This window comes from Felis catus, chromosome B1, assembly GCF_018350175.1.
Source record: "Felis catus isolate Fca126 chromosome B1, F.catus_Fca126_mat1.0, whole genome shotgun sequence".
Taxonomy (NCBI): Eukaryota; Metazoa; Chordata; class Mammalia; order Carnivora; family Felidae; genus Felis; species Felis catus.
Genome location: NC_058371.1, coordinates 191957338 through 192029426, shown reverse-complemented (window position 1 = coordinate 192029426; position 72089 = coordinate 191957338). Strand labels below are relative to the sequence as shown.

Sequence of the window (72089 nt, the reverse complement as noted above, 5' to 3'; positions counted from 1 at the left end):
TGGGTTAGAGCTCTCCTGTTTCCTACCCACTGGGCAGAATATTTAGCATAGATTTATGCCTCCTCTGCACCACCATTTCCCCCAGGTTTTGTTGAAAACACCTGGAATTATATTTCTTTCAGATTTTTTTTTACATTATGCTTCTTATGTTCTGGGAATCTTTCCCACTTAATTTCAGCCTCATTAATAACAATTATTTAGGCATAATTATGAGCTCAGCTGGTTCCTTTGCTCATCAGTGGGTCTTATATTCATCCTCCCTTCTATGGAGTTTACACGCCAATCAAGATGATTTCAGCCACAAGGAGCGGACCCCCCCCCCCCCCACTCACACACACACAAGCAGTTGTTTGCAGAGTGGGGGCATTTTGTATCTCACAACCAGGAGCCTGGACATAGCCAGGGTGGGCTAATTTAGTAGCTCTCCCATGTCATCAAGGTGCCAGATGTCCCCCATCTTTTTGCTCTGCTAGTCTCAGCACACTAATGAGGCCTTTTAGGGTTTTCTAGTGGCAATAGCATTTTCCAGTGTCACTTGTAGATAAACAGCATCTAGGACACAAAAGATGTCTTCTCCAATAGGGCTCAAGGAAAACTTTTTCCAGAAGCACACCAGCACGAGTCCCCTCTCCCATTACGGGCAAGGAGCATGAGACCACGATGATTGGCTTAGGCCAACCACAATTCATCCCTTGTGGCTGATGCGGGGCCAGCCTCCTCTGTGTGTGCCTGTCTGGGACTCACAAAAAGTCTGGGTTCTTTTTAGCAAGAAAGAAGGGGAGAATGACTGTTAACTTAATGTGTCTGCTATAATACATTCCAATTTTTTGCATTTGTTGTGTTCTTTTCCTCAAAAAAAAAGATGCAGAGATGGTGAACTTACTAGGATTTTTTTTTTTATTTTAGAAAATATCTTAATCCTTTGGGTGCCTGGATGGCTCAGTCAGTTAGGTGTCCAACTTAGGCTCGGGTCATGATCTCGTGGTTCATGACTTCAAGCCCCTTGTCAGGCACTGTGCTAACAGCTCGGCCTGGAGACTGATTCAAATTCAGTCTCCTTCTCTCTCTGACCCTCCCCCGCTCATGCTCTGTCTCTGTTTCTCTCTTAAAATATAAACATTAGAAAAGTGTTTTTTTTAAAGAAAATATTTTAATCCTCAAAATTGAATGATGCTTTGGATAGGTAGGTCAGTCTTGGCTATCAATACTTTCACGTGGTATATGTTTCATCAGTGATCCAATTTTGAGCCAGCATCTTTAAAATGAGAGGTCTACATGAAAACAAATACATATGGAATGGAAACATCATATGCAATATAAAAGATACATGACAAAATGGAGAAGCAAGTTGCAAATATCAGACACAAGAGAGCTTTTAAAAATACGGGAGGGTGGGGGGAATAACAGTTCATATCGGGGTATCTCAAACCCATTCCCCCTCATAGCAACCAAGGATGCCTGAAGAAATAGCTCACTCCTGGTCTGAAACAGAAACAGAAAGGACAAGCCCAAAACATTTTGCCAAATGAGAAAGCAAAGGGGAAATTAAAAACTATTAGGATCATATTGAAAGGACCTGAAGAGGCTCCTACTGGCCAAGGATGGAATAATTTGAACAAGAATGCACTGTATTGTAACACATTGATATATTAGAATCTGTCAGTTCACAATGATGCTTAAAAACAAAATAAAAATAAACAAGCAAAAACATTTTGGTTGATCATCATTGGAAGTAGCTAGAGCACAGACCATTTACTCTAAAAATTAGTAATTAAAAAAGAAAAAAAGCATTCATTTTGTCTTTTTGGTACTCAGGCTAACCCAAAGGTTGATGAGGGAAAGCTTGTATTACAGAAATATTTCAGCTTGTAGATGAGGAAAGAATTACTGAGTTGGAGGATTACCGTTTTACAAGAGGCGATAATGGACCTGATGTTGACCATCAATGGTTGCCTCACATCACAAAATGAGAACCATACATTAGTGCCTCCTGATAGAAAGGTCCGTGAAGTATTCTTGCCAAAAACTTATACTTGAATTTAATCAACCTTCTAAAATTAGTCAAACTACCAATTTACAGGAAACACAGGGAACAAAGGAACAAGGTAAATGGCACCATGGGACAATAATCAGCACAATACAGGTAGTGGGAAGCTCCATGAAACAGACAATGCAGTTTCTTCTACAAATAGATGGCAGTGAATGAAAGAAGTGAAAGAAAGAAGTGGTAGATTAAGACTTCAGAAACACTGAGCAAATTGCGGAATACAGACCTTATTTGATTCTTATTCAAACAAATAAACTATAAAATACATTATGAGACAATCAGGGAAATTTGAACATTGATTGGATATTTAATGATATTAAGGAATTGTTGATTTTTAAAGTTAAGGGTGTTTCTTTTAAAGTGAATCTTTATATTTCCAAGATATATGATGAAACATTTATAGCTGAAATGATACCATGCCTGAGATTTGTTTCAAAATAAGTTGGTGAGAAGAAAGTCAGGAGGAGCTAGATGGAATAAGGTTGGCAGTAGTTGTTTAAACTGGGTGATGATGGGTGTTTGATGGGCAGTAACACTCTTCCACCAATGTTATGCACACGCTTGAAATTCCCCACAAGAAGGTTTTTGTGTGTTTTCTAAATTTATTTTTATTTAATTATATTTTAATAACAAGTCTAACTCCAGTTGGATTCCAATTTCTTGGCAAGCAACCATGATGGTTAGTTTTACGTGTCAACTTACTATGCCCAGATATTTGGTCAAACACTATTCTGGATGTTTCTGTGAGGCTGTTTTTTTTGGATGAGACTAACATTTAATATCAGACTTTTAGTAAAGCGAATCACCCTGCCTTACGTGATGGGCTTTATCCAACCCGTTGAAGTCCTGAGTAGAATAAAGACTGACCTCCTGCAAACAAGGAGGAATTCCTTTTTTTAATTCTTATTTATTTTTTTATTCAAATATAATTAATATACAGTGTTATATTGGTTTCAAGGATACATTATAATGATTTAACAATTTTATACATTACCCAGTGCTCACCACAGAAATGTACTCTTGATCTCCTTCACCTATTTTCCCCTCCCCCCCACCCACCTCTCCTCTGACGATCACCAGTTTGTTCTCTATATTGAGTCTGTTTTTTTGTTGTCTCTTTTGTCTTTGTTCATTTGTTTCAACCAAGTAGTGGTTCTGTCAGCGGACTGCTTCTCTGGGTATCCAACCTGCCCACCTACCTTGCAGATTTTGGACCTGCCAATCCTTAAAATCAACCAACCAACTGACTGACAACCAACCGACCAACCAACCAACCAGCCAACCAACCAACAAATAAACAAAGAAACAAACACATCCTGTTAGTTCTCTCTGGAAAACCCTGATTAATACGGCAAACTTTTTTTTCTTTCAAGAAGGTCATAACCCTTTTTCCTCCTGTTTGGTACTCCAAAATTTCACCATGTCTATGATAAATGACTTTCTCAGAGGAAGTTCTTTCTGTCACAAATAACTGTCTATCTCTGGCCCAGGGAAACTGTTTGGTGAGTGCCTTGGTCTTCTTCCCTATTCTTTCCTGTTAAATCACTCTTGGCTGGTCGGCTCCACTCCCTCTGTTTCCTAACTTCAATCTTAAAATTTTTATACCACTGTCCTTTTCCATTCATTCTGGAAGAATCCCTTCACTCAGTCTTTCATGATCTTCAGCCATATACGTGATTATTTTATTATTAGGTGTGTCTATGGAGTCTTTTATTTCAGCAATCCTATTTTGAAATTCTAAGAAACGACTTCAAATTCAGTCTTCTGCCACTTACAGCCTCTGTGACCTAGGGCAAGTTATTTAGCCTCTCTGTGCCTTCGTTTCCTTTTCGATAAAATACACCTCTTAATAGTACCTAGCCCATAGGATTTTTAGAGAATTAAATAAGGTCAGGCATAAAAAAGGCAGTACATGGAAAAGGCTTAAAATGAAATGCTCAATAGTAATTAGCTTCCAGAGAGTCTTCTTTTTATTTTTTCATCTGTGAAGTGCTCTCAACCCTCTTTGAAAATAGTGATTAGAATTTTCAAAATTTTATATGCCTTTTCTCCATTAACTCTATTTCCTTGGAATTTTCCCTCTATTTTTTCAGATTGGTTTGCTATTTTATTTGTGCATTTTTTCAAATATTTGGTGACTCTTGACTTCCTGTTTATGCTACGAAAGAGGATACATAATGATTAATATTAGTACTGAGCACAGCAACATTATAACTTTCATGGGCCACTTCCTCTGTAAAAAAATATTTTAAATTATAGTTTATTTCTTCATTGCTCTAAAATAAACATAATCCAGGATGGATTATACTCATTTTTATAAATTCTGGTCTTAAAAAATAATTAGAACGTTTTCTTGGGCTCCTAACAACGTCATGGGCCCAGGCACACGCCTATTGCACCTAATGGAGAAATTGGTCCTGGTAGGGGGGGAGGTTGTCCTCAGCACAACTGACAGTGGAGTGTAATTGCAAGGGTTCACGTGAAAGAGGCTGGGGCCTCATTTTGCAGTACATGAAGAGTGTGTGTGCCTTTGGGGTGTGGGGCCCTGCCACTGGCAGCCGGCGGACTTCATATGGGCTGTGATCCTGCCCTTCTCTCCATCTCTAAGGCACAAGTTAAGGAAACCCAGGCAAATCAACCATTGTATGAGGAATGGTTCTCATAGATTTATGCTGAGGGCAAATTCTAAAGCTAACCACTCTGAAAGCAGTGGACAGGCTCAGCTATGGGGCAGCATTTTAATTAGTAACCCTGCCAGTTCTCTCAAGACCTCTTCTCACTTCCAGCCATTGGCAGATATTGTGGTTTTTCCAGGGTTCTTTTAGGGAACTTTACTCTTTCAGAGGTCTTCTTTTTATAACCTGCATTGTGTCATCCATTGCCCCTTAACTGCTTCATCATAGATTTGGTCCTTTTTCTGTATATCTCCCAGAAATTTCTGTGTTGCCTGGTCTGCTGAAGTCATTGCTCCTGGCTTTCCAGCACTCTTAAAATTCACCCTATTTTTACATTTCTTCTGTTATTTCAGTAAGACTAGGATAAATGGAGAAAAGTTACCAATTGGGCTTAGTAATCATTTTAAGCTGATGTGTAAAATATTAAATGTATGTTTGTTTTAGATGATATTTTAAGTATGAAGAAAGAAACATGATAGTAACTTATAGAGCCCCTGGGTGTCCCCAAGTCTTCTGGCTTACTGAGCCCATCTCCTACAAAGATGTATTATTTTATTATTAAAAATCTAAATGGGAGGTTCCTTTCAGCTCATTGCATTGTCAACTTAGGTTTCCTACCCCTTCAGAATTTTCTAACATCTTACTGATGCTCATTTCTCTCTACCCTATGATTCCCATTGACTACTATATAGCTTTATAGTAATTCTTAAAATCAAGTAGTGTGATTCCCACAACATTGTTTTTTTTTCTTTTCAAAGTTGTTTTGACTATCATAAGTCATTTGCTTTTTCATAGAAAGTTTTCATATAAATTTTAAAACCAGTTTGTGTATGTGTGTGTGTGTGTATATATATATATATGTATATATGTATATATGTATACATATATTGAATATTTTGCTTGGATTTTGATTGGGATTGCATTCATTTTATAGATCACTTTGGGGAGAACTGATATCTTTGTTGAGTCTTCCAGTTCAGGAACATGATATATCCATTGATTTACATAGTTTTTGTTTCTTTCATTAGTGTTTTGTAGTTTTTAGCATACAGATTCTGTACAGGTTTTGTTAAGTGTATTACTAAGTATTTCATTTTTTATTGTCTTTGCAATTGTCTTTTGGTTTCCATAGGTTTATTGTTAGTGTATAGATGTGAAACTGGTTTCTTTTGTGTTAATCTTGTACCTTGCAACTTTGCTGAACTCATTTATTAGTCCAAAGAGTGTTTTTGTTTATGCCTTAGGATTTTCAACATAGGCAATCATGTCATCTACAAATAAGAATAGTCTCACCTCCTCCTTCCTAGTTTACATGGTTTTTATGTCTTTTTCTTGCCTTATTGCACTGGATACAATTTTCAATCTGATGTTGAACACAAGTGGTTAGTGACTGTTCCTCAGTTTAGCAAGAAGCATTCAGTGTTTCACCACTAATAATGTTACCAGTAGGTTTTCTGTAGTTGGTCATTATCAGGAAGTTATTATTATTGAGGAAGTTCTGTCTTTATTGAGAGATTTTGTCCTGAATGAATTCTAAATTTTGTCAAATGATTTTTCTGTATCAATTGATGTTAAATTATGTTTTTCATCCTATAGAGGGTTAATATGATGCACTACTACATTAGTCAGGGGTTTTCAGAGAAATAGAACCGAAAATAATAAATAAATATATTTATTATAAGTAACTGGCTCATGTGATTAGAGAAGCTGGCAAGTCCATCATTTGAAAGCCAAGGCCGCAGTTTGAGTCTGAAGGCTGGCAGGCTGCTGAAAAACTAGGAAAAGCTGAAGTTCCAGATCAAAGACTATGAGGCAGAAGAATTCTCTCATCCAGGAAAGGGTTAACTGTTTGTTTTTTTCAGGTCTTCAAGTTATTGGATGAGGCCCACTTACATAATGGATGGTAATCTCCTTCCTTATTCTAATGATTCAAATGTTAATCTTATCCAAAACACCTTCACGGAAATACTTAGAATAATGTTAAGCCAAATGTCTGGGCACACTGTGGCCCAGTTAAATTCACACATGAAATTAATCATCACAACTACAATGATTGACTTCGAATATTGAAACAGCTTTACATTCTCAGGATATACTCTATTTGGTCATGGATTCCATTGTCTAATATTTTTGCTGAAGGTTTTTGCTGAAGATTTTTGCTGAAGGTTTTTGCTGAAGGTCTTAGTCTGTAGTTTTCTTTTCTTGTACTGTATTTGTCTGGTTTTAATATTAGGGTAATGGCGGCCTTGTAAAACAAGTTGGAAATTATTCCCTCATCTTTTGTTTTCTGGAAGAGATTATGTAAAATTGGTGTTATTTGTTCTGTAAATGTTTGGTAGAATTGGCCAGTAAAACTATCCACGCCTGAATATTTCATTTCAGAAGATGTTTAACTATGAATTCAATTTCTGTAATAGTTACAAGGCTATTCAGATTAGTTATTTCAATTAGGATGAATTTCAGTAGTTTGTGGTTTTCAAAGAATTGATCCATTTTATTTAAATTATCAAATGTATATGTATAGAGTTGTTTGTGGTTTTAATGTCTACAGAGTCTGTAATGATATCCTATCTTTCATTTTTAATATTGGTAATTTGGGTCTCTTCCCCCTCCTCCTCTTTTTTTCTGTCAAACTTGCTAGAGATATCTCAACTTTACTGATGGTTTTAAAGAGTCATTTCTGGCATAATCAATTTTCTCTATGATTTTTACTCCCTTTTTTTTTTGTCTTCATCTTTTGGATTTCACTGATTTCTGCTCTTATCCTTATAATTTCCTTCCTTCTGCTTTGTTTGTATTAATTCTGCTCCTCTTTTTTGTAGTTTCTTAAGGTGGAAACTTATATCATTAACTTAGATTAAAAACTTAAGACTTTTTAACAAAAGCATTGAATGCTATAAATTTCCCTCCCAGCACTGCTTATCTGCCTCCCAGAAATTTTGATATGTTGTGTTTTCATTTTCATTTAGTTCAATATATTTTATAATTTTCTTAAAAACTTCCTCTTTGGCCCATGGTGTTTGTATTTTTTCCCATTACCTTTGGGTTATTCATTTCTATTTTAATTACGTCAAAGTCCAAGAATGTACTATATATGATTTAAATTCTTTTACCTCTTATGATCTATCTTGAGGAATATTCCATGTGAAGTTGGAAAGAAGGGTGTGTGCTGCTGTTGTTCAGTGAAGTGTTTCATAAACATCCATTAGATCTAATTCGTTGCTGATAGTGTTTAGTCCTTTATACTTGAAAGTTGTTCTCTCTACTTACTTTATCAGGCACAGACAAAGGGGTTTTTAAGTCTATAATTATAATTATAGAAGTATCTATATCCCCTTTCAGTTCTGATGGTTGTTGCTTTGCAATATTGTAAAGCTCTATTCTTTACTCACACATATTTAGAATTTTTATATCTTCTTGGAAACTGACACTTTTATCAATATATAGTCCTTTTTCATCCCCAGCAATTTCCTTTGCTCTGAAGTCTACTTTGTCTGATATCAATACAGCCTCTCTAGTTTTCTTTTGATTAGTGTTTTCCATGGTATATATATTTCCATCGTTATACTCTTTAGCAAACCTATATAAGTATGTTAAAGTGAGTTTCTTATAGACCTCATACAGTTAAATATTGCTTTTGAATCCATTCTGACAATCTCTGCCTTTTAGTTGGTGTGTTTAGACCATTTACAATTGTAATAAGTATTTATATGTTTGGATTTAATATATGTCCATTTTAGTATTTGTTTTCTGTTTCTTTCCTCAATTTTTCTTTTTCTCTATTTCCCAGTTCCTACCTTTTTTTAGATTATATAAGCATTTTTAGTACTCTATTTTAATTTATCTAATGTGTTTTCATATACCTCTTTGTATATTTTTAATGGTTTCTCTAAGGATTACAATATCCATACTTAACTTTGAACACTTCACTTAAAATCAATATTTTATCATTTCATGTGGAATGTAGAAACTTCATTACTCTATAAATGCCTTCGCCCTCTCCTTTTTATAATGTTGTTGACTTATTTCTACATGTCCTTTCATTGAATATCCCGTCAGACAGTTATACTTTTTACTTTAACCAACAAACATTTCAAATAACCCAACAGGAGAAGGATAGTCTATTATATTTACCCAGATAATTCCCATTTCTGTTGTACCTCCTTTATTCTTGAAGTTCCAAATTTCCTTCTGCTATCATTTATCTTTCTGTCTATAGAAATTCCCTTTAGCAATTCTTTTAGAGCAGGTCCACTGGGAATGACTTCTCTCAGATATCCTTTATCCAAGCATGTCTTTATTTCATTTTAATCACTGAAGGATGTTTTCACTGAATATAGAATTCTTTTTTTTCTCTTCAGCAGTTTAAAAGTGTTGTGTCACTTCCTTCTCAACTTTATGGTTTTCAGTGAGAAAACCATAAAGTTTTGAATCATTGGTCCCTTCTAAGTAATGTATCAATTTTCTCCAACTGCTCTCAAATTTTTTTCTGTTTTTAGTTTTCATCAATTTTATTATAATGTATCTGGGCATCAATTTCTTTGGGTTTATACTGTTCAGGATTCACTATACTTTGTTTCTTTTGTCAACTCTGCCACATTTTCAGTCACATTTCTTCAAGTATTTTATGAGCACTGCACTTTCTCTTCTTGAACTCTTAGAAACACAAATGTTAGACTTCTTGGTATAGTCTGCCTATACCGTTCATATTGGATGTTTTCTACTGAGCTATCTTCAAGTTCATTGACTTTCTCTTCTGTCATATTCTGCTATGAATCCATCCAGTTAATTTTTTTTGTACCTCCCCATTCTAAGTTTTCATTTGTTCTTCTTTTTACCTTATACTTTGCCAAGACTGCTATTCTATTCATTTTAGTGGTGTCACATTCATTCTTGAAACATTTTTACAATAACTGTGTTAAAATGCTATTAGATAATTCCAACATCTGTATCACCACAATGTATGGATCTTTTTATTGTTCTTTCCTATGAAAATTAGGATTATGATTTTTTTTTTTTTTTTTTTTTTTTTTTGTATCCTGAGGAATTTCAGGTTGGGTAGATATCCAGGAGTGGAATACAAATTAAAAACACAATTTGAAAACAAACCTTTTTCTTTAAAAATTAGGGGTGCCTGGGTGGCGCAGTCGGTTAAGCGTCCAACTTCAGCCAGGTCACTATCTCGCAGTCCGTGAGTTCGAGCCCCGCGTCAGGCTCTGGGCTGATGGCTCAGAGCCTGGAGCCTGTTTCCGATTCTGTGTCTCCCTCTCTCTCTGCCCCTCCCCCATTCATGTTCTGTCTCTCTCTGTCTCAAAAATAAATAAAAACGTTGAAAAAAAAATTATAGAAGAAATGTTCTTAAAAACTAATAAACAAAGGGAAATCACCTATCACCTAACTAATTAGAGGTGATGATTTTCATCTGTTTATATACAACCTCTGTCTCTCTCAGAATGCTTCTGAAGTTTAATTTTCATGTAATTTGATTTTCTAAGGTCAAATTTACTCTTTACTTCCTCAAATACAGATTTTAATTCTCTGATTGCAATAATCACTTCCTTTTAATCATCCTTTTCCTCCCCCAGATCCCTCCTCACTTTATTTTGTTGCCTTTACATCTTATCCTTTTGACTTTTGAATTTATACTGTCACATTACTTCTTATTCAATTAGCTTTCATGTATTAGTTTTTCTTCTCCCATAGAGGCTATGTTCTTCTGACATTATTGAGGTTACAAAAAAAAAATTCGTAAAATGTTCTTTTGGATCCAGTGTAAGTCGTTTTCCAACAACCGTATTTCCTCTGAGTTTTGAGTGCTATTTAGTTTACAATAAATTTTCACAGGACCTGTGTTGTTTCCACTTTCCACTTTTTCCCCCCTTATAATGGATTTTCTGGAATTGGTGCTTTTGGATTTCCTGATGGAGCACAGTTAATATTATATAGCTTCTGAGCTATTCCCAGCATCTATTAGACCTTCATAAACGTAGATATATACATTAATTATTAGACTTGGGGGGGGTGAGTGTTATACCAGTTAGAGTGTTTTGGTTGCAAGGAATACAAAATCTAATTTAAATTAATTTAAACAATAATTGGAAATTTCAAAGATGAGCAGGTTTCAGATGTAGTAGGATCACAGCTCTAGACTCATTTTCTGCCTTTCTCTCCACACTTCCCACTTCTCTGTATCGACTTTATCTTCAGCTGGATTTTGTTTGCGGCTTTGAAAGTTCTATACACTTCACTATACTGAAAAGCTCTGAGAGGTTTTTTTCCCTCAAAATTATAAAACTAAGGTCCCAGACTGCACTTATTTTGGATCAACTTCAGTTACATACTCATGCCCCAGGCTGCTAGGGACTATCATAAGAATCTCCCAGATTTCCTCCTTCACATTGGGTTAAGTGGGTTCTGCATCCCACCAAATCTACATACATAGTGAGAAATATCCCTTAAGAGGAAGAAAGGATGGATACTGAATATCACCTCTCTTCCCTCCCACAATGCTCACTTCAAGGAAGTTATCCACACCTGAACCTCTGTTACTCTGAGCCAATGAAATACAAGTTCTTCCAGCCTCTGCTCCCAAACTCAGCACCTTATTTGGGGAAACTAATCTCTAAGAATGCAATGGTGGATTTAAATTCATCAGGCAGGTAGAGATTATGTCTCTAATTGTTTTCCTTAATAATCCATGGTTATGTCTCTGTTTTCCTTAATCCAACTCAATAAATCTTATTGCTAAGGAAAAATTCACCCCAGATTCTAACAGTACAATATCTGTTAGGGTCCATTTCAATATTGTTCTGAAGTTTTCCAAAGATGAACTAAGTACTAGCCACTTAAACAATAGATGTTTAAATTTCACAAAATATTCTTTTATATGCAGGTATTTTATTTACCTGTGTAGTTAATTATTCCATAAGTAACTTGAGAAACACAGTCAATAAAACAATTTTAAAATTTAAATCATGAATGTGAATCGGCTGCTGGATAGATATATGTATAGGTTAAAAAACAAATCAAGACTATGTAATACAAACCAAAAAGAATGACGAGATCAGTTACTCTTGCTGCTGTTTTTGGTAATTTAATTGCCTCTAATTTAGCCTCAAATTTTGCTCTGAGCTTCCCAACAGCCAAAGGAAAAATGGTAACATAGTCAGTTACATTATTCTCTAATATCAAAATATACCAGTCCTTTAAAAGAATTAAATCTCTGCATGGTACTAAATGTTAAATGAGTATATAGGGAGTTCTGAGCACTGTGGTAAAATGTCTTCCTTGTCAACATTTTATAGGGAATAGAACTGTAAGATCCTTGTAACTGTTCCGTATAGTTCATACACATTGAAATAATTGAAAAACCATAATTAAAAGTAATTTGATGGAGATTCTATGAGGTGCCAAATAAGACAGTATGTGATCAGTCTTAGGATTTAATTTGATCCTAAGACAAAGTTTTAAGTGTCTTGATAAATGCTTAGACTGAAAATCCTTCAAATAATCTGTTTATTTCTTCACTCAGGCTTTTGATAGTGTTTCATAGTCTTTCATTCAATTCTTTCAACAACCTGAGATAATGTTCTAATTCCCACAAATTACATTTGAAGAAGTGGAAGCTCAGAGGAGTGAAATGTTTTGCTGAAGGTCAGCCAGTAAACGACTTGGAAGGAACTCAAACACAGGTGTTCTGATTCCAGATTAACAAAATGCATTTGTTAAGTATCTGTTGGGTGCTAGGCAGTGCTCTTGGGCCTGAGGATAGTTGAATAAAATGTAATCCCTGTTCTCAAAAAGTTAGTGGGAAAAACAGATAACACGTAATTTTCTCTAACTTAGCCGTCACTCTTTGCTTTCATTATACTGGTGCAATACAGTAGGTGTGGAGGAGATAGTTGGGGAATATAAGACTGTTGGATAAGACTAAATATTTCTTTTTTTTTAAATTTTTTTTTTAACGTTTATTTATTTTTGGGACAGAGAGAGACAGAGCATGAATGGGGGAGGGGCAGAGAGAGGGAGACACAGAATCGGAAACAGGCTCCAGGCTCTGAGCCATCAGCCCAGAGCCTGACGCGGGGCTCGAACTCCCGGACCGCGAGATCGTGACCTGGCTGAAGTCGGACGCTTAACCGACTGCACCACCCAGGCGCCCCAAGACTAAATATTTCTGATGTCTCTTCCAGATCGTGTTGTATATTATATGACATGATTTTAAGTAAAGATGCTACAAGTGTTGACAGAAACACAGACAAAAAGGACTGGAGAAATAATCACTTCATAGAGCTGCTGTGCCTCTTTTGGAAAAACCAGAAGGAAGAGGGAAAGGTATTCCATTTATTCCCAGGATTACAGTAACTATTCTTGGCCATACTGTGAAACAGCATTTGGTGACAAAATGTCATCCTGATGAAGAAAGATTTCAAAAGCAGGTGGGAATATCGTGGCCCAAATATTTTCAATCCATACTGGCGCTGGTGATAATTTTATGTAAAATGACGAAGTCATGACTGCTCCGCCCTAGAAATGGTTCAGTGGAAAACAGATGACTGCGAGGAAGTCCAGGATGTTTGATCTATGATCAGTCACTTTCACTCATGGTTTGTAAATAACAAAACCATTTTTCAAATCAAACTTCATATGAAACTCAATATAGGTATTACCTTAAGATACTGCAGGTTTGGTTCCAGACCACCACAATAAAGCAAGCCAAATGAATTTTTTGTTTTCCCAGTGCATATAAAATTTGTGTTTTATACTACACAGTAGTCTGTTAAGTGTGCAACAGCATTGTGTCTAAAAAAACCAATGTGCATTCCTTAAATTAATAATACTTTTTTGCTGGGGCACCAGGGTGTCTTGGTCAGTTGAGCGACCCACTCTTGATTTTGGCTCAGGTCATGATCTCACGGTTGTGGGATCAAGCCTCGCATGGGGCTCTGTGCTGTCAGGGCAGAGTCTGCTTGGGATTCTCCCTCTCCCTCTCTCTCTGCCCACTCACACGTGCCGCTCTCTCTCTCTCAAAATAAATACGCTTTAAAAAATGAAAAATAAAAACACGTTATTACTAAAAGATGCTAGACATCATTTAAGCTTTCAGTGACTCAGAATCTTTTTGCTGCAGGAGGGTCTTGCTTCTATGTGGATGGCTACTGACTGATCAGGATGGTGGCTGCTGACGATTGGGGGCAGCTGTGTCTATTCTTAAACTAGACAACAGTGAAGGTTGCCACACCAATGGACTCTTCATTTCATGAACAATTTCTCTGTAGCATGGGATGCTGTCTGATAGAATTTTACCCACAGTAGAACTTCTTTCAAAATCGGAGTCAATTCTTCAAAACCCTTCTGTTGCTTTATCAACTAAGTTGATGTGATCATCTACATTCTTTGGTGTCATTTCATCGATCTTCACAGCATCTTCACCAGGAATATATTCCATATCAAGAGACCACCTTCTTTGTTCGACCATAAGAAGCAACTCCTCATCCATTAAAACTTTATCATGAGATTGCAGCCATTCAAATATAATAATAATGGAAGACTTTGAAATATGCAAGAATTACCAAAATATGACACAAAGACATGATGGGAGCAAATGATTTTGGAATAAATGGTGTCAGTAGACTTGTTTGATGCAGGGTTGCCAGACAACTTTAATTTGCAAAAATACAGTATCTGCAAAGCACAATAAAACAAAGCACCATGAAATGAGGCATGCTGGTATATAAAATAGATCAAAGTAGAACAACTTTAGTTGACTAAATCCAGGGTGGGGGACAGGAGGCCCATGCACATTGTGTCCCCAGGACCTCTTTACTGACTATGCCTCCAGGTGATTGATCACTGAAGTGAGAGACTAAGAGAAAAATTACCAGGTGTACTCACAACTGCAAAGAAAAGACCCCCCTCTACCCACCCTCCCCCCCAGCCATTCCTGAAACCAGCCAGGGCGTGCCCGGTTGTAGTCTGACCTAAAGGCGGGAACCAATCAAGTTCTGCTGAGTGGTTTAAAATAAAGGCGAGAACCAATCAAGTTCTGCTGAGCGTTCAAATTTAAATGTCAACCAATAAGAGCTCTGTAACCTCAAAAAAATCCCTAACTTGTTTGTGCCTGTCTATAAAAGAAGCTGTAAGGGGCGCCTGGGTGGCGCAGTCGGTTAAGCCTCCAACTTCAGCCAGGTCACGATCTCGCGGTCCATGAGTTCGAGCCCCGCCTCAGGCTCTGGGCTGATGGCTCAGAGCCTGGAGCCTGTTTCCGATTCTGTGTCTCCCTCTCTCTCTGCCCCTCCCCCGTTCATGCTCTGTCTCTCTCTGTCCCAAAAATAAATTAACGTTGAAAAAAAAATTTTTAAAAAAAAAGAAATTGTAAGATCCTTGCTCGGGGCCTCTTAGCGTCACTGGCAACCAGTGCGCGGAAGACCGGGTTCGAACCTGCAATAAACGACCCTTGCCGCTTGCCTTTGACTCTGGACTCTGGTGGTTTGTTTTTGGGGGGGTCTCTCAAATCAGGGCATATCAGAAGCACGATCTGAAAACTGGTCCTGTCAATTCAAAGGGCCGCTGCTCCTAGGAGTCTACAAAATAAGAAATACTGGTTGTTTCATCTCGGATGGCTACTGAAGAGCATGCCATTAGTAGCCTTTAGGGAAGTACGAATAATTTACATTTTTTGTTCTTTTCTAGTTGGTCACCCCGGTGGTTCAAGTGCAGACAAAGCAGACAAACTCTGAGAGCTAGGATTAAAAAGAAAATAAAAAACAGCTCACAGTAATGGCCCCTCCCAAGAAAAGACCCAACAATCTTCCAGCTACAGTAGCAGTAATCCCAAACCCACTACAGCATCTAATTGAAATATTGATTCTTCAGTTAGGTCTCTAACTTAAAATTCCAGAGCAGAGAGCTCCCCACCACACAGACACCCCCTTTGCAGAATCACATCACAGAACACACAGTGTTTCCTTAACATTAAGCTTCCCTGGGCTTTCATTTCAATTAGTCATAAAAAAAGATCAAGAAGGAAAGTATTGTCGGAAAGATTCCAGTCAGTGTTTTATTGCCTGAAACAATTCTCAGGATTAACCGTTTCATATCAGAAAGGGAATTCTGCAGAAAGAGAAATGCTTTTTCCTTACAGAGAGGAAGCTGTGGGTAAAACAAAGAATACAAAATCGACTTTCTTCTAAGTGTCTTATTCAACATGTTTTCATTAAACAATCTCATTTACGGCATTAAAATTTTCCTGAACAAACACCAATATATGCCAAAAAATGATCACAAATCCAACTTTTGCTCTCCTTCTTTTTCCATGTAGTTTCCAAGAACAACAAAATCCCTTGACATTATTATCTCCTCCGAATACTAATTATGTCACTACCACTGCATGTCTGCTAATCTTCCAGAAATAATGTGAGAATTACCGGGACGCAATAGGAACAGAATGGAATTAGAAACATATTTTGTGGATTTGTCAAAACTACCAGCTTTCTAAGAGTGGTAAAATGCACATCCAAAAAAAATTCTTTCATAAGGACAAATTCCCACAATGAAGATAAATGATGAGTCTTAATACTACGCTCTGAGCATAGACAACTAGCTAGAGCAAGGCCAGTATTCGGCGGGTTCTTTTATTCTTACAGGAAATTTAGTTCACGGCACCCAGGATTTTCATCTCAGAGCACAGCTCTGATTCTAGATGAGACCTGTTTTTAATCATGCTTAATGGGCCTGGTTCCCAAGAGAATAACAATGAAGGTGAAAACCTCTTGAGCAGGGAGGAGAATACACTTGCTCTGGGGACCGGGACCTAATCCTTCCCTGTGAAGGAAGGAAACAATGTCTTCCTCCTCTTCAGCCGCAAACATTTCTTGAATGTACGAATGACGGTATCTTCATGCTCTGCTCATCCTGGGCTAAAAACAAAAGAATCATAAGCTGTTGTGCCTGAAGATACCTTTGCCGTTATCTCCTTCAGCTCCATTTTGCAGATGTAGAAACTGAGGCCTAAAAACTGATGGGTTTCCTGAAGGTACATACTTGGTCACATAAGGCATAGGCATCTGTATTTATTTCCCCGATCTCTGATCAAGGCTCTCTCCTCTACTTCAGATGACAAAATCCTACATCATTCTCAAAATCAAGTCTTAGGGATGTCTCAGGGCATCTCCTTCCCTGACTCTGAGCCACTGCAGGGTCCAGACACGTATCACCTCTTCCTGGACACCAGCTGCAGGATCTGCTGGTCTCGGGGATTCCAGTGTGGTCACTTGGATGTCTCCACACTCCTCTCCGATTTTTCAGCCCTGCTCAAAGGCCTTCTTCTCTATCCCATCACTGGCACCCACCTGACCTCTTTGCTGTACCGCTAACAGTCAGGCATGCACATATGTGCACACACCTCATGCTGGTTCACTCAGCAGGACTTTAGTTTTGCGGTCCGCCTCGGCTAGATTCTTCTTCCCATCCATCTGGCTGGTTCCATTCTATGCCATTGTTACCTCCCATGACTACTCCCCTTCCTTCCACACCCCACACCCAGTCTTGGGTTAGGATCCTCTAATCTCAGATCTCGTGTTTCCACATATCTGTTATCTCTGCACTAAACTCGGGCACATTACCTAAAACCCTTGCGTGGGTTTCCCAGATTCCGCTGGACCTGGTTTCTCCCAGTCATTGAACCAATGGACATGCAGGTATCATGTGAAAACTATATTAACTTATAAATATTGACACAGACAAGTGACAGGTAGTTAGAGATATTTAGACAACATTTGTACGTTTCTAGGCACCAATTACTCTATCTCTTTTTTAACTCAGTGGATTATTTTGAAGACAGTGCACCTGTGATCTTTCTGATCCTCTCACAGCAGAACAGGAACTCTTGACATAATTTTGCTTCTACCTTTGAAAACCTCATGTTAGTTATGGACAACTGTGTGTTTTCTTTAAGGAGTTCGGTCACTGGACTCACAAAATGTTGTATCTGAGAAGAATAAGGTTCTTAATTGTGTTTGCAATGAAATATATGAATAAATAGATGGAACACATTAATACTGTATAATAGCTACGAGCGTCTTCTTTTTTTTTTTTTTTAACGTTTATTTACTTTTGAGACAGAGAGAGACAGAGCATGAACAGGGGAGGGTCAGAGAGAGGGAGACACAGAATCCGAAACAGGCTCCAGGCTCTGAGCTGTCAGCACAGAGCCGGACGCGGGGCTCGAACTCACGAACCGCGAGATCATGACCTGAGCCGAAGCCGGCCGCTTAACCGACTGAGCCACCCAGGCGCCCCAGCTACGAGCGTCTTCTAGAACGGTGTGTCCTATGCCAAGTGCAGCTGGTTGTATTGTAAGTATCTTTTTATATGTCTGTTTCCCACACTTCATTCCAGGCTAATTGTCTGATTCAGATTGTGTGGCCAGAGCCAGCATAGTATCTGGCACAGTATAAAAACTCAATACTTTTGGAATGAAACATTTATGTAGTCCTAAGCTCTCTGTGAAACCTTGGCTAAGTGGATATTTCCCTGTGAACTACTTTTCCTATATCCCTTACCAAAAAGTCAGTCTACACTTAAATCCAAGACACAATATATTGCCAAAAAAGTTTGTCTCCTATAATTCCCTTCATTGCCTACATCGGCCCTCTAATACCAAGCAGAATAACCCTGGTCTCTCTTCCAGATATTTGAAGACTGCGATTATTTCTCTGGCAAATCTTCATGTCTTTGGGCTAATACTTCCCTGTTCTTCAATCATTTTCAGACATTCATTAGGGCTTAACTCTTATAAGCACACTCTACAGGTGCTCAATCTCCCACTTACGCTGTGCCCCCCAAGGAATGCACACAGCATTGCCTGGAATGTCTGTGCAGACCACAGTTCAGGGAGGTTGTCACCTCCTTTGATTTTGATGCCATACCTCTGCTAATGAGGCCAAAGTGTATCAGCTTTTTCAGTAGCCACTCAACTGACATCCCCATACCCACTCTTTCCCAATTTCCTATCTGAAGAAGAGTCATTCCTCACATTATTAAAATCAATTCCTCCCCCTTGGACTTTTAACCCTATCTCATTCTGCCTTTCCAAGGATTTTATACCATCACCTACAACCTCGCTTACTTTCTATGCAACTTCTTCCTGCCTAAAGTCCCTTCCCAGTAGCTTTAAACATGCTCAGTCTCTTATCACTCTCTCTCTCTCTCTCTCTCTCTCTCTCTCTCTCTTTCCAGTATCGTGTTCTACCCTCATCATTTCTCCCAAATTCTCTTACCAAGATCACAGATGACTTTCATTTTACTAAATCCAAAGGACAAAAGTAGCCTTCCATTTTGACTTCTTTGCTTCATTTGACTGTTGACTCCTTAACAACTCATTCTTAAAACTCTTGCCATATCCTCCATGATGTTTGTCTTTCTGGTTTTCCTTAATTTCCCTTTGTGGACTCCTGTTCCTCAGCTATACCTTCAAATGTCTGGGTCCCCTACGCCTTACCTTCAGACTCTTCTCTTTCCCCTCTCAGTAGATAATGGCATTACCTTCCATTATTTCAACCACCATCTAAAATCTAATGTCTCCCAAATTCCATCTCCATTCCAGATCTTTCTCCTAAGCTACAATCTTATGAAAAAAAAAAAAAAAAAAAGAGGATACCCTCTACTCATCATTTGCACGGGGCATTTCTGAAGTCCCTCCAACTTGACAACAGCAAATTCAACTCAACTGTCTCTACTACTCTCTCCTCCTCTTGTTCTTCTTTGTTCCATAAAAGCCAGGATAGACCACCCAGTGTTCTCCAAGAGGCCTACAGATGAGATGGGGTTGTAGACAAATATAACTTGCTGAACAGGGCTAAGTCAGATACAATGAGACCATTGTTTCATTTTTGCTCCATCATTGAAATCAACCACTCCTGCTTATGCCTCCTTTCTTTGCCCTTCCTCAGAGCACATTTCAAGCACCGTGACCATTTTTTGCACCTTTTTCAAATACAAGAGCAATCACACTGAGCTCTCCGTAACTCACTTTCAAGTTCAGTGTTTTTTATGTCACAACTTCAATTTCTCACCCAATGTAAATCTTCTTTCCCCCACCCCCACCTCTTCTTCCTAACCGGCTTAGGATCAGGCCTGCCCCATGAACCAGGGACCTATGCCAAGGTTGGGAGACAATATGGTCTTCTCACTCTCTCTACTTGACCCTCACTCTGTGGCTTCTGTGTTTCACTCCCTTCATCTGAGAGAAGTGCCTTTAACCCAGAATGTGTATGGACCATTAACAAAGCTCACTGGGCCTCATTTTCCTCACAAAAAGTGAGACTATTGCAGTAAGTGACCTCCATATCTACTACTGCAAGATCTCAGATTTCCTTTCTCTGAGGCAAACACCAATTCGTTTGTCCACAGGGCCGTGACAATTTTTGAATTCCTAAATGTCTTCTCTATCTACAAGCTCATAAAAGAACTGTGGATCCCTTAGTAATGTTTTCAAGTGAGACCAAAACACGATGAGGCACGGCCCTACCCCTGGGTCTCCAAATGGTACCATCAGCAAACTGTCTTGTTCACATTCTTACACCATTGCTAAGACCAGGACAGCACCTTCAGTCCACGTCACAAGCAGACCACATATATTTTTCTTAAATCATGGTCATACTTCAGGAAAGTAGGTTTGCAGCTTTACAGTGTCCTCTGCAGTCATTGTTTCAGTTACCCTTGAAATTGTGACCCATGGTCTCATCGAATCATTTCTTTTTTTCTTTTCAAATTTCTTGACTGTCATGTAATAGTTTGGCTGTTTTGAAATAATCCTTTAGTCTTATAATATATTTATACTGCGGGATTTCAAATAAGAGAGTGATGTCGTTGATCAAGCTTTTGTTGGCAGTGGTACCGTTTCAAATAAGATGCGTGATAACTAAGTGTTTTGTCTAATACCTTAAATCTCAATCTCCTGTGCAAAAACATATTTCATTCGAAGTGACAGCAACCACAAATTACAAATTTGTGTGTGAGAAAGACTTATTTTAAAGTAATTTTAACGGAAATAATGCATGTACACAATTTAAAAGGACAAATAGTGGTCGCCTACTCCATTCCTCTCTAGAAAATCAAGACTCCCAGTGGCAACATTTTTCAAGTCTTTTAGCTATTTCTTCTGGCATATGATTCAATATTTCTAAATAACATCCTTATAGCACTCATTCTCGGTTCAACTTCAGACGTTATCTTTTGATTTCTGAGTTAGGATATAGGTTTGGATACCATGACAGAAACTAAAATGGCAGTGCCTTAAAATTAGAAGCTTATTTTCCTCTTATAAATAAGCATCAAGTTAGAAAGACCTTTATTCACCTGATCCAAGATGGCTTGTCACCATGACCACATTTCATCCAATGGAATCATGGAGAAGGGAGTGGGAAGAACAAGATACTTTCCTTTTACGGGCACAACCTAGAAAATGTACATATTAAACACCCCAAATTTGTTCCACAAATGTGTTTAACAAATTTAGCTTATTTTAAATGTTTTCTCTTGTTATTGCAACTAAACAGATTTTTTAAAATACAGTTACATAATAAATGCAAAATCAGAACAGTGGTTCCCTCTGAGGAGGGAATGAAGGGGGATGAAATAAAGGAGAAGCTGAAACTGAGTTATGGTTAATGTTTAAGCCAAACATTTGGTGATGGGTTGTAGTCTCCATTATATTATTCTGCTTTATAGTTTGCATATATTATTTTATATGTATCAAATATTTAAAATAGATTACAAGAAGACAAAGTGAGATAGATATAAAATACTAGAAAATAATAACAAGTAAGGTTGGAAGTAGGTTACCTGAATTAAGGTATTTCTAGGATCCTTATAATGTACAGAGCAAGTTTGATTAGTATGGGACTTTAAGCTAGATAAGCATGTTAAAATAGCATGGATAACAATTAAGAATAAATGAAACAACAGAAGGACATTCAAACCAGAAGTCAGGAAAGAAAAATAAAACACAAAAATAGTAGAACTGATAAAAAAAAATACCAAATAAGATGTAGAAATTAAGCCAAATAATCAGCGAGCACAACGAATATAAGTGACTACACTCACTCATTAAAATATAAAGACCATTAGGGGGCACTGGTTGACTCGGTTGAGCGGCCAACTCTTGATTTTAGCTCAGGTCATGATCCCAAAGTCATGGGATCAATCCCCTCATCAGGCTTTACACTGAGTATGGAGCCTGCTTAAGATTTTGCCTCTCTCTGCCCCCTCCCCTGCTCATACTCTCTCTCTCCCTCCCTCTCTCTCTCTCTCTCAAAAATAAAAGTAAGTAAAACAAACCTTTAAAAAAAAAAGATAAAGACCATTAGGTAAGAATAAAAACAAAACAAAACAAAACAAACAAACAAACAAAACAAAACCCAGCTGAATGCTGTGTATGAGCACATCTTAAATAGAAGAACACAGGTTCAAAGTAAAAGGGGAAAAAAAAAAACTATACACCCAGAATATATTAAACAACAAAAAAAATCGCTTTCATGACATCAGGGAGAAAATATACTTTAAGGCCAAAAACATTACAGTTAAAGAAAAGCACTACATCACAGCAATGTTTTAGTTTACTTCAAAAATATAACTATAAACTACTATGACCTAAGAGTATGGCCTCAAAATATACCAAAAAAAAAAAACACAAAAAAACAAAAAACCACCCAATCCATGATAAAGATCAAAGCTACGTCCCATCTCACCTTCAGAAACCTGTTCTGTCAATATTAGACCTATTACCTGAGCTCCAGCTCCGCCCACCCCCGCAGCTGGATTCCGGCTGGATTGGCCAATGGGAACGCACTTCTCTCTTTCTTTACCAAGCGTCGTTTCCGTGGCAACAGCAGCATCTGCACTCCTGTCCAGATCCCACCTGCTCATCCTGCCCAACGTTCCAGTCATCTAGCCTCCCTTTATTCCTGCTATTCCCAGTGTCTAAATTTTCCTCGTTTCCTCTTCTGCTTTTTGGCTCTTCCGCCACAAGGGTAACCAAGTATATGCCTACAGTTTATCTTGTTGCAAATACTCAGAGTGGTTCCTGTTTTCATGGTTAGCCTCGTCATTAGTATTCTATTGTTTCCATAGCAAATCGCCACAAATTAAGCGGCTTAAAACCACACGGATTTATTGCCCATGGTCGTATGGGTCAGGAACCCAGTGGGCTTGGCTGGTGCCTCTGCTCTGAGTTTCATAAGGGCTGAAATCCAGGTGTCAGTAGGGCTGCTTCCTTTCTCGTTTTTTCCAGCTTTATGGAGATATAATTGACATATAACACTGTGTAAGTTTAAGGTGCGCAATGTGATGATCTGATACACGTATATACTGTGAAAATGATTACCACAAAAAGGTTAGTTAACACATCCATCACTTCATATAATTACAACTTTCCTGTAGTGAGAAATATATGGTTTACTCTCCTAGCAACTTTCAAGTATACAGTACGGTGGTGTTAATTATAGTCATCACGATGTATATTAGATCCCCCAAACTTATTCATCTTATAACTAGATGTTTGTGGCCTTTGACCAACATCTTCCCATTTCCCCTACCCCCCAGTCCATCAACATCTTCCCATTTCCCCTACCCCACAGTCCATCAACATCTTCCCATTTCCCCTACCCCCCAGTCCATGGCAAACCACCACTCTATTTGCTGTTTATATGAATTTAGCTTCTTTTTTTTTTTAAGGTTCTACATGTAAGTGCGATCGTGGAGTCACTGTGTTTTCCTTTCTGACTTACATCACTTAGCACAATGCCACCAAGATCCACACATGTGTAATATTCCATTTTGTGTGTGTGTGTGTGTGTGTGTGTGTATGTTCACCTGTTGATGGATACTTAGGTTGTTTCCATGTACTGACTATTGTGAATAATGCTGAAATAAGCATTGGAGTACAGATATCTCTTTGAGATAGTGATTTCATTTCTTTTGAATATATACCCAGGGGTGGGATTGCTGGATCATACAGTAGCTCTATTTTTAATTTCTTGAGAAATCTCCATACTGTTTTCCACAGTAGTTATAACAATATACATTCCCACCAAGAACACACAAGGATTCCCTTTGTTCCATATCCTTACCAGCACTTATTATATCTTGTCTTTTTTATAATGCTTATTCTAACAGGTGTGAGGAGATATTTTTCATTTGCATTCCTTAATGATTAGTGATGTTGAGCACCTTTCCACGTACCTGTTACTCATTTGTAGTTCTTCTTTGCAAAAATGTCTATTTAGATCCTCTGTCCATAAATTGGATTGTTTGTTTTACATCAGATTATTTTGTTTTTGCCATTGAATTGGCTCTAGCTTGGATTTCCAGTCTTCTGTTGAACAAGAATGGTGAGAGTGATCACCCCTGTCTTATTCCTGATTCTAAAGGAAAAGCTTCCAGTTTTCTACCATTGGGAGTGATGTTAGCTGTGGGTTGCTCATAGGCTTTATTATGTTGAGGTATGTTACTTTATACCCAATTTATTGAATTATCATAAAGTGGTGTTGAATTTTGTCAAATGCTTTGTCTGCATTTATTGAGAGGATCTTACAATTTTTACCCTTCATCCTATTAATGTGCATATCACGTCTATTGATTTGCATATGTCGGACCATCCCTGCATATGATACAAGGGATAAATCCCACTGTTGTGGTGTATGGTCCTTTTAATGCGTTATTGAATTCAGTTTTCTGGTATCGTGCTGAGAATTTTGGCCTCTGTATTCATCAGGAACATTGGCCTGTAGTTTCCTTTTCTTGTCGTGTCCTTATCTGACTTCATATTAGGGTGAACTGGCCTTGTAAAATGAATTTGGAAGTGTTTCTTCAATTTTTTGGAAGAGTTTAAGAAGGGTTGGCATTAATTCTTCTTTAAATGGTTGGTGGAATTCACCAATGAAACCATCTGGTCCTGGGCTTTTCTTTGTTGGAAGGGTTTTGATTACTGCTTTCATCTTATCTGGCAGAATGGATGGCCATGTCTCTTGCCAGGTCCCCTGAGTGGACCGGACTTGTCCCTGACCGTGGCAAAAAGGGCTAGAGTCAAGTTTAGGGTCTTTTCAGGGCCTTCAGGACTAGTGCTAGTCCTGCTCATATCCTGCAGCTCTAAGGGGATTGGAGTCAAGTAGAGGGCCTCTTCAGCATCTCTGGGGGTGCAGATAGGAGTGTCACCTGCAGGGTCTCTGTGCCAGCAGGACTATTCATGAACTGTGACTGGGATGGGTGGGAGTTCAGTTATAGGACCCTTTCAGAATCCATATCCTGACCAAGTTTAGCAGGCATACCTTCAGGGATTCCCAGACTGTGACCAAGAGGGGCTACAACTGGTTTATGGGTCACTTGAGAGTCCACAGCTGAGACTGAGGTCTATATGTCTATCACCCAATGCATGGCATGACTTTTCCCTTGACAAATGGTGCTGATGACAGAACCAAAGCCAAATAGGGTTGTAGCTGAGTCCTCAGGGGTATGAAGCTATTTCTGGATCTGCAGCCCAGACCATAATCAGTGAGTTAGCCACCTGGGTGCAGGCCTGCCTTCCCAAAGTGGCTCTTCTCGGTCTTGGACTGCACCAGAGTTTCACCGTCTCTTACCTGAATCCCAAACCTCCCACAAAGGCACTTTTGTCCATAGGTGGAGGGCAAATTGCTCTTGTTAAGGGTAAGATAGCTGTGAGGGATGTCCCATTTGGTCATCTTGCTGACCTGTATTCCCTTCTGGAGGCCAAGGGAGAATCTGTATCTTAGGATATTCAGTTATTGGCAGAATTTAGTTCTGTGCAGTTGTAGACCTGAGCTTTCCATTTCCCTGCTGGCTACCTTCCAGGAGCTGCTCACAACTTCTAGAGACTGCCTGTATACCTTGGCCCATGGCCCCTTCTTCCATCTTGAAAGCCAGCAACAGTGGGTGTGGTCCTCATCAAGGTGTACCCTTTCTATCTCTTCTGCCTCCTTATCTTTTACAAGTTCTAACTATTTCATTTTATTCCTCTGACTGTAAAGACCCATGGGACTATATCTGGGCCACTTGAATAATCCAGAACAATCTTTCAATTTTAGGATCAGCTGATTAGCAACTTTAACTCCAACTACAAAGTTCGTTTTGCAATGTGCCATAACATATTTGTAGGCCAATTACCAGGGAATAAAGATCATGGTCCCACCTAGTGAAGACTAGCTTCACTCCTAAGGAGTGATTCCTGACAAGACCTGGTGTAAAAGGGAATATTACTCTGAAAGAGTGGGCTCAGACCTTGCACTCTTCCCCCAGCACTCTGAAAGCCCCAAGGTGGTGGTTCAAGGCCCTCCCAAAAATTCAGCACAGAAGTTAAGCTGACTGGTTAGGACTTCATGCCTCTTTCTTTTCCTCCCCTGCATTTTGCAAGTAGGAAGTAAAGGCTCAGAGAAACCAAGTCATTGCTCAAAGTCACAAACTCAGTTCATGACAGTGCAATAGAAATACCTGATATTCATTCATTTATGCGTTCAATAACACTTGCTAAACCCTACCGGCTAACTGGACCAGGGAAACAAACATGAAATAAACCTTGCCAATCCACCTATCAGAGATTTTTGTTTGTTTTCCTAAGATACAAATGCAGTTAACATGTTTGCATACTTGATGCTAGTTCAGTAAAGTTTCCCACACATTTTTACATAAAAGTTTGATTTTCTCTAAGAACATCTGCTTCAGCTCAAAGGCAGCTGTCAGGGTGATAGGACCTGATTCAAATCCAAGCTGTGTGTCCTTAGGGAATTCACTTAGTGATAGTATTCACCTGCAAGGGCTGTTGTGAGTAGGGTTGAGTAGTATCTGCACGTCACTGGGAACTAGCATATAGCAGGTGCTCAGTAAGTGATAGTCGTGATCGTTGTCATTACCCAACCTCCCTGAGCCTCAGTTTTATTTTTTATTAAGCGGGCACAATAATAAGCATATCATGGGGTGATTACATGAGGAAGTATCAATAACACATGTGGCACACAGTTTGTACAAACACACCTCCCCTTCCTCCCTCCTTAACAACCTCACTAAACTGATTCTTTCTGTGGCTTACACCTTCAATAAAACACGTCAGGAAAGGTCTGTGATAGAGAGGCAATGCAGCAGGGGTCAGGATTTCAGGGTTCTTTAGAGGATCTGAAACTACCCTCCTGTGTGACTTTAGGCAAGGGGTTTGGCTTTTATGATCCTCAGTTTCCTCATCCATGAAGAACAGAATGCTCTAGAAAATAGTCTTCACCCCCTACTTTGGTTTTAAATTAACCAGAGAGTTACGCCAGTCTCTAGGAATGGAATCTTCCAAAATGCACAAGGCTTGCAAATCCCTTCATCATGCAGTTTTAGGGGGTCAGTCTCCCTGCTCACTTCATTTTCTTTTTGCTGATGTGGCTGGTCTCCCCAGGGAGATCTTGGATGGACCAAAGGATGACTCAGGAAACTGGAAGCCAGGTGAGACCCAGAGAGAAACCCAAACAAACAAGAGGGCCCCAGACCTGAGACAGATAGGTGGCTTCCAGAGCAGCAGCCCCAGAGGAAGAAACAAACTCAGGCTGTCAGAGGAAGCGTTGTAAAGAGAAAACCGTGACGGAGCAGGTAGTAGGAGGTGGCTCTTATTAACATTCTCCACTGTCCGGTGATGCAGCATCCATCCCTGGAGCGTGGTGCCCCCACGTTAGGACCTGGCAGGCCTCCATACTGAAGGAGGCCATGGAGCTACCTGCCCTACCTCGGGAAGAGGCCAAGAACAGCACAAGGGGATCTGGAAAGAAAATATACCAACCTGACCCAGAACCAAGCACAGAGTCAGGCGAGGCCAAGGCAGGAGCAGTAAATTATGTGTTAGTGAGAAGCCAGCACCCCCAAAACAGAACTGTCTCTTACCCACCTCAGAAAGGGTTCTTTGGGGTTTGCTAGAAACAGAGACTCTTTCAAGCTGTCTCAAAAAATAAACACTTATTGTCAGGATGCACAGTCAACAAAAGAGACTGGATCACAAAAGAAGCCAGTTTGTTGTCTTCAATTCAAGGCATCACCAACGCTGGGATTTTTCCGTTTGTTCTCTCCTTCTATTTATGTCTTCTTGTTCTCTGACAAACTGGCTTGCTTTCTGCATTTTCTGAGTGACATTCCAAAAGGAGAAAATCTGGCTATTCTAGCTGATTACCATTGCCCTTACTTTTCAGGCCAATCTTCATTATGGCTCAGTGGCCAGCCTACGAATTGGCTGCCTTCAAGTCAAATATTTACTACCAATCTAGTAAGTAGCAACTCTTTATTTAAGGAACTATGTCAGAGTGACCTGTTGTGGATAGGACTGATAGCCTTCGAAGGTAGTGGTGAATAGCAGGTGTCATGTTGAACATGTCTAGTGAACATCCATGTAAAAAACAGTAATTAAGAGACTATAACGGGCTGGTACCTACTAAGCTCTGGACCCCAGGAAGTTCCCATTTCTGCCCCTCAGGGTCCAATCAGTGGCAGCATCTACAAGGACAGAGACCCCACCTAATGTATCACAGGGACCTGATATCTTGGCCTTATGCGTGACAGGAAGGGAACCAAGGGAGGAAGTAAATAGAAGGACCTAGACAGACAGAGGGTTCCTAGAAAATGCAGTTCCATAAATTGTTCTGGATGGATTTTTGCCTGGGTTCTGGGTCGTCCCTGATGGAGTCACTAGTATCACAACCTGTGCACCCAAATGCATTCCTTCCCGTCCTTTCTGTTCCAGCTGATGATTCCCAAAATAATGCTCATACCTATAGATTCATTAGTTGGGAATCAGACAGACCTGGGATCTATCTCTGGCTCAGCTGTGTGTCCTTGAGCAAGTCACTTAGCCTCTCTAAGCCTCAGTGTCCTCATCTATAAAATTACACTAAGAAAACCTACTGTATGCATGGACCACTATGTTCGGGATCATTCTTTCCATTGCTATTGGCATGTGACTGAACGGTGTTGGACTCTTGAAAGCAGTTGTCATCCCTTCTGTGACAGGAAATGGATGGAGGCTTGGAAAGAAAGGAGGAAGGACTTCAAGGCATTGCTTCCAAGGCAGAAGTGTGAAGGTAGAAGGGGAATAGTGTCAGGGCCCCTGAGGTCACGGGCTCCAGAACCAGTGTCTTACACAGCCATCCTGGGGATGGGCTGGTGTCAGATTGGAGACAATCGAAAGATAATGTCAGAGTCCAGGCCAGTGCTGACTCAGAGAATCCTTGGCTGATGCAACTCTGAGGTGGCTGAAAGGTCCTTTCCCACTCACTGCTGGAGCATCTTGTCCACATTCTGTTACACTGCTGGGAACTCGGGAGCCCAGAGACAGCATTTTGGGGAGAGATTCCCCTTTCTTCCTGGAGATGCCCTATCACCGGATGAAATGGCCTGATGCCCAGAACGGCACAGGAGATTCAGGAAGAAAAGTATGACCCCTAGAGGGCACATAACTGGGCATAGTCTTCTGTTTTCAAGATCAAGGCTACATGACAGCTACAAAAGCAATGAGAAGAGAAAACAGGGGCTGAGGATGGGTTTATGAGATTGCCAAGTTTCCCCTTCAAGAACCATTTTGGGGCAGGATGGGATCTTTTGAACTATGTAAACCCTAAAATTCTTGGATAATTCAGGGTAGTAAAGGAGGGGGTATTGGCTGTTCTATTAATCTGGATATGTGGGTGCTGTAGAGAGCTTTAATCTTCAAAACCAAAGTGATAGAAGCCTTATGCCAGCTCCCGCACCCCGTAGGGGAAGGACATTGTATTATTGTTCTGAGGAAGCTACAAGGACATAGGCCTGGAAGAAATGATACTATGGGCTTTGTACACAGCTCCCCAGGGATTGAAAGTCCACTCAGGGACTTTCACTGTATCAGGCCCACTGAGGCCTTCATTTGGGGCGGGGTTTTGATACCCTCGTGTGGACTAACCCAGATGTCTTTGTACTGTCAAAGAATCTAGACACTGCATGGAGCCAAACGGTCTCTAGCTCCATGGCTGCCTGTTGGAGCTTGAAGTTCACATGCAGCTTTGCCAATAACAGGATACAACAGAGCATGCTCAGAGCAGTGGGGCTGAGCGGGCTGTGAAGGAAAGATGGTCTCCATTCAATCTGGAAGCTGATAAGGTTCTCCCACCTGTGCTAATCTTACCTTGGCACCTACTGCACCACTTGCTGTATATCTGAAGGTTCATCTTCCTCAAATCCTTTGCTCAAATGTAAAATATGTGTGACAATATTCATCTGCAAGAAGGAAAATCATAAAGAAGTTAAAGCTCAGATTCTGCTCTACACACAGCTGTGCTATTAATTTTGGCATTTCGGCTTTAGTCATGAACCACTTGACACCCCACACAGCAGGATGTTTAGGGTGACTATAATGAAATTCATACAAAGGAAACAATTTAACTATCTGTCTAATTCATATAGATTAATTTAGTTCAAGTATAATTTAGGGCTTTTTTGAATTTGCATTACCAAGTTATTATTTTCTTGGTAAAATAAATTTTCCTTCTCACTCTTCTCTAACTGTACACAGAAATAGACAAGAGATGGTCATCTGGAACTTCCATTGCCATCCATGGAAAATTCTAGAAGCTATTATTTAATCAACTAGTTCCATGTGAGTGGCTTATTGAATAAAGGAGGAATTGCTTTGGGGGGAGATATTTTGGAATGTAAAGAGCTTAAATCTGAATGGGGAGCATGAGTGAGGAAAAACATGACCCTAGCATGTTGAGCATATTGGTGTTAGACTGAGGTCAGCACGTCATTTGTGACTCTACTGAACAAAGGATATGAGCAAAAAAGAACTGGCTTTCATTTTATCTATTATGTGCCAGCTATTGCACATATTTTAAATACATTACTTTCTTGAGGTTATATTTCAAGCTAATATGTATATTGCCTCACCTATCTTATTAAGCATAATAATAGTATCGGCATCATAGAATCGTAAGGTAATGTATGTGGCCATCCTTTGGTCAGATTCATCTTTGGTCTAATAGACTGTGGATCAGAATGGGTATAGATGGTGGAGACACATTGCTAGAGACACCTCTGTGTGCACAGGGAGTGAAGAGAGGGCATTTCTAGAGGAAAGAGAATATGGTGAACTCTACAAAGACTCCAAAAAGTGCCTTCTAGAGTAAATCTGTACATGGCTCTCTAGTCCTTAGTTTCCTCCTCTGTAAAATTGGGGTAATAGTAGGACCTTTTTCTTAGGATCGCCGTGAAGATGAAGTGAGAAATACAAAATATTTTAGATAATGATTATGCATAATCAGCTCTTTCCAGGCACATGTCAACCAGCTCACTCTTTTTTTCAGTGAAGGTTCTGAGACAACACTTCTGTTAAAAAGCTCTCTGTAACTCCCAAACTCTAGATTAGTTTCCTCAATAGGTGTTCTCATTTGAATCTTGTCCTTACCCAACAGGGTGCTTATCACACTCTAATATAATTATATATTATATTATATATATAACATATATTATATATAATATAACATAATTATAATTATATAATTATATATATAATATAATTATAGTTGGTGCAATATCTATGTTGCAATTATCTGCCCCCAGAGTGAGTATCTGAGCACCTTAAGGTCAAGGAATAAGTTGTACACGCTATTTTATCCCCAGAGCCCAGAACAGTACTTAGTTGACACTATGAACTTAACATTTCTTTAATAAATAAAGTTGAACTCTTAGCATCATTATGTCATCAACTTGCTATCATTATTTTATAGATGAGGAAACTGAGTCCAGAAAAATATTAAGTAACTTACTCTGGTTTACCCCTTGAGTAAATGAGAGGGAGCGGGATTTGCATCCAAGACTCTTGAGTCCAAAGACCATGCTTTCCCACTAGGTATGAGGCCTCATTAGGCCAAGATCTGTTGAGAATTTCTTTCTATGTGCTGGGTGTATCACTATATAGTTCCATTTCATCTGGTTTAGACTTTGGAACAATCTTTTGATGCAACTGTATACGTTTGCCACGTGAAGAAACTGTGGCTTACATGCCCAAGGTCATGTGGCAGCACTAAGATCCAGTCTTCCACATCCAGAGAAACCATCTGTGATCATAAGTCAGGCATCCAGCGAGCCCCAACAGCCACACCAGCAAACCCCAACAGTCAGATCCAACATGAAAGATCACAAGGCCTAAATGGATCAAACTTCTCCCCCTGAAACATTCTGACAGGCTTTGCTGATTTCTGGATTTTGCCTTCCTGTCCTGTCTCCCAGCAGCAGCACCATTGCTGCTCCAGTGGGCTATTTATAGACCACCTGAAATATACTTCAGAATAGCTCATATGTATCCGTTGCAAAGTATTGTGGGAGTAATTCCTTCTTCAATGCCCAGGGAAAATTGAGGGGGTAAAAGAGAATAAAATAGTTGGGGAGGTGGGGGGAAAGAAGTATACTGCTTAGGGTGTTTGAAATCTGTTTATAGATTGGCATTTTTCTCTTTCCTCTTTTTAACATCTCCATCAAGTCGCTGAATGTTTATTAAAACGCTTGGCAAAAGGGAATATCTTATTTAAATAATGCTCTTTAGGTAATATGCTGTTTTGTAAGCATCACACAAGCTTTCTTCCTACTGTCTTCTTCGCATGGTTAAAGGAAAGGAAGATTCAGGATCATAGTTTGAAAAATAATAAAGAGCTAGGTTGCATTTCCTCGGCGGTCAGTTCCTGTTATGCCAGCCATCTTCTCTTCGGCTGGTAAAACGCAATTGGAAGTTGTAAAATAATTAACCCAAAACAACAATAACCATACTATTGTCTATCAAAAACATCTTTGGTTAAGAATGAAATAGTGACTCTAGCTCTTAAATACTGATCCAGTATAAAAGGCTAACCTAGAATCTAAATCATCATTTCTTCGGCATCTTGTCAAGCATTGTAAGGAATAATATAAAAAAGAAACCACCAAATTCTGCCTTCAAATTGTCCCTCAAAAAGAAAAGACAGCCAAGATACACACCAAACTCTTAGAATGCCATAGCCCACCAACAGCAGGGCAGGGGAAAGGATTCTAAAGGAGGGTCCAGGAGACCTGGTGTTTTGGTCAGTTCAGGCTGCTACGATAAATACTGCAGACCACAGGACTTAAACAACAGACATGGATTTATACCAGTTCTAGAAGCTGGAAGTCCGAGATCAGTGTGCCAGCATGGGCAGGTTCTGGTAAGAACTCTTCCTGGTTTGCAAATGGTCATCTTCCTCACAAGGCATAGAGAGTAACCATGTCTCTTCTGACTTTTTTAAGGGCACTAATCTCTTTCATGAGGGCTCCACCCGCATGACCTAATTAGTTCCCAAAGGCCCTGCTTCCAAATAATGTCACACTGGGGACTAGGCTTCAATGTATGCGTTGTGGAGGAACACAAGAATTCAATTCATAGCAGCTGGGTTCTAGAACCATCTTGGATGCCAACTTGCTCTTTCACACCCCTCTCTGGGCCATCATTTCCTCACCCGCGGACGACCTCTTCTTTCTCTTAGAGAAAACTAAAGCTCTGAATGCCACAGGCAGATGGCCGGCAGTATGAACAAGAAGGGTGGACACTGAGGAAGAAAGGCAGGGGCTTCTCAATGCACGCAGGGGAAGTCTCTGGGGCAAATGGGACTTAAGATGAAGGGAAACTCACTCCCCTGGGAAGGAGGACCAGTGCGCCTACAAAGAGAGCAAGGTACAGATCAGGAAGGAGAGCTCCAGATGGTGATAAAAAGAGTAAAAACTGTCAAAAGGAGGTTCAAAGACAGCAATAGGGTCAGGAGGAGGGTTCAGGGAAAATCAAAGAAGCTTTTGGCTCCTTCCCCTAATTCACCCTCTACAAAGGTGGCACAAAATTTTTTCTACCACCCAGTAAGATGGTATCACTTCCTCGAACAGAATCTCTCAATGACTACCTGTTGCCTTCACTATTAAAACAAAACGAAACAAAAAAACTGACTACCCTTCTTACACACGATTTCTTACCCTTGATTTCAAAATTCAATCATCTCTAAAACCCAGTTTCCTCCTATATATTTGGCAGCACAAGTTGATCTAAACTAACATAAGGCTCTTTGTGTTCTTTCTTTCTTGGGTGTGACTATTGTCAGCAAAGACTGTCCATAGTGATGGCAAGAAAGGAGGGTTATAGTACAATGCATAGAAGGATCTAGAGCTTTGATTCTAAGAAAGAAAAAATGATATAACTGCATTAGAACTGGCATTCACAAAAAAAAAAAAAAAAAAAGCTGGTTGAGGGTTCCACGGCATCACAGAGCTGAAGTTGATGAGACTATGACTTCCTTTAGAGTAAAAGCAATATATGATGATGTTCTATAAAATGTAGGGGCACCTGGGTGGCTCAGTCAGTTAAGTGTCTGACTTCGGCTCAGGTCATGATCTCGCAGTTCATGGGTTTGAGCCCCACATGGGGTTCTGTGCTGACAGCTCAGAGCCTGGAGCCTGCTTCGGATTCTGTGTCTCCCTCTGTCTCTGCCCTTCCCCCACTCATGCTCGCTCCCACACTCTCTCTCTCTCTCTCAAAAAATAAATAAACATTAAAAAAAATTTAAAGTAGGAAAAAAATTGAAAAACAGACATTTTTTTAAACCACTCTGAAGTCTCATCACGTAAAGTCAGCCCACCAATTATTTGCAATATAAATTTTTATTTTAAGGGATTTTTTTTAAAGCTGGATGTTATCTGTTAACTTTCTCTTAATCAATGAATGAAAGTGATTATTTTACTACACCTTATCAACATTAGGGACCATTATTTTGTTTTAAACACCAGCTGTTTGGATGGGGAATTTTTGAAAGGGGAAAATAAGCCCTCACTATTGTTTTCATTTGCATTTATTTGGTTACTCAGGGAAGTTTTAAAAAAAATGTGTGCCGTCATTTACCAACATACTTGATATTTGTGTTTTGCCTATTTATATCCTTTCTCCGTGTATTTCCTGGGGTCCTGGTATTTGTGTTATTGAATTTATATGAGTTTTACATTTATTACAAGAAGTTACCCTTTGTCAAACTTCCTACAGCATCATCTCTAGTCTTGTTGATTGCTTTTTAATCTTGGTGACTTTTTTTTTGATGTATAAAAGTTTTAAATTTTTATGTAGTCACATCTATCAATCACATCCTTAGTGATTTATTCCATCAATTCTAAGCTTAGAAAACTCTCCCCCTTAGGAGGCTTGATAAATATTCACATCTATTTTCTTCCAGATTTTCTAACAGTTAAGGTTTTTAAATATTTAACTCTTTAATCCATCTGGAATTTATTCTGATGTTCCTAGTGAGGTAAGAAATGTTCAAAATTCTTCTAAAAAATAAAACACTTAACGCCTCACATGTTTAGCTGATATTAGCATAAACCTTGAAGGCCAAGTGGTACCAGCTTCAAAGGCGGCAAATTTCTTAATAGAGTTTAGGATTTCCCCCCTTAATAGCACAGCGTACGAAATACACACACTTGCCAGTCATTGCTCTAAGTGAGTTTATCAGCAAGCTGCACACCCAGCATATGGTCTCTTTTTCATTATTAAGAAAAGTAAGTAATAAATAGGAACTGGGGCTCCCACCAATCATTAGCAAATCCTCCAAAGAAAATTAAGCACATATTGGAATCTTGTCCCCAGTGGACTCCTGCAATCTCTCCGACTAAATCATTTCACCAAAGAAAACTTTTCCCTCCTTCCAATCTCGTTAAAAGTACGCGGTGACTCATTCCAAAGAGCACATGCAGAAGAAACCAGAATACAGGCGTTTGATTTCTCTCCACGCTGGGGAAACATTCCTGCCTCTCCCTGCCTTCCAGCCCAAAGGCAGCCGCGTCTGGAGCTGCACTGAAAAAGATTTGTGGCTTATTGTCCTGATGGATGCCAGAGTAATGGAATCGCTCCGTACTTTGTCCTGGAAAGGCAGGCCAACAAGGCATTGTGCTATTGACGGCTCGCATTATAATGGAGAAATATTAGGGGGATATTTCAATAGCCACCCAGAGGAGAGGCAGTGGCTATAAGCATGCCACAGACTGCTTCCAAGGAGAGTAAAAGGGACATAAAAAAAAGGGGGGGGGGGGCAGGGAAGGGGTGGAAATGTTCAGGGAGGGGAAAAAAGAAAAAGTCCGCTCAGAGAATACATGTGAATGCAAAGCCTGTTTGCTAGCCTGGCTCTCTAGAGAGGGCAGTAAGGATTCCTGGTATGTGAACTCCACAATTACAGCGTTATTAATTTATGCAGCTCTGCAGACCACACGTGGGACTTCATGGTAATTAAGTTACAGATAAAGTCAGGTTAGTTTCCCTCTGAAGATAAACAGTTATGTTCTGTTTTTACACACGCACAAGGAAAAATTGGCAGATTTTTAGCCAAAGAAGAGTATCTGGTAAACATATATTTCATGCAGAACCTGTCAGTAACATAATATCTTTAAAAAATAAAATAAAATAAAAGACCACCTAGCACCTAGAAATGGATTTAACAGAGCAGTAGAATGATGGAGACTTAGCCAGTAAACCACTCCATGAGAGGAGTGAGTAGGGAGGTTGGAGGCAAGAGGTTTGATGAGTCCCTCCTATGTGGCCCACATTAGCAATGTGCAAACGTTCAAGTAGACACTGGAGACAAGGATGAAACCCGTTAGCATGGTCACCTGGAATGATCAGAAACGGATTGAACCAAAACACAACCCTTAAAAAGTGGCATACACTGAACCTGGCAATTTTACTCCTAAGGATTCATTCTAAGTGAATAACCACTGTGATGGCTGCATTTGGGGGTGTCAACCTGCCTGAACCACAGGGTGCCCAGATATTAGCTGAAACTTTATTTCAGAGTGTGTCTGTGAGGGTGCTTCTGGATGAGATTAACTTTTGAATTCTTAGACTAAGTAGAGTAGGTTGTTCTCCCCAGTTGGGTGAGCCTTATTCAATCAGTTGAAGACCTGAATAGAATACAAGGCTGAATAAGAAAGAATTCATTCTTTGGGCAGCTCAGTCGGTTAAACGTCCAACTCTTGATTTCAGCTCAGGTCATGATCTCATGGTTCGGGGGTTTGAGCCCCACATCGGGCTCTCCACTCACAACACAGGGCCTGCTTCAGATCCTCTGTCTCCCTCTCTCTGTCCCTCCCCAACTCGTGCTAAGTCTCTCTCTCTCTCTCTCTCTCTCTCTCAAATAAAGGTTAAAAATTAAAAAAAAAAAATTCTTTCTCTCTGTCTGTCTGTCTCTGTGCTGGGACATCAGTCTCCACCTGCCTTCAGACTCAGACTCTAGAACACCTTTGGCTGTCCTGGTTCTCAGGCCTTTGGACCTAGACTGGAACTGTATCAGTCTCCTAGTCCTCAGTTTACTACCTGCAGATCTTGGACTTCCCAGCCCCCATAACCACATGAGAGAATTGCTTACAATAAATATATGTGTATTTCCTGTTGGTTCTGTTTCTCTAGAGAACCAAGACTAATAAAATCGCGGATGTGTGCAGAGATTTTCCTACAGAGATGTTCATCACAGTATTGTTTATTAATTTTTTTAATGTTTATTTATTTATTTTCAAGTGAGAGAGAGGGACAGAGCATCAGTGGGGGAGGGACAAAGAGATAGGGAGACACAGAATCCGAAGCAGGCTCCAGGCTCTGAGCTGTTAGCACAGAGCCTGGTGAGGGGCTCAAACCCACGAGCCATGAGATCATGACCTGAGCTGAAGTCGGACACTTAACCAACTGAACCACCCAGGCACCCCCACAGTATTGCTTACAATAGCAAACATTTGCAAGCAACCCATCTTTTTACCTGATGTTTTACTGTGAACAAATCTCCAGCCTATTGATATATCTCTGGACCCTTATCTTGAAGGACTAGAGTCTTCCATTGATGAATGCACCATAATTAGTTTAATCAATATACACAGAATTTAAAAATTATGTTACATAAGCTCTGTATTATGTTCACTAAAATGAAAAGAGCAAACTAAACAGACACCATAAATACTGTCTGTTTTACTTTTATTTTCTGCTTACTGAATCTCTCAGGAGTACCCTCTCCAGCAGTTCCAACAAAACGCATAGCTTTATTTGTTTTATTACCAATAAAATGCCTCCTCACAAGGCATTTTTATTGTATCTAGACTGTCATTTAAATGACCTATTTTTATGCCAGATTCTCTAATTGTGTCCCTGAGTAACCCACCTACCAGATGTATGTGCAAGGTACATTTCTCAAGGTTGTAAAAATATATATAGGAAAGTAAAGTCGTGTAGACTATCTTGGTAAACCTTAAGAAAATGTTAAGACACTGTGTCAGTTAGTTACCTACTGCCACATAACAAATTATCCTAAAATTTAGTGGCTTAATGCAACAAACATTTATTGTCGCATAATTTCTGCGGGTCAGGAATCAGCCTTGGCTCAGCAAGTTCCTCTGGCTCGGATCTCTTACGAGGCTGTAGTCAAGGTGTGGGCCAGGTTTGAAGTCATCTCAAAACTCAACTAAGAGGCCGATTCGTCTTTGTTTTTTTTTTAATTTACACCCAAATTAGTTAGTGTATAGTACAGCAGTGATTTCAGGAGTAGATTCCTTAATGCCTTTTACCATTTAGCCCATCCCCCCTCCCACACCTCCTCCAGGAACCCTCTGTTTGTTCTCCATATTTAAGGGTCTGTTACGTTTTGTCCCCCTCCCTGTTTTTATATTATTTTTGCTTCCCTTCCCTTATGTTCATCTGTTTTGTCTCTTAAAGTCCTCATGTGAGTGAAGTCATATGATATTTGTCTTTCTCTGACTGACTAATTTCGCTTAGCTTAATACCCTCCAGTTCCATCCACATAGTTGCAAATGGCAAGATTTCATTCTTTTTGATTACCAAGTAATACTCCATTGTGTATATATATACCACATCTTCTTTATCCATTCATCCATCGATGGACATCTGGGCTCTTTCCATACTTTGGCTATAAACATTGGGTGAAGAAATGGGCAAAAGACATGAATAGACACTTCTCCAATGAAAACATCCAGATGGCCAACTGACACATGAAAAAAATGCTCAACATCACTCATCATCAGGGAAATACAAATCAAAACCACAATGAGATACCACCTTACACCTGTCAGAATGGCTAACATGAACAACTTAGGCAGCAACAGATGTTGGCAAGGATGTGGAGAAAGAGGATCTCTTTTGCACTGCTGGTGGGAATGCAAGCTGGTGCAGCCACTCTGGAAAACAGCATGGAGGTTCCTCAAAAAACTAAAAATCGAACTACCCTATGACCGAGCAATTGCACTACTAGGCATTTATCCAAGGGATACAAGTGTGCTGTTTTGAAGGGATATATGCACCTTGATCTGTTTTTAAGCTCATTCAGGTAGTTGTTGACAAGAGTTGGTTTCTCATTAGTTGTTGCACTGGGACCTCCCTTAGTCCTTGTTTGACTTCTAGAGTGCAGCTCACGGCCAGGCAGCTGGTTTTACCAGAGTGAGGAAGTGGGTGTAAGAGGGAGTACACATAAGACAGAAGCCACAGTTCTTTATAGGTAGAGTTGCCATATTTAGCAAATAAAAATACATGACACCCAAAGCAGTGCTAAGAGGGAAATTTATAGCTGTATATGTGTGCATTAAAATAGAGGAATGATCTCAGAACTAGGAAAAGAAGAACTAAACCCAAAACTAGCAGAAGGAAGAAAATAATAAGGATTAGAGCAGAAATCAGTGGAATAAAAGAATAGAAAAACAAAGGGAAAAGACAACAGAATGAATAGTGGATTCTTCAAAATGATTGACAAAATTACAAAACGTTAGCTAGTTTAAGAAAAATAGAAGACTCAAATCAGAAATGAAGGACAGGACCTTTCAACCAATTTTATAGAAATAAAAAATTATCAGAGAATACCATGAACAATTGTACACCAACAGTTTTGATAACCTAGATGAAATGGACAATGTCCTAGAAACACACAACCTACCAGACTAAATCATGAAGAAATAGAAAATCTGAACAGACTTATAATGAGTAAGGAAATTGAACTAGTAACCAAATACCTTCCAACAAAGAAAAGCTCAGGACCAGATGGCTTCACTGATGAATTCTAGCCAAACATCTAAAGAAAAATTAACACCAATCCTCTTCAAACTCTCCCAAAAAATTAAAGAGGAAGGAATGCTTCCAAACTCTCTTATAAGGCCAGCATTACCCTGTACCAGAGCCAAGGATACTCCCTGAAAGAAAAAAAAAAACTATAAACCAATATCCCTGATGAATATTAATGCAAAATTCCTCAACAAAATACTAGCAAATAGAAGTTAACAGACATTTAAAAGACTATAGACCATAACCAAATGGGATTTATTCCTGGAATGCAAGAATGGTTCAATGTATGAAAACCAATAAATGTAATACACCACATTAACAGAAAAGGGGGGGGGGAAGCATTTGACAAAATTCAACACCTTTTCATGATAAAAAAGAAAAAAAAACACTCAGTAAACTAGGCACAGAAAGAAACTACTTCAAAATTATAAAAGCCATGTATGAAAACCCATAGCTAACATCACAGTCGTAAAATCTTTTCCTCCAAGATCAGGAATAAGATACAGAAGAATATTTTGTCCCTGCTATTCAACATACTACGGGAAGTCTCAGCCAGCACCGTTAAGCAAAAAAAAGGAATAATAGATATGCAAACTGGAAAGGAAGAAGTAAAATAGCCTCTGTTTTCAGATGACATGATCTTATAATTAGAAAACCCCAAAGGTTCCACAAAAAAATTGCTGGATGCAAAGTAAACATACAAAAATCAGTTATGTTTCTATCTACTAACAATGGATAATCTGGAAAGGAAATTGAGAAAACAATTCCATTTATAATAGCATCAAAAAGAATAAAATTCCTAGGAATAAAATTAACCAAGAGATCTTCCAGTTAAAATTAAATTTCAGATAAATACAGAATAGTTTTTAGTTTAAGTGTGTCCCAAATATTGCATGGGGCATACTGACACTAAAAAATTATTCCATGTTTATTTGAAATTCAGATTTCTTCTCTAAGAGGCAAAATTGTTTAAAACCCCTTGTTCATGTATAATTAAGAATTAATTATTAGTAACTATGAGTTATTTAAGGATTACAAAAACTTGTGTTTTATAAACCAGAAATGGCAACATTTTTGTACCGAAAACTTGAATTTATTACTCTCTCATGCCATCTGGGTACAAAACTTATAAGTTCTTTAGAGAAAGTTCTCTGAAAGAACTTATGTAAATAATTGAAATTCCTGTAATTTGAAAGGACCAACTGTTTTCATCCGTGGCGTATCAGCATTGTCTTAAATTGGTTATGGCTTTCAGTTTCTACTATCTCTGACAGTTAAAATGATAAATTACTGTAAGTTTAGGAATTCTAATAGACTTTGTTAAGGACTCTGGTAAACCTCAGATTGTGTGGCGACATACATATCTTAAATATATTCTAGAACAGATAGGGCTGGGAGAATTAAATGAAGGTGATCAAAAGACACAAACTTCCAGTTACAAGGTAAGTAAGTACTGGAAATGTAATGTCCAGCATGACGACTATAGTTAACCCTGCCGTATGGCATATTTCGTGAAGGTTGCTAAGAGAGGAAATCCTAGAAGCTCTCATCACAAGACAAAAAAAAACAATGTTTTCCTTTTTTTTTTTTTTTTTTTGTCCTGACTCCCAAGTCTATGATGCTAAAGACCCAGCTGGTCCTCACCATACACTGTATGTCCTTGTATTCATGAGAGCAAATGCTAAAGCCAATACCTCTGTAATCCAACACTCACCCTTCTCTCGGTATTTATTCCTAGAGTGTAACCTCTGTTGTCATAGATTTTTTTTTTAACTAAAAAGTAGGATTAAGCGCCCCTGGGTGGCTCAGTCAGTTCAGCGTCCAACTTCAGCTCAGGTCATGATCTCATGGTTTGTGGGTTCGAGCCCCACTTTGGGCTCTGAGCTGACAGCTCTGAGCCCGGAGCTGCTTTGAATTCTCTGCATCTTCCTCTCTCTGCCCCTCCCCTGCTCACACTCTGTCTCTCTCTCTCTCTCTCAAAAAAATAAATAAATAAATAATTAAATAAATACACATTAAAATAAATATATAAATAAATAACATTAAAAAATAAAAGATAAAAAATAAAGATTAAATAGGTTAGGAGGGTTTCTTAGCCTCCCTAATAAGACTGACACATAAGAACCGTACATTTAGTGGCCCTAGTGCCCTTGTGTATCTTCGAATCATTTTGCCATCCCATAAGCAGGAATGTGCTAAATATTTGTTATGTGTTGGTATTATGCTAACGGCTAAGAAAGAGGCCCAGAAATGTGACCTTCAACTGGGGGGACCGTACATCTGCAGTTCTGGGGACAGTCTATACTGATTATCCCAGTGTGGTTGTTTACAGCACTGTGCATTCCATTATCTCAAAAGATTTCTGGCTTGGATGATAACTTATATGGTCACCTCACCTGTAGTAGAACTTTAAGAAACTTTCAAACTCACTGGTAAGAATAGAAATATAAACTTGAAAAACAAATCCACTAATCCCTTTCTGTCTACAGTAGGCAACTTCTAGAATGACTCCCAATGATCCCTGTCTCTTGGTACTCAGGTGGTTGGTCATTTCCTCCCTTAGAGTGTAGCTGGACCTAGTTCCTTTCTTCTAAAAAATTGAATTTAGCAAAAGTTATAAAAATTGAATAAAATATGGTTTTTTGGGATCAGTTTGCAGCCAATTAGGCGAATCATTCCAACTCACCATAGAGACATCAATGCAAACAATATACTCATGAATATAAACAATTTCCAAGCTTATCTGGGAGCATGTTAAACATGCAGTTTACGACATCAGCAAAATTGCATTAAATTTCTATTGCTGCTATAACAGATTACCACACTCTTAGTGGCTTGAAAGAACACAAATTTATTACCTAATAGTTCTGGAGGTCAGAAGTCTGGCATAGTTCGGCTTATAGACTTGGCTACAATGATGATAGCCACTACGTAGTAGCACTACATTTTCATTCTCAAGATTCTAAGGGATAATCCATTCCATGCTTTCCAGCTTCTACAGGCCACCTGCATTCCTTGGCTCCTGGTCCCTTCCTGAAACTTCAAAGCCAGCAATGGCTCAGTGACTGCTTCCCACAATGCATCACTCTGACCTCCTCTTCTGTCTCCCTCTTCCACTTTTAAGGATCTGATTATGTTGGATCCGCCCCAATAACCCAGGATAATCTCCCTGGCTGAAGATCAGCTGATTTGTAAATTTAATTCCATCCAATACCTTAAATTCCCCTTCGTTTTGTAACCTAACATGCCTACAGTTTCTATAACCTTGTAACCTAACATATATATAGGTTTTATAACTTGAACATTTGGGAGGGGGCATTATGCTGCCTACCACAACTGCGTTTTCCAAAGTGCATTTTGGGGAACATCAGTTCAGTGAGACGGTACATGAGGAAAGGGTTCATGAGGAAATATGTTTATGAAACGCTATAAACCATAGCTCAGTCTAGAAACATCACAAGGAAGTTTTACAATGAATAAAGCTGGCCAACTAACTGGAATATACAGCCCATTTTTTTTCTCAAAGTCACTGATAACATCCAAATGTTCCACAGAACGTTATGTCCGTGAACTGACACGGGACTTCTGAATTCTGGCTTCTGCTTGCCTCTAGCTCACTGTGCGATCCTGATCCAGTCCCACGGCTCCCTCTGCTAAATGAGGGGAGGGCATGGCTCAGATGTTATCTGCTCCACTATTCTGTTTCCTAAAATGACCAAAAGGTTTCCTTCCAAACCCAAGACTCTATGAACCCCTCCAGCAAATATTCATTGAACATTATGCTGCAGGTAGGAACTGAGTTCATTTCTGGGGGCAAAATAATAGAAAAATGAGGCCCTCTCCTCAAGGAAATAACTCTTTTTTTGAATGTTTCTTTATTTTTTAGAGGGAGAGAGAGACAGAGTGCAAGTGAGGGAGGGGCAGGGAGAGGGAGACACAGAATCTGAAACAAGGCTCCAGGCTCTGAGCTGTCAGCACAGAGTCTGACATGGGGCTTGAACCCACAAACCACGAGATCGTGATCTGAGCCTGAGTCAGACTCCTAACCAACTGAGCCACCCAGATGTCCCTCAAGGAAATAACTCTTTAGTGAGAGACACAGTCATAAAAACAAAAATCCATGCAGCTCTTCTTTGACTTATGATGGGGTTATATTCTGATAAACCTACTGTAAGTTGAAAATATCCTAAGTCGGCAATGCGTTTACTACATCTAACCTACTGAACATCATAGCTTAGCCTAGCCTACCTCAAACATGCTCAGAGCACTTACATTAGCCCATAGTTAGGCAAAATCATCTAACACAAAGCCTATTTGATAACACCGTGTTGAACAGTTCATATAATTTATTGAATACTGTATGAAAGTGAAAAACAGAATGGTTGCATGGGCACAGAATGGTTGTCAGTGTAGGATCCAGCTGACCCTCGTGATCGTGTGGCTGCCTCTGCCCAGCATCACAAGAGAGCATGCACTGCATGTCACTAGCCCAGGAAAAGATCAAATTCAAAATCTGAAGTATGGTTTCCACTGGGCGTAGCTTTCACACCATGATAAAGTCAAAAAATTATAAGTCAAGGGGCACCTGGGTGGCTCAGTCATCTGAGCGTCTGACTTTGGCTCAGGCCCTGATCTCTCAGTTCATGAGTTCAAGCCCCACGTGGGGCTTGCTGCTGACAGCCTGTCAGCGCAGAGCCCACTTTGGATCCTCTGTCCCCCTCTGTCTGCCCCTCCCCTGCTTGCACCTGTCTGAAAACAAAAAAATATTTTTAAAAATTACAAGTCGAACCATGGTAAGTTGGGGTGCATCTGTAACATGCCTGACAGATGCCCCAACAGAAGTAAATACAGAGTGCAGAAGCATCATGCAAAATGGGTGGTAAAGTCCACTGGAGATGGTGGGAGGTGATGGAATCTGCCTCTAAAGGACAGCAGGGGATGGGAAGAAGGCATGAGAGATTCTAAATAAGAGAGAACTTACTAAAATTCTGAAACTATATTTGTAATGTGCTTTCAGGAGATTCAGTTGGATCATTCAAGCCAAATGACTGGACTCGGATCCATAAGAAATGATCCTTTTCCATAATTAATATTACTGGCCAGTTTCTGCCTGACCATATCACAGAGGGCACTACTTCCTGACATCATCAAGGCCCTTTGGGAAACATATGTAGAAGGAATCGCCCTGTTCCGGGAACAGCCTAGCCTTTCTTTGGCACTAAGGAAATAACAGATGTGATTTATTCAGGCTAAAAAATTTGCTCTAAATTATAGACCTTCCTTTGCATGTCTTAAGGGCTTTTTCATGTTTATTTTCAACAAGGGTGTATTATGTTTTCTCTGAGCCTTTTTGTCAATAGCGTGACAAAGAGAGCATGAGTGTTTCTAAGTTACCTTTGCCTCTTGCATGACTAGAAGAAAAAGTTATGCAGGTTGGATATCTGTGCATTAACAAGAATACGGGAATACATTTATCGCTTTAATTTGGACCTATCCTTTTTTTTTCTTTTTTTACCAGTTCCATTTACAGTTGTGGGATTTTAATGGAAGGCCACCCATGTTTGGTTGTTATTGCCATTGTTTCTAAGAACAGTGGAAAGGAATCAAAAGGGCAAGGAGAAAATGTGTTCTTGTATAGAAAACTCAGCAAAATAAATAAACCAATGAACATAACAATGACAATACTTACCCAGAAGTTAGACCTCAAAAGAGGACCTTATGTATCTCCATGGAGATGGGGATAAAAATAAAACATGAGGGAGCTAACAGTTCTGAAACTGCTGCTCTGTGCCAAGTATTGTGTTACACACTTTCTTTATTTCAGCCCGAAGGCAATTCTTTGCAGTAGGGCTAACTCCTCTAAATCTAGCCCTAGCAAGATTATCGCACAAGTCTGTAAATGCAGTAGGTTCAAACCAACATTACCACTTGAAATATAAATCTTGCAGGCTCCCTGCATCCTTTCTACAGGATCTGCTTCACCTGACTCACAGCCACCCTTCTCAAGCTCTGGACACTTACTCCATGAGGCCTGTTGCCCATGAAAACCCTTGAAGTTGGGAACTCACCTCAGTTCCCGTCTACTGGCTCTCTCCACAAGAAAACTGGTAATCCTAACAAGCATCTCACCCTATGAGGCTCCCAAAGTCATCAGACCTTAAATTGCAAAAAAAAAAAAAAAAAGAAAAGAAAGGAAAGGAAAGGAAAGGAAAAGAAAAGAAAGGGAAAGGAAAGAAAAGAAAGAAAAGAAAAGAAAAGAAAAGAAAAGAAAAGAAAAGAAGAAAAGGACTTGTTTTCTGTTGTCCTCATTATATTGTGAGCATGGTGAGCTCCATGCAGAGTGTGGGTAAGGACCACGGAGGTCCACCCCCTGTGTGTCTCACTTGGACTCCTGGGCACCAAAATTAACCTTCAGAGCCACAGTGCAAGCATCCCCTTCAATTTGTGACCACTGCCACCTTGAGATTAGACACAGCCTTGAGGCTAAGCTTAAAGACTCATCTGACCCAGACTCCTCATAAACCTCACTTTCCCTTCTCCGTACTCAAGCATCTGTAAAACCCTCTGCTCTCATTTCCCTTGGGCCAAAATGCCTCATGCCGAGTGATTCCTAGCATGACAGGCCCATGACTTCATCAGATACACAAAGACATCTCTGAGTTCCAACTTTCGCTCACATGGGGCTCCAGCTACAGACAAATGAAGCAACTCACCTTTTAAAGGCTAATAAATTGACCCAGCTGGTAAAGGTTGGAAATTGGAACCTCAGGTCTGCCTAACTTCAAGCCACACCATCTCAGAGAATGCACTGAACAGTTTATGCGGCACCCCTTCAAAGATTCTTTGGTTGTATCAAAGTTCTATTTTCCTTCTGACCTTCAGAGTATATCTCAGAGTTCAATCTAGGCTCTCCATTCAAGATTTGGAGGTCTGAAGCCCAGATAATTCAGGAATACATGTTCTCACCGATTTCTTGCTTGCACATCATCAATCAAGAGGAGGCATCCACTGAATTGATGTCCTACGTATGCACCACTTTACAGAAGTTTTTGTCTTTCCCACTGGTTGTTTCGTGGAAGCTCCGAAAGGTTGGAATTCATATCATCATGGGCCACAGACTCAAGCCCTGGTTGCCTATAAATTTTCACATCTTGTGGAGCTTTGGGGCAGAGTGAGGCAAGATGCCTATAACTCACAAGGAAAAGACAAGAAGACAGCCTCCAGCTAACATCAAAGATGGCAGAGACAAGCTGATTTAGTCTGTGTCTCCTAAGAATATGGCTAACACATCTGCATGTGGTATGTCAGAAGTTAACAGTTCAACTTGAAGAAGAAAGTTGTTCTGGGGAAGACAATTTTTTACAATTCTATGTGAGCTTCGTTGACAATGTATAGTTTCAAAACGTTCTGCAGGCACTGCATTGCCTGTGTCCTAGTGTTTCTTTGGTTTTCAAGAGAAAAAGGAAATTCTTCCAATTATGTGAGCCACGCTTGCCTTTGTTTCCAAGCTTATTGAAACAGGGATCCTGAATCCAGCAATCCTGAGAAACATTCTTCTCAAATCCAAATTAAGGCCAATTAAGTTAAAACCCGGCTTAAGACTTAATGCAAGAAGCCAAGGAGCCCAGCCTTGGGGTTCTAGACCATGCTTTTGTCAAGATGAGTTTCCGGAAAACACTTTTGCGTGGAAGAATGTCAGCTAATAAATCAAAAGGAAATACAGAATTGGATAATCACCATTGGTCAGCTGATAAGGGCAAGGATTATCAATGATGCTAAGACGTGTAGCCAAAAGATTGATGGGGAATTAGATATTGACCTGATGGCAAAGTATCACTCACAGGCTACAAGCTGGTGACAAAGGGAATGTAACTTTCCAGAGGTGGGGCCAAGCTACCACTGCCTCACTTGTCTCCTGAAGTGATTAAATATGCAGGACACAGCATCGTCCATGACATGTTCTCGACAAAATGTTGATCTTGGATCCACTCAGTGTTTAGTTCTAATTTTCAGCTTAGGCAGGACTTAGAGCAGAACAAGAAAGCTAACACCATGAGGAAGCAATCAGACAATTCAGAAAGAGAAACTTTCAACCGGACAATGAGCCCCAGTTTCCTGAAACTCCTCCACAAGTCAATGTCCTGGGGAAAAAAAAAATTGAGGGAGACTATACGAGATTAAAAACGACTTAAGAAACACAAGAAACAATGTAATGTAGGGGCATTGATGGGATCCTCCTTGAAACAAACCAGCTGTAATATCTGGGGGCAATTAGAGAAATCTGAGAGTGAACTGGCTATTTGATGATCTGAAGAAATTATTAATTAATTATATTAGGTGTGCAAATTCTGTGACTATTATGTAGAAAAATGACCTTTGCTTTTTAGAGATGTATGCTGAAGTATTTGTGGTTGAAATGATACTGTGTCTGTAATTTCCTTTAGATTTCAGCACAACGTTATACTTACAACCAATGTGGTGGGTATATGTGGAAAATGTAAACAGTTGTTAAACCCACATAATGGGTAAATGAGGGTTCATTAAACTTCTTCCTCTCTACTGCTTCACACTTTCATAAATATTTTTTTTTAAGTAAGCCCTATGCCCAAAGTGAGGCTTGAACTCAGGACCCTGAGATCAGGAATTGCATGCTCTACAGACTGAGCCAGCCTATTTTTAATTTTTTTTTTTCAACGTTTATTTATTTTTGGGACAGAGAGAGACAGAGCATGAACGGGCGAGGGGCAGAGAGAGAGGAAGACACAGAATTGGAAACAGGCTCCAGGCTCTGAGCCATCAGCCCAGAGCCCGACGCGGGGCTCGAACTCACGGACCGTGAGATCGTGACCTGGCTGAAGTCGGACGCTTAACCGACTGCGCCACCCAGGCGCCCCAGCCAGCCTATTTTTAGAAATAGGAGCACTCCGCAGGGCTTTGGGCTCTGGAGGAGAGGCACTCGAGTTTCAGCAAGATTCTGCCTGCGGTTGCTTTGAAAGTTCAACGGACACATATTAGAAGGTGGAGGAGGGACCAAAAAGTATCTTCCAAACTGAGAAGTCACTTTGAGACCTGAAAACGAAGCAGGCAGCTCCATTCCATTTACAGAGTTTTACTTAAGATAACTTACTGGGGCACCTGGTGGCTCAGTCGGTTGAGTGTCCGACTTCGGCTCAGGTCACGATCTCACGGTTCGTGAACTTGAGCCTCGCATCCGGCTTGCTGCTGTCGGCACAGAGCCCACTTCAGATCTTCCGTCCCTCTCTCTCTACTCTCTTCCTCCCCCACTTGCACCCCACTTGCACCCTTTCTCTTAAAAATAAATAAAACATTAAAAAAGTTTTTCAAGTTAACTTACGGACCGAGGGGGTGGGGGAGCTATTCTCCACAAAGTCAGGAACTTAGTCCACAGATTTTGTAGAACAAGGGCAGGTGCAGAAGTCACTGTAGTGAGGTCAAAGCGTTTACTATTTAACAGACCTCATGGTGCCATCCGTGTGCCAGAGCGGGGGAGGGGCAGAAACTATGTCATCTCTACTAGATATCTGAATAACTGTAGGAAAGATGAGAACAAGCCTCCCTGCATTCCGGTCAAGGCACACATTTACCTCCAAGGGGTCTGGAACGTGTAGCCCCAAGGGAGGTCACTGCTCTGGCACGAACAAGATGGAAGGCCAAAGATGGAGTCAGTGTTGCCAATACTCCTACATCAGGGAATCCTGGAATCTCGCTGCTCTGAGGGCCTCCCATACCAAGCAAGCATTTTACAGAGAAGAAATGGAACTCCAGAGAGACAAAGTGACTTTCCCAAATCACATGGGCAATCTTCCCGCTGCCTCCTCCACCCCATTTCCACTCTACCCAGCACAGTCCTGCAGCCTCTGAGGTTTGGGCCAAAGTGAGGAGTGGGGCTGGGCCTGTAGAAGTGCTGCCCTCAGCCTCACCCGGACTCACGGCTCAAAGCAGGGCTGGGCGTGCAAGCACTTGCTAAGATAGCGTGTGACTGCGGGAAGGGTAACACAGCGTGTGAGAGCGGGCACCGAATGAGGAAGAGAAATGCTGAAATGCAGCTCCCCTTCTAGGACACTCACTTCACCTCCCCTTCACCAGTTTCTCCGTCTGTGAAATGGAACAATGATCCAAAGGGGGGACCTGGGAAAAGAAACTGCCGGTCACAGAGGATGGCACATAGTAAATGTCAAATAAATGCTATTTCTGTCTCCTTGCCTTTCCCTTAACCAAATGACGAGGATCCAGGCGTATAATGAAAAAAAGATGCAGGGTGTAGTGTTGCGTATCTTATTTAGCCGGGGACCATGATGGAATTTCGGCTGTCCTGCTGTGGAAATTTTCTCACATTTTCTTTGCCTAGAGAAACATTTGGATATCAAAATATGGACCTCATATTAGCTCAGGAAACCAAAAAAAAAAAAAAAAAGTGGGGGGGGGGGAAGGTCTTCATTCTGTGGCTGCAATAAAGGTTTCCTTCTCTAGCGATAATCAACTCTGCATAATTAAAATCGCTCAGACTGCTGAACTAATTTTCAGACGGAGGTTTCTTCCTGTAGCAACACTTACAAGCAAAGTTTCTACTGTGAATGAATTTAATTGTGAGTCTAATTACAATTTTAATGAATATCTCCAGCCCTGCATGTAAACTTGCTCTCCAAGGCTTTGCTATCTGTTAGGGTATTTTAAGGTCTTTTCATTTTTAATATAAAGGAATGTGTTGGCAAAACGAACGTGTAGTAAAGAAATATTCTTTCTGGTTTAGTTTGGTTTTGTTTTGATGATCAAGTGAGAAAATGTAGAATGTCTGCTATTTTAAAGAGCCTTTTCAGTTTGGGTATTTCATCTTTAGTTTCGGTGTTAAGTGTTCTCTTTTCTTAAGGATGGAGAGAGCACCTTGCAACACTTATGCTCCGTTTGCAATTTGGCATGTATTATCTCGTTTCATGAATGTCCAGAAAATTAGAGTTCCAGTTTACCTTGGAGCTTCATCTATTCTGGAAATTCAAGGACATTTTATAAAGAAGCAGGAGAGAGGGAATGTAAAAAAAAAAAAAAAAAAAAAAAAAAAAAAAAAAAAAATTCCTTCCTTCAAAATATATTGAAAAAGATATAGAACAGCCAAACCAAGTCACTTAAGTAATCAAAGATACCTTTCTTTTATTTTGTTGTTTATTTATTTTTGAGAGAGAGAGTGAGAGACAGAGTGTGAGTGGGGAGAGGCAGAGAGAGAGAGGGAGACCCAGAATCCGAAGCAGGCTCCAGGCGCTGAGCTGTCAGCACAGAGCCCAATTCAGGGCTCGAACCCACGAACCGTGAGATCATGGCCTGAGCCAAAGCCAGACACTTAAGTGACTGAGACACCCAGGGGCCCCTCAAAGATACCTCCAAAAAAAAAAAAGAGAATAAACCAACAAAATGCCACTTGATTAAAGCCAACATTTTTTATAATAGGGAAACCTGAACACCACCCAATATCCAACAACAGACCTCAGTGAAATAAAGTGTCATGTGTTTGAGGACAACTTAGGAACATGATATTTTTCTCTCTTTTAACTTTTATTTGTATTACACAAATAATCTAGATTCATTTAAGGCAAATCATCAACTCTAGGTAATTAAAAAGATTCTTTTTAAATGTCGCCTGTGATATAACAACCTAATATTAAGTATTTTTATGTGTGTATATACCATAACTATCCATACATACACATAATACACACATTTATGCACGCATGTGTATGTACATCTATACTACACAAAAACCATTTCATATTGCATTTACTGCTCTGTAACCTGCTTTTATCATTTAAGAACATACTGTAAACAACTTTCCATGTCAGTAATTATGCAACAGCACAACAGACCGCAAGAGCACAGCCCGAAGCCCATGCGAAGCCCTCTAGGCCACCAGCTTGCATTCCTGGTTCTCACCTTTCTCCTGGCCAGATGGTTTGGAGCTTACTCTTCACTCTTGTTGCCGCCCCCCCACCTCCACCTAGAAGCCTCTTTCCCTGCCCTTTTGTCTTTACCCCTTTGGCTGCTAGAATGCCCCTCCTTTGTGTTGCCATAGAACTGGGGACTTACATCTGGGAGAATCTTGTCTGATCAGCTCAGGACTTAAATTCATGGGACAACTAGCTACTGATTCTAGGAGTTTCCATGAGCAGCTCTGTTCTTATCACTGTGGAAACCAAGTAAAGGTGACACCCCCAGGAATAAACCCAAATCACTTTGTAACCCCACTGCAGCTGGAAACCCGCAGAAAGAGCACTATAATTTGCAATACTGGCCCCCAGCCTCTAACACCACCAGGAACTCCGCCCCTGCGGCCCCTGCGGTCCCTGGATCCTGGATACATCTGTGCCATCCTCACAGCACGGATTCTTTGGGACCCCACATTTTGGGTATCACTGGCTTCTAATTGACAGGCCGTCTGCAGATAGATTTTATGAATTTTTTTTGAAGTTTATTTATTTATTTTGAGAGACAGAGAGAGCGAGCAGGGGAGGGACAGAGAAAGAAGGAGAGGGAGAACCCCAAGCAGGCTCTGCACCGATGTGGGGCTTGAACTCACGAACCATGAAATCATGACCTGAGCCAAAACCAAGAGTCAGAAACTTAACTGACAGAGCCATCCAGGCACCCCTGCAGAGAGATTTTTGCTAACGTGAATGTACCAAAGCTATAAGGGAGTCTGGGGAAGAGACTTCTGGTTTCTACCTTAGGAGGAATAAACTCTACGGAGTGGAATCTTCCAAATAGATGAAGGGTGTTCAAAGGCTCTATATATACAAAAAGAGTCACTAATGTCTACCACTGCAGAAAAATTCCTAAACATCTCATCCTCCAGAAAAGGCTGCGTTGTGCATTTTCAAGACAAATGTTAATTCTAAGTTACAAGTGAAGATAGGTGGACCCCAAATGGTTTGGGTCCTTAAGATATGGGGGAGTCTTTATTCTGGAAAACCATGGCTTTTAACTTTAAGCTCTAACCACCTCTCTTGTGAACTTGAGGCGCACCCAAATCCTCCCCACTTGCCTCTGTGTTTAACCTGATTGTGTGCTGTTGAGGGAAACAGTCTTTCCTAAATGCTCCTACTCCTTCCTCCTTGTGTTTATCTTGACCCTGACTTTCCCTCACCACTCCCTAAATGGTCATATGCAAGGGATCATTCTAGAACATGAGTGAAGAGAGCAGGCCACCCTAAACAATGGAGAGGACATGGGAAATTCCTTCCTAGAAACATTCCTTCCAGGCCCCTAAAAACACGCAAGAATGGAAAAGGAGCTGGGGACTCAAACCCAGGTCTAGCTGGGTTCATGCTGTAGTGTGACGGGGTGAAAACACCAGAACAGAAATGAACACAGACAATGGCAAAAACACTTTCATAAAAGAACTTCCGTTTTATTAAATCAGTTTGCTGCTCTCCTAAAACCATATAAATTCTAGGAGGGAGCCAGCAAGTTGTTTCTGGATGAGATTTTGATTCTTTTAAGGGTGAAAGTGAGCATAATAAAAACAGAGAAAAGAATAAATTAAGCTTTCCAAATCTAGGAAGGCCTGGGAAAGCAAACAAAGCAGCAAAAATGCAGGATGATTTGACCCCAGCCAACAATGTAGAAAATTTAGATGGGATTAAAAAATATATATCAAGATAAAAAGTAGCAAACATCACTAACGTCACAAATTTCCAAGCAACCGAAATCCGAAATAATAAACCGAAATAATAATAATAATAAAAAAAGTCAGCCACTGCTGTATATGTGGACAATAAGAGAAGCCCAGCTGTGGGCTTTATTTCCGCTATGGCTAAAAGGAGTAAGGGGCTTCATGGAGAAACTGAACAGAGACCAATCAAGGGGTCCAGATGGCATAAATCCTTAGGTCTTAAAAACAAAAAATTAGATAATAAACTTACTGAATCATTGTCATTCTCTTTGTAGGTCAAATAGCGGTACAGTCCCTACACGCCTTTTATTCAAAGGGGTTTTGTTTTGTTTTTCTTTTCCAGTCTTTTAATATAGGTTGAGGGAAATTTTTCCCGAATGAGACACAGTACGTGCCAATCACCAGCGTCCCAACCGAGATCCAAATCCAGAAAAATTATACAACTTAACATGCCGTCAGGGTAAAGCTTCAAAAAGTGATAATGAGATTTCTCCAAGTTGGACCAGTTTCCAGGTTCTCAGGGAAGGCTGCTTTTTCCATGCGGCGCATCGTTGGCTCACACACGGGATTATACACAGGACAACGTTGGTTGGAAGGAACCAGCCTTGGCGTCAGGGGATCTGGGGTCAGTCCTCTCTCCCCATCCATGAGCTGGGTGACCTTGGGTGAGTAAATTAACCTCTCTGAGTCTTGTCATCCTGAACTATGAAACCCGGAAAATCAGGCCTATTGTGTCACTCATGTGGAATTTAAAAGTTATAAAATGCCATGAAAACATAAGCTAATGCTATCATTTTTGACTGTTACTATTCTGAGAAAAATCCTGAGATTCTGGGAGCAATGAGAATGATGTTTAGCCCATGCCAGGCACTCTAAAACTTATGCTGGAAAAAATGTTTTGAAATTATAAAAGATAATACTGATTACATTTATGGTAAATTTAAGACATTACAGTGAGGAAAACTATCATTGATTGAGTATCTACTGTGTACCTGACCCTATGCTTAGAGCTTGACATACATACATTACCTGGGCTTTAATCCAATGAAGTTGAATGATATCCCAGCCCCATCCTTCCAAAAGGAGAACTCGGGCTCAGAGAGACTGAGTTGCGTGTCCAAGGTCTCATCAGTGGGTGGTTTGGGGAGGTAGGGTCCCACCAGGAGGTCTGAATCCAGAATCTGCCCATTTCAGTGACATCAGGCCCTAGCATGAAAGGCAGAAAGATCAACAAGGCCAATGGAAAACGTTGTATTGATCATATCAATGGAAAGTCAATTAAAATGGAGAATCATCAAAATGATACATGCAAACTGTACATATTTTTACTTTCATTTAATATACATAATATTAATTCATTTAATAAAATCAATGTTTGAAAGTTGATTAGAAAAAGAAACACAGGTTTTGGAGCATATTTTTGAAGCATGTACATTTTTTGTATGTCATAACATAGTTGACTAGCAATTCAATATAACAAACTCCTCCCAGGGCCGCTTTGGCTTCTGAATGATGAGATTTGGCCTCTAGATTTGATATCACACGTCCTTTTACCTGTATTCTTCGTTTTTTGACTTGTCTGTTTCTGTCATAGCCTGAAGGACTTCTTCCCTGATGCTAAGTTTATACTGCAATAAATAGGAATCATTAGTTCATTGTTATATATCATCTGTCTGTAAATCATTGGAACCGCCAATTTGTCTGGGATAGGTTACTAAACCATGTTCTTAATTATTGTCTTGTAGTTCAGAGTTTTTCCAATACTGTCAACCTCAGGCAACATTTTTCCCTTCTCTGAGATTTAGTAAATGTCGAACTGGGAGTTTCACTCCCCACTAACTGCTACTTTGGGAGAAAAAAGAAAAAAATCTCCTTTAACGTTAACAATTTTTAATGATTGTATGTAACCTCTATTCTTGTCTTTTGTTTCTCCTAAAATGAAACTCCAATATTATTTTTAAAACCATTTCATAGCCCCTTGATCCCTACCTTGGAACAAAGAAATGCATTCTGTTATAAAAACCTGGTGCTTATTTAAATCACTTTCTTTATTCATAACCAAAACATTCTATAACACAGGCTTTCAAAGTTTTTGCCAGTAATACGAGGCAAGAGAAATTTTACAACAGTTAGAAATTTCCTATCACGTATAACATACATGCCACACTCACACATACATACATATAAGAACAATTCTCATGAAATGCCTTCACAGCACACAATGCACACTGATATTTTCCATTCTGCTTTATTCTATTTCATTTTTTAAAATCTTTCTCCCAGTAAATTTTATGATCCTCCCCCACTAGAATCAAGACCCACAATTTGAAAAACATCGATAAAGAATTAGGTTTCCAGATGTCTATTGTCTTTTTTTTTTTTTAATTTTTTTTTCCAACGTTTATTTATTTTTGAGACAGAGAGAGACAGAGCATGAACGGGCGAGGGTCAGAGAGAGAGGGAGACACAGAATCGGAAACAGGCTCCAGGCTCCGAGCCATCAGCCCAGAGCCCGACGCGGGGCTCGAACTCACGGACCGCGAGATCGTGACCTGGCTGAAGTCGGACGCTTAACCGACTGCGCCACCCAGGCGCCCCTTGTCTTTTTTTTTTTTTAACTCTTTTTAATGTTTATTTATTTTTGAAAGAGAGAGAGAGAGAGCGCACAAGCAGGGGAGGGGCATAGAGAGAGGGAGACACAGAATCCGAAGTGGGCCTTATACTGACAGCCTGGTACAGGGCTCGAACTCACGAACCATGAGATTATGATCTGAGCTGACGTCGGACGCCACCCAGGCACCCCCAGATGTCTATTTTCTTCAAGTGTTTCCTCACAGAATGAATAAATTCATGGGGCAAAAAAATATCAATTTATAGAATAATTCAGGATCTGTCAACACTGATTTTTGTGAAGAGTTCCTATCTCGAAAAAAACAATTTATATCTCTTAAATCTTGGAGACTTTTACTTTTGCCACTAATAAAAAGTCAGAATTTGGAATTCCAGAAGCATTGCCATGGGCAGCTGCTGAGAATCTTTGCTGGGACTTCATACATACTGGCACTCGCTTCACCTTTTCTACCATGGTTTCTGGAAAACACCTTATAATTTAGAACTGTTTCAACTCTATTGGAGAGTTTTTCCCTAAGAAAATTTTCCCTATTGATAAGTGACTTTAACTCCTGTGTAAATTTCCAAGCAGCAGATTGATCCACAGGTAATTTGTGCACTCCAGGGCCCAATGCCTGGGTAGCACGGCTGTTTTCTACGTAGAAGTCATCCATCAACTGCTGTAAAGCTTTCAGAGAGGCCAATCTTTTGGTGCAGGGCCAAGGCCTTTTCTGTAACTATTGGTCCACAAATCGGCATTCTGTGTATTTTTTCTTGCATGAGAAAACACCAATAATATATCAGCTCTGATAATTAGTTTTAGGATTTGTTTTTAAAGTAGAATAAGAATTTAAACATACTTGGAAAGCCATATGATTAGAGTCCTTCTAGATGCTACAGAGTTGCCCTAAACATTTACAATTATCTTACTACATGTCATGATTCTAGTTCCTTCTTAAGCAGCATTCCCTAAAATCTAAATTTTTCAACTGGATTTTCATAGAAACAACCCTTTTTATTATTTTCACACCCATAACGTATTGGCTTATGTAACATTTAATTACATCATACAATGATAATAATAAGTGGACATCGTGTACACAAAATTAGAGAAAGTATAACTGACTCCTTTTTTCAATGTTTACTTATTTATTTTTGAGACAGAGGGTGTGAGGTGGGGGAGGGGTAGAAGGAGAGGGTGACAGAGAATCCCAAGCAGGCTCCCCGCTGTCAGCGCAGAGCTCAATGCAGGGTTCAAACTCAGGTGTCATGAGATCATGACCTGAGCCAAAACTAAGAGTTGGACATGTAACTAACTGAGCCACCCAAGTGCTCCCAACTGACTCTTGATAAGCATACAACTTAGGTGGGAGAATTAGTGCATCTAGACTCCAGCAAGAGGTCTACTGGCAATGAGCACTCAGAGTGTGGTTTGCAGAAGAAATGGAAAGCATTGGGCAATCCAAGAGTAGGTTAAGAAGATATGGGTTAAGAGAGCTTCTCTGTCCCACAGTAAAGGAACAAAGCCATGTGGGAAGAGGTCAAGAAGATCCTAAGACAAGGGGCACCTGTGTGGTTCAGTCGGTTGAGCGACCAACTTCGGCTCAGGTCCTGATCTCACAACTTGTGAGTTCAAGCCCTGTAATGAGCTCACTGTTGTCAGCACGGAACCTGCTTTGGATCCTCATCGTCCTCTCTCTGCCCCTTCCCTTCTCTCTCTCTCTCTTTCTCTCTCTCTCAAATAAATAAGCATGAAAAAAAAATCCTTAAGATTCTTTCTAAAAAAAAAAAAAAAAGAAGAAGAAGGATGTCCCAAAAGAATTAAAGTCTTGCCACTTAGGAGGTGCAAGCCCAGGGTATTAAGGGTTAGGGGAGAAAGGGGGTGTGAAATAAAGAAAGATACGGAGCATCACAGTACAGTGCAGCACATAGCTGGCAACTCAAGAGGCAGGTTTACTCACCTTGCAAGATTTCTTTGGAAAGTTCACGAAGACAAACTACATCTCTGGGCAACCCAAAAAAGGGCAAAAGGAGTTGAAATTTATTGACCCTGCTCCTCTCTCTAATCTGCTGGCTTCCACTAGTGCAGGGTCACCCCACATTGAGTTGATTCCTCTATACCTCAAGTGCATCTTCCAGCCCCTCAGCATCCAATCAAGAAACCAGATCCCATATCCAAACAGTAGGACTTTTCAGCCTCAGCCTCAGAAGTTTGAAAGGGGAGGGGCTTAGCATGTGATGCATAAAGGTAATGCAAGTCCGGGGCTTCAGTTCAGACTCCAACCAGCTCAGGGATCTCATAAGGATGCCAGCGAAGGAGGGGATGACATTATCCAGAAAGTGTGCAACCACATGGGAAAGAAGGGGGTGCTCGAGAGAATCTGAGAAGGCACAGAAGGTTTATGCCCAACACAGGAAGCTTGACAGAGAAAGCTTTGCATTTTAAAGGACAGAGAATCGGAGTAAGGATGTTCCAGGTAGAAGGAATGGTGCATTTTAAAAGACCCAATGGGAGGAGGAGGAAGATAAACATGATAAACTGGGTGGCTCAGTCAGTTAAGCACCAACTTTGGCTCAGGTCATGCTCTCACAGTTCCTGAGTTGGAGCTCCACATGGGGCTCTCTGCTGTCAGCGTGGAGCCTGCTTGGAATTCTCTGTCCCCCTCTCTCTCTGATTCTCTCTCTCTCTTTTTCTCTTCTCTCTCTCTCTCTCAAAAATAAATAATTAAAAAAAAATTTTAAGACCCAATGGGAGGAAATAGTATGACTTTTTTAATGGAGTGCAAACAGTAACATGCGGCTGGCATATGGGGAAGTATCAGAGAATGAGAGCAGAGGAAAAACTCAGCAGGTCAGATGATGGCAGCCCCATCACACTACTGATTTCCAGAGAGCACACTGTCAGCCGAAACCCCCTGTCTCGTTATCTTTTCCCCACATCCAGACCCAACTAGCACCCATCCATCCTGATTCCTAGTTCTCATCCACTACTCTACGTGCCCACTAGTGAATACCCTCCCCAAGACAGGGGCGCTTGGGGAAAAGATGGAATACAGATAAGGCTTAGAGAAAATAAAAACTGTTCATTTCTCCCAAATAGTGCAGCCTACATATTTCACAGAATTAATGTTGACAGAATCCACAGAGTTTAGGGAAAAGCAAGAGCCAGAGCTCATATGATTTCTTCCAGCCATTTCAGAGCTCGCAATTTCTCTGCCATTGGTAACCTACCGTGGAGAATTCATTTCATGCCTGTCTACTCTGGTAAAACCTTGGAATGAATTGAATTGTTACAAAAAGGTGAAAATTAGGAATGCCAAGAGTCATTTGATGCAGCTAATTAGCAGTCATCATATCTACAGTTTTGCACGTGCTCCTGACTTTCTTTACCTGTTAAACTTAGTTTCTGAAGTTGTGTCTGATCAAAGAATTGTGAGAAACCCCTTTGCCTGTTGTCAAGGAAAAGGTCTTATCTCTTTACACTGGAGTATTAGAGAAAAATATTCACTTTCAAGTGATCTTTCTGTTATTGGAATTATTTTGATCAAACTAAAAACCTGTAAGCTAGAATTTAGTTCAACTACGTGCTGGGTGCAGAGGATAGAGAAATGAAAGAAATGGAACTGCCCTTCCAGTGGCTTCCACTGCATGTAGATTAATGCTCCTCTATTTTACTACAATAAGAAAAGTTTGGGGGGAGAGGGGGAAGACCAAGCTCCTTGTGTGGGTGGGCGATGTCCTACCTCTCTGACCTTATTTCCATGTATGTTCCCATCACTCAACATACCGCCTTAGTGGTCAGCTCTCATTGTTTCGAACCCATCATGCCTGCTTCCAACTCTAGGACTCTGCATTTGCTGTTCCCACTGCCTAGAATGCTCTCTTCCCCCCCCCCCCCAAGGTCTTCACAAAACTTCATTCCTTCATGAAGTCATATATCAGATTGAAATTCACCTTCTCAACAAGTCCTTCCTTGACCCACATGTATCATTTAAGATATTTTCAGCAACAAGTAACAAAGAAGACCGAACCAGAAATAGTGAAAACAAAGCTTCACACAACATATAGCACAAGGGAAGGATAGTTCTGTGGTTGGATAAGTCATTGGCATTGGGACTTCATCAAAGACCTAGGTCCTTTCCAACTTTCCACTCTGAGACTTCAAGATGCCAAAAACGCTCCCTTTGGGATCACAAGTTCTATACATCATGAGGACACAATTGTGTTCACTGAAGAAGATAGACATTTTTCTCTATGCAGTTCTGATGAGCAAGAAAAATCTATATTGGAGGCCTCCCAGCTGCCAACTCTCTGACCACACTGGCCAGGACTTAGTTTTACTCAAACTAATCACTGGCAAGAAGGAAAAGACGACCATGATGGACATTGGGAGGGCTCTGGGGCAAGGTCATATTCTTATGATGACCAGAGGGTAAGCACCCAGAGAAAATCAAAGTTGTGCCAGCAAGAACAAGGAGGAAGGCTGGGGTTGGAGCAGGAATGGCTATTAAAAGACAATCAGAGGGGATGAATCACTGGAATCTACTCCTGAAATCATTGTTGCACTATATACTAACTTGGATGTAGATTTAAAAATTAATTAATTGATTAATTTAAAAAGATAAATAAATATCCTGAGAAACTTAACAGGAACCCATGGGGGAGGGGAAGGAAAAAAAAAAAAAAAGAGGTTAGAGTGGGAGAGAGCCAAAGCATAAGAGACTGTTAAAAACTGAGAACAGACTGAGGGTTGATGGGGGGTGGGAGGGAGGAGAGAGTGGGTGATGGGTATTGAGGAGGGCACCTTTTGGGATGAGCACTGGGTGTTGTATGGAAACCAATTTGTCAATAAATTTCATATAAAATAAAAAATAAAAAAATTAAAAAATTAAAAAAAGATAAATAAACATTTAAAAAAAGAAAAAAAAGAAAAAAGAAAAAGATAAATAAATAAATAAATAAATAAGTAAAGGACATTCAGTAGTGACTACAACATCCAATGTTACATAGCCCCAGGCACTCACTCTTTAGCACAAGGAAGTTTTTCATTTCTATATGGAACTGAGTTCAATCTCATATTTCTTTTGTCCACTTATTCATTTATTATCTGATACACACATGCAAATGTAAGCTGCAGGAGGACAAAGGTGTTGACCATTGCCTCACAAGGCTATTCCTGGCACCAGAAAAATGCCTGACACATAGTGGCACACAAAGAATATTATTGAATGAGCGCATGCATGAATGTACCCATGTACGTACCTGTTCTGCCTTTGTACCCTTTGTGGTAGTTTGGTATTCAACTTGACAATCAGAAAAACCCACCAAAACTAAAGCACTTTGATAACCATGACGTTGGGAGACTGTCACTGAGCTCATAGAACCCATCTTTCCTGATTTCAACAAACCTTCACAGGAACTCAAAACAGAGTGCAACATATTTCTCCTACATTTTTCACTTTCTCCAGGATTTTCTGATTCCATGATGGTACCATTCCCCATCCAGAAGCCCAAGGAAGAATCTGTGATATCTTCCCCATTTCTCCTTCTCCCTTATCCACCCCCACATCCAACAATCAAGCCCTGAAGAACTTGAAAATCCATCCCTCCTCTCAATTCTCACTGTCACTCTCTCAGTTAGGTCATGTGAAATAAACTCTAATATCCTTGCCAACTCAACTTTATATGATGCTTTGACTCCTATTTCCTTATTTTCCAGGACTCAGCATTAAAACACAGCTATCAGAAAGGGATTGAGTTCATTATCATTTTGAATTACCATAATATCAAGAACATACTTCATTTCTGCTTTTTCTATCCTCACTAAGGTTACATTTGAGAGGACAAGGAGGAAGAAAAGACAGTTTAAGCTGTTACTTTAATTGGCCATTTCTTAGCAGTGGAAGAAAAGGTAGAACATAGCTCAGGGTTTTTTAGCTTGATACTCAGCCAATTGTGCAGAGTCCAATCCTGTAAAAAATCCATCAATATATAAAATAAATGAAACAAAGAGAGTCCAACATCTTTTATGATTTGGGGATGTTAGCCATGGAGAACTTTTTGCTTTCAAACATATATCATAATTATTGAGATGATGTTAAAAGAAAATTTATGGACAACATGTGATACCTCCTTTGGTCTCCCAATCAGAAAATTCCATCTATCCTCTGAATTCCCAGAACACTTGATATGGTACATTCATTCTCATCCTCTCTAGTACGTGTTAAATTATTTCTAACTTTATTAAATCTCCCCTACTCACCTGTGAGCTCACTGAAGGCAAAGCCTAAGTGTATTAGGGAGTCTTAACTCATTGGGGTCACATACATGAAATGATCATTCTCTTTTCCAATCACTGCTTTCAGCCATACTCTGTTGAAGCCCTGTCTTTCATCCCTTGATGATGATTGGGTAGAATACATCACTTCGTGGTTACTTTCAGTAATTAAAAGTCCTTTCTATTTTAAAATTTCAATTTCATCTCGGATACAAAACTACCCTCCTCCATCCTATGGGATGGACACACGGTTTGAAAAAAATTGAGGGAGAGGGTGTTTGATCTAATTTTTCACTTCCTCCCTCTTCTCCCTCAAGACAGACCCTTAGCTCTTCAATAGTTGGGACTAGAGAAGAGATGGGGGGAACAGGAAAGGGGTAAAGGTTTCCTTACTCAACTAACATGGTTGAATCCTGTCATTTGATTTGCTGCTTTTAACCAGAAAACCACCCTTTATGTGGTGGGTGTTTATGTGCTGACTCTCCTAAGTGGCTCCCTCCAGGGCCCTGTGAAGTCTCCCCTTCTGTGAAGCACAGATCTCTTCCATGGGAAACATGGATTGCCTCTCTGGCCCCCCACTCAGCTCCCACTGGTGTTGCAGTCTCCCTATCAGTAAACAGCCTGAGTTGATCCATCCCAGCTTGCTGTGCAGCATCTTCTCAATCTCCAGGAAAACTACAACATGGGGAATGCCAATGATGAGAGTGCTGATTGCCTGGTTGTCAGCCTTTCCTAAGCCTTGCCAACTCATTCCCATTCCTTTTTCTTCTACTCAAGAGGCAGACCCACTACCAAAGAACAGATCTAACTAAGGACCAAGATGACCATTACCACTTCTTATGGCTAGCTCCAATCCTACAAGGGACTCTGGTGATTCCTATCATTTGACTTTGAGGGGGAAGGTGGGGATAGTCACTTCTCACCTGAACACTCTCCATCAGCACAACCCATAGGCTCTCTCCCTTCTACCTACCCATCCTCTCCTTTATAGTCTGGGTGAGGAACCAGGGAGGGGTTTTGGTGAGGTCTGTCTTGTCCCCTGTGAGGAGTGCTAGCAGCTCTTTTTAGGTTGATGGAACCGCTGCCTCTTTGCCCTCTACTCTGGACTTGAGGTTGTTCTTCTACAGCCACAGGATGAAGTCCTGCTCAATATCCTCTCCCACAGTATAAATCTTCTACTACTGCATAACAGATTGTTACAAATCCTAGGCTTGAAATAACATACATCCACCATCTCACAGTTTCCATGGGTCAGGAGTCCGGACACAGTTTATCTTGGACCTCCACTCAGGCTTTCAGAAGGCTACAATAAAGCCATCAGCTCAGCTCTATTTGTATCTAGAGGCTTGACTGGGGAAGAATCTCCTTGCAAACCTACTCAAGTTTTCACAAAAATTCATTTCCTTGCAGGTGTATGATTCAGGTCCATGTTTTCTTGCTTTCTGTCATCCAGAGGCCGGGACTGGTCCTCAGCCACCCTCAGTTCCTTGCCACATGGGTCCTCTATAGGCCCTCCCACAAACTGCAGATCGCTTCTTCAAAACCAGCAGAAGTATCTCTCACTCCAATCTGCTCAGAGTTTTATATAACTTAACACAATGGTGGAAATGATTACCATATTCTGCATATACCAGCTTTACCATATTCTGTTGTCTGAAGAAGTCACAGGTGCCACCCACACTCCAGGGGAGGGGATATACAAAGGTGTATTCATTGGGGGCCCCCTTTGGGCATGTCCACTGTACGTAGGCTTCCCTCCTTCCTTCAATATGTAGATGGCCTGATATGTATAAATCACACCATGATGAGTGAAACAAAAATGATTAAGGCAAGCCCCTATCCTCAAGAAGGTCATATACAAGTGGAAAACACAGTCCTGTGAATGGCTAAATTGTAGCTTGTAATAAATGCCTGCATGTAGTTATATACAAAGCACCATCCAGAGCCAGGAACACTAATTTTACAGACTGAAGATGGGAAAAGTTCACAGAGGAGGTGCTGTCTGCATAGGCTTTTGAAAGAGGAAGGGGACCCACAACGTTTAGCACAGTGCTTTACCTATATCGGGCACTAGCAAATGTGTGTTGAATAAAAAGCTAACACACGTGGACAAAGAACTAATTTTCCAAAGGAGCAGAGTGAAGACTTAGGGAAACACCTGACATCACAGCAATTCCAACACAAAAAATTGTGTAGGGTTGGTGTCGAAGGTCAAACTGGCCACATACTGCACAGGCCTTAAGAACTTCAAAGCCTTGAAAAGTCAGCCTCCTCATTCTATACCTGTGAAGCAGCATGGGTGCCCAGAGAGTACAGAGCAGAGGGACATGGTCTTGGGTTGAAGGACAGGTGAGTGCAAGGATGGAGCTCAGGGCAAGGGCTCACCCATCAGAGGAGAGAAGAGCGCAGAGCTGTCCAGGACTACAGCTAGACAGGTGGTTCTAGACCAGTGAAATGCAGACAGTCGCCCACTTCTAAAAGTTGTATTTTCAGACAACCTTCCTGTTCATACAGCACACACCAACAACATAACTGCCTTTGATCTACCCAGGAAAGACTTTCCTCCATGAGCTGACAAATGAACACTTTGAACTATTTAATACTAGCACTTGCCAAGGTCCATTCTAACAATGTCACCACCTTGGGCTGTACAGTAGTGTTTAATGCATAAATATGAGTGCAATATTGCAAAGATCTTCAAACGGGTTCTGGAGAGCCCCCAGGGGGGCCTCTGAGATCCTGTGTTCTTCTCCCCTTTCCAATCGAGATCACTCCATTTCTGTATGTTTTGCAGACTGGGATCCTGGGAAGACTTTATTTGAAGAGAATTCCATTGTTTGTTTGCTTGTGTTTTTCCACCAAACCACTGTGTTATTACATTTTGTCCTTTTCTTAATAAAAATGGGAAATTGGAAAACGGTCTTGACACAAGTGAGAGAAAACATAAGCCTCATAAACATATTACAATCAAAATTAAGATGGAAATCTTTAAGATCACCCAGAGCAGCCGAGCTTCATTTCAATTCAATGTTTAATGAACATATCATGGGCCAACCAGACATGTGATTAATTGTGAAGGGAAAGAAGTAAAAGATTAACGTACAAAATATCATCAATAATGTATTGTTGAAGATTATGACTAAAACTAAAGATGTAATTAGGGATTTTATGATATTTCAAGCTCTCTGGAATGGGGCTCTCACCACGACACGAATGTCTGTATCTTTCACACATTGAAGGTTAACACATACATGTTTTTTAGCAATGCGTATGTGTGTACAAACCAGAAGACTATTTGCAAAACCAAAAGTGTTTTCATTAAACTCATGAGTTAATGGCTGCCTCCAGCAATGCATCTTGAATATTCTCATCATCTACAATATACAACATATCTTTTCTTTCGGTTGTAGTTTTACTTTCAATATCCATCTCATAAGGTTGGTTTCGATCCAAATCTGCTTTCTTTAATTCTTAATTCTGGCCTTTGTTTTAGCTAAGAATTTTAATCACTCTAACAAATCAAGAAAAAAAGCTTCAGAAATTCATGGCAAATATCTCTAACACTGGTCCTATTCTCCTTTCCTTCTTGTTTCATTTCAAATTATTCAAGTATAGAGAATTTCTGATCACCACAATAAGAAGCCAATAACAGTGTAGGAGCTTGTTATGAGGAAATACATCTAATGGAGATCTACTTTGCCTTGGCAGTGAGAAAAACAAATATTAAGACAAATAGAATCATTGTGCAGAAGCATGATCTCCCCTTCAAACATTACGAGAATGAGAAATCTAAGAAGCCTTAATGGGCAAATATTTGGATGGGAAGCATCATAAAACCTACTTTTCCAGAATTCCACTGCCTTCCTATGTCTTGCATTTCTTTGCTTCCTGAGTCCTTTCAACAAATAGCCTGTCTCTCTGGAAATATTCAGCAATACAACAAACAAGCATAAAACACCTATCATGGACATTACACTGTCCTAGGTGCTATGTAAGATCCAGAGCTGAGCTTATCTGAGAGTTTATGGTGTATCAGGGGAGCTAATTCATGTAATCTAACAAAATGTAAAAATATACAAGTACTTAAAGAGAGAAAAAGATAAGTTGTTTTTTTTTTTGAGAAGGTAGCATTTGAGCTGGTTTTGAAATATTGGTAAGATTTAGACTTGCAAAGATGAAGGCATCCCTAGAAAGGGAACTCATGAATAAACATGCCAAAATGATAAAGCACAAAATAGTTCAGAAAATGAAACCCAGAACTTGGGCTTTGCAAACTGAAAGACTCAGTTTCAAACCCTAGCTGATTAAGCCAATTCAAACATCTTCTTAGAAGGCACAAAGGACTCTTTCCTCCGGGATGTTGAAACATGACGTTGGGATGCAGACATGACTTCTGCATGTTGAGGCAGCATGTTTTATCCCACACTGCCTCATTCTTTCCCTCCCACCCTGTGCTATGTTTATGCTTAGTTACTGACACATACAAAGCCACCTGCCCAAGGGCATCCATGTTTCAGAGCCTGGATTCAAACTGAAATCTCTATCATTTCAAAGCCTCCGCTCAGCCAAGATCAAGCTGCCCACATCCCCTTGCCTCCCCCACTAGAATCTGTCTCCTTGACTTTTAACTATCCTGGGAGCCCAGCATCCACGCATCCCACCCACACCTTGCTAGGCAACCAGCAGCTCTGGGAAAAAAGAAGAACCTCAAGCTTCATTCTGCCAATTGGCCTTTGTTCTTTCTACTTCTTGGTGCAATTTTAAGTCACAAACAAATAAGTAGCCACCCCATGCATTGCCTCCACCTAAACTTCTCATCTGTGTCAATTTATAATAACATATGGAAAATGCCAACTGAACCGAACATTCAACATCTTGAACCCAGTAAAACAAGAAAAAAAAATTAATATCACAATGACCTACGTTACTATGATACATCAAGATATATTCAACCACCATTTGGGAAATATTTCCTCCCATGGCAGGGAAGAGAAAGTGAACACCCCCCTTGCCAGTGAGTGATGGGCTACTGCATAGTGAGAGAAGTCACCTTCTGTGACTATGTGTGAAGCCATGAAGTCAGCCCTTTCCAGGTTTCATTAACATGGTATCTTAGCTCAGGCTGCTGTAACAAATTACCACAGAGTGGCTGGCTTAAACAACAACGTTTATTTCTCACAGTTGTGGAGATTGGTAAGTCCAAGATCAGGGTGCTGGCAGGTCCCGTGTCTGATGACAGCCCTCTCCCTGGTTTGCAGATAGTCATATTCTGGGGTAGCCTCATAGAGCAGAGAGCAGAGAGAAAGAGACCAAATTCTCATCCATGAGGACACCACTTACAGATCTAGCACCTCCCAAAGACCCTGCTTCTTAATACTATCCCATCCAGTTAGGATTTTAACATGTGAATTTGGAGCAGACACATATACTCAGTCCATAACATGTGGTCTTTGCAATCACTCTATAAGGAAGGTTGTTTTCATCTTGTTTACATGTGAGGACTCTTCAGCTCAAAGCAGTTAAGTGATATGCCTAGAGTCATATCACAAATTAGTTACCAAGCAAGAAGCAGAAATTCAAACTTGGCTTTGTTAAAGCCTAACTCCTAACCTCTTGTTCCTGTATAGAGATATGTCCCAGTGCAGGTCCTTCAGAATCCACTCCACAGTGTCTCCCCATCCGACCTCTCCTTTCCAAACTCTGCTCTTTCTACCCTAAGCTCTCTAACTTGCCAAGATTTGAGTGCTCACAATGTGCTAAGTACTGTTCCCAATGATTTAAAATCACTTAATTTTCACAACAGCCTGATGAAGTGGGCAGAGCTGGTGCTCATATATGAATTGTATCCATCCTGATGGGCCAGTGCCATTCATGCCAACCAGTTCCTATATACTTTTAGTATCACTCCTGGAATGCACACTATAATTATGCCTGCCTACAAGATGGGAAAGGTGAGGCAGAGAAGTAAGGTGACACAGCCAAGGCCACATGGTTGGGAAGTGGCATCAGCAAGATTCAAACCCAGGTCACTTTGGTGGCAAAGCCCATCCCCACACCTCACTCCACATATCTCTGAGGCCTCTGCCTATTCCAACGGGGCCTGCATTCAAATAGCTCATCTATTTGTCATTTACCAACCCCATGAACTCAGAGGAACAGGGAGCTTCTGTGAGCTTATATTTCCTCATCTGTACAATGGGGCTACAACATCCAACGCAAGTATTTGCCATGAGGTATACATCTAAATACAGTCACGAGCATGGCTGCCTTTGGCAGTCACTGAATTATTATTGGTGGTGGTGGTGGTGTTACTTGTTATTGTCATTTCAAAAAAAAACTTCAAAAGGCATCAGATTCCTTATGACCTATTTACCTCATTGTTCCTCAAATCTAATGTCTTCCTGGGCCCCTATCAACAATCACATAAATAGGAAATGTGTTTCCATTTTCATGCTCCTGATCACATTGGTCTCAGTCTGCCTTTCCCATCTCTCTACTTATGGAAAAAGTTCCTAATAAATGTCCAACTCAGTGTCAATGCCACCTTTCAAAAGAAGCTTTCTCCAATCCCACCACCAGAATTAATCATCTTAAATTACCAGTGCACATCACTTTTATCTCCAGTGAACAATTTTTTTTCATTTACTTTTCATTCATTCATCTCCCAAAGGGCTACAACCTCATTCGTTCACGTCTGCATCTCCCACAATATCTAACTGAATACATAGAAGAGAGAAAAGGAAGAGAGGGAGTGAGCAGAGAAGAGATGGTCCAGAGATAAGCCCAATGGGGGATAAGATAGGACAGATGCTGGGCAGAGCCCAGAGAGGATGTCTGGCTGGCCAGAGCTGTTGTGTCACCAATATCCTGGGTGTCATGCATTAAAATAAACCTTGTGGGCTCTAGTCAGACATGTGGATACTAATTAGCTGGGTTATTTTAATCAAGTCAGTTTACCTCTCTGGGCCTTGGTATCTTTAATTGTAAAATGAAAGAAATGCACGAAATCTCAAGGGACTCTTCCAAGACTGAATTCCATGCATCCATGCCCCACCTCCAGACACACTGCCATCACACATAAGCTTGCAATGATCATAGTGTGGTGTCACTGCCTGGCTCCTCCATGAAACTCTGAGCTCCTGCAAGAGATGTATCGTGCAGTGGATCTTGTTGGCTACTGCCTCCTTTTCACTCAGCATTATTTTGCTGAATGTATGAATGAATGATCTGAAGGAATGAAGAGTTCCAGCAACCCCAGAGCAGAAATCTGGACCCAGGAAGAATTGGTATAGCAGTGATTTTATGGCTCCTGGTGACAGAGTTGGATGTGAACAGGCTGCCCATATTTCCCAGTTTGCTGGGACAGTTCCAGTTTTTGTCTATTGTCCTAGTGAAATTATTATAGCATCCCCTTTTTTCCTCACAAGGGTCCCCATTGGATGATAAGTTAAACGGTCACCCAGGAATGAGGGAACTTAGTGTTTTCAGTACTGACCATGCACCAGGTGCCTTGATCAGCCATTCTCCATGCATGTTCTTTTTCAATCTACCTCAGAACCCTTAATATGAATGTTATTATCCCCATTGTCCAGATAAAGAAATTGAGGCTCAGTAAGTTGATACAAATGGCTGAAAACCTCAGGGCCACTAATAAGTAAAACAGACTCATATCCCAGACTGCCTGAATCCAAAGCCCTGCACTTTCTATGCTGCCATGTGGTTGGATCATGGGGAAGATTAGGAAATGAGAAAGATCATGGTTCTCTAGACTCAGGGTGAGATTTCTCCCACTCTTAGCTCTTTTGTTACATTCCCTCTATTTCTAATTTCTTTCTCCACTCCCAAACCCCAGGATGGCCACAGTTTCAATTTTGGTGAAGTGGTCACATCTCTCCTCTTTCCATCACTCTTTTTCTGCTACCTTAGGAGACTAAAGCTGTAAGAGAGTACTGTGCTCTATAACTCAGAAGGAGCCACAATGTTGTTGAGTATAACACATGGCAGGAGTTAATAGTCATGGTGCAAGAGAGGATGTGTGCAGAGAAAGCAGACTCAGAGGCAGAGCAGCACTGGGGTTTCTCCCCAGACGCAGCTACAATGGAGAAGGACGTGGGCTTTGTGAGTCCACCTCTGTGGGTTTGAGTCCCGATCAACCACTTCTGCCTATTTGATGTTAGGCTAATTAGGTAGCCGTTCACAGCCTCGGTTTCCTCATCAATAACCACCCATTGCCACTTGGTCAGAAGACTTGTTCTCACCAGCCACTGGTTGACAGGGACAGTGCAGTTAAAGCTTAGGGTCTTGGGGCTCCCCTGCCCATGAACGAGATTCCCCGGGGCAAATCCTCTGTCCTCTCCCTGGTTTCCAATGCATCCTCTGGCTAGAACCCAAAGACTCTTGAACCTCCCTCCCTCCAATCTCTCCACCATCTTTCCTGGTCACCCTCTCATTCTGAGTTCGTGGCAATGGCCTTCTGCTTTGCCCTTCTCCCTTCCCTCCACCAATTTATTCTCCACTCGGATTCCAGATGGATTTCTTTTAAAGTGCAAATCTATTCATATCACTTGCCTACTTAAAATTCTCCAGTCGTTTCCTCTTGCCCTCAGAATCAGTTCAAACGCCTTGGAGAGAATTACACAGCCAGGGTGCCCCCACCCCATCATTTCCTGCTCTCCAGCCAGAGTGAACGTCTCTTGGTTCCATTAAGGGGCCACACTCACCCTTGCCTCAGGGTTCTCATGATATTTTTCTCTGTTCCTGGAATGTTCTTCTCTCCTGCCCATCCTCCACCCCACTCACTCACTCACTCATTCCTCATCTGGTTAACTCTTTCAGGCCATTTAAATCTTAGCCTGAATCTCGCCTTGAGGATGAATCTGTCCTTACCTTATATGCCAACCAAGGTCACCCAATTATGGGTGTCAAATCCCCTTGTAAAATTCAGGACACTCTGAATGACTCATTCAGGGCTCTCTTCACCTCCAGAATGAACCCCCATGGGAGAGGGGACCACCTCTCACTTGCATCCTGCTATATCCCTACACAATGAGGAATCAGAGGCAAGGCAGGAATCCCATTTGTTCATCCACTCACTCACTCACTCATTCATTCATCAGTTCTTTCCATTGTGGTAGAGTGGGCATTTCTCTCCTCTTTCCATCACCTGCTCTCTGCTACTGCCTACAAGAAAGGACTGTGCCTTGAACTCAGAGAGGAGAAAGACTCACAGACTCTTTGAGAGTATCACCTACCAGAAGTCGACCCTTAAAGTGTAAGAGGTTAAATGTCTTTAAGGTCTTGAAGCCAGACCTTGGTGAGGACTTCTCTACCTTTTCCCTTCCTTTTAATGGTAACATGTGAAATCCTCAGTCTGCCCCATGCCTCTTCCCAGCAGTGGGACCATGTGGAGCAGGGAATGACAGAAGTTTAAGGTAAGACACTGGAAGCAGGCAGATTTAAGAAAAGAGTAATGGATGAAAACGGGCAAAGGCTCGTGTGGGAAGAGAGGGAAAGGAAGAAGTTCTGGGTGTGTCCTAAGAGACTCCAACTAAATCCCCCATCTAGAATTGGACTAGAGAAGCCATCAGAACATCTACCCCTCTGTGGATTCTGGATGGTTTAGAATATTTGTATTGCTTAGGCCTGCAATAAAAGACTGA

General features: G+C 40.4%; 1 long non-coding RNA gene across 1 annotated transcript; it reads right to left on the bottom strand.

Annotated features, from left to right (window-relative positions):
- Positions 1-15753: 15753 nt before the first annotated feature.
- Positions 15754-54856, bottom strand: LOC109499253. The gene is made up of 3 exons (XR_002156497.3): positions 54573-54856; positions 29912-30003; positions 15754-16640 (listed from the first exon to the last, which is right to left on the bottom strand). It is a non-coding gene; the product is annotated as an uncharacterized LOC109499253 (long non-coding RNA).
- Positions 54857-72089: the final 17233 nt, after the last annotated feature.